Source organism: Mytilus galloprovincialis, chromosome 3 (genome assembly GCF_965363235.1).
Source record: "Mytilus galloprovincialis chromosome 3, xbMytGall1.hap1.1, whole genome shotgun sequence".
In the NCBI taxonomy this organism is placed as follows: domain Eukaryota; kingdom Metazoa; phylum Mollusca; class Bivalvia; order Mytilida; family Mytilidae; genus Mytilus; species Mytilus galloprovincialis.
Window position 1 is genome coordinate 6,746,391 of NC_134840.1, and position 72,089 is coordinate 6,818,479.

Here is a 72,089-nt window from a genome sequence, read left to right on the forward strand (position 1 = left end):
TCCTCCAGATTTAGGATTTGAGCTTTGGATAGTTTCTCGCACTTATAGTGTACCCAATGACCATTCTTACAATATACAGCTCTTGATCTACAGATCCTCCCACATTTCAAGCATTTCTCAACTTGTTCTTCCACAGATGCTGGGTCAGCATGTTTGGTATTATGACTCATATTGTTAATAATGTCCTGCAGCTGGGACGCTAAAAGGTGGTTCATTTTCTTAACATTTATCCTCATTCCATTGACATTGGTGTTATTCATGATTTCATGTATTGCTTTTATGTCTTTACTTATGAAGTTGGCTGCTAGTTTGCCGTTGACAAGTATTGAGCTCTTTGTAAGATATAGGCATGATAGGTTTATAGTATATCCATCATTTGTGTTTTCTTTGATTTTATACGTAGTTTGTACTATGCAGCCATTTGCATCGGTAGTTTCATCTTGTATAGTATCAAATGTGTTTGAAGAGTCACAAAAATATACATCACATGCATGGCGGAATATCTCAAAAGTAATGGCATCAAATTCGGCTGTGACATGTGTGAAGCCCCCACCTGTGAATCTGTGCGAGACATTTGTTCTTTTAGCACTGTCTAGCTTTTTATTCAAAGTTTTTTCTAGATTCAACGAATATGATTTAGAAGATTTGAGTTGTGCGATGGAGTCATTAGTCCTACCCATTTTGGGGGAGAATCCAGTAGAGATGAGCGCCATAGCTAGGGTATAGCTGAAAGTGATGACGATAACGGAATTGTGTGAACAGGGCTTCCCTTATTCACAAGTTGATTTGTTGCTTTGTTTTTTTTTTGTTTTTTTTTTTTTAGATTTTATGGTATTTATTGAAGAAATTAGACAGAATTTTGAATCAGCTTCCTATGCCAATATATGTATTTACTATCGCTGGACAATGAACAAGGCTTCCCTATTTCACCAACAGTCGGTTGAAAAACTCGTCCTCGAAACGTAACAAATATGTTGTCAATAAAATAACATAAACACTAGAGTGGGGTGCTCATTTTCGCCATATCTTTCCATGTTTTCTACAGTTTATGTTCAGGTCCGTATGTTTTTGAAGTATACTGATATTTCTATACGAAGATAACTTCAAATGTAAAATATTCTTTAATAAGCTTAAAAACTTGTTTGTTTGAAAATAATCATCTGAAAAATTAGATTAAAGGGTGTTTGAAATTGCCTGATGTTTTGTCTATGGGGACACATATTCGCCGTTTTTATACATCTACTTATATCCAAATAACTGCAGCCTTAAACAATATTTTTCAAATCAATTTCATTATAGACGGCAATAGCAGACATTTCATATGTGTACAAAACTAAAATTTAGGGCGATCAGTCAAAGAATTACTAAGAAATACTACTTTGAAATTGGGTTTTTCATTTAGGAAATTGGCCGAAAATCGTTGTCCATTTTTCGGTTCTATGCGGTAAGTGACGCAATTTTGTCGTAGTTTAAAAAATAATCATATTTGTTATAAAAATTTAATTTACCGGCATATTTCTTTCATTTCATCCATCCTTTGAAGTTTTTACACCTCAAAATCATAAAACGGCGAAATTGTGTCCCCGGCGAATATGTGCACCCCACTCTAAAGTTTTAATGATTACGGCAAATACTGAAGAATATGGAAATTAATACTTTTTGTATATAATCAGACGGTAATAACAGAGAGCGACAGACGATACAAAGAAATGAACTATAGATAGTTCTTTGTTATTATTACAGGTCAAGGTCAATTATTTTAGATAAGATCTTTTCTCTATCCACTGTTTCGAATAAACATCTGAAATATTTTTAAAAAATGAATGACAATTGTTATATTTTACGTTTGAAAAGAATCATTATGTCTGCATTTTAAATAAATGAATGTTTTGAAGCTCTCTCTAGGTCAAAATACCAGTTTTTAACAGAATTTTGTCATTAGCATATCCAAAATGGCGATGGCTACGGAAAGCTTGTGTCACAATGATCCAAACTTTGCTGTTATATGCAATTTTTGGGATCGCTATGGGGAAATGATTGGTCTCAAAGAGATCTCCTACTCTGATCTCGAACGATGGCTAGAAGACACGAAGCAGGGTACGCATACAAGTTGGAAATCCATACATATATTTTACCGATAAAATGCACAATGATCAAGGAATCCATAAAATCATAAATTGTATAAACAATTTAAATTAATCCTTTAAGTCATGCATTTCCATGTACTCCGATGATACTTCTATGCATTTATATACAGTTGAATGAGCAAATGTTATTACTCAGTTATTTGTTGAATTTATAACTCCATTGTGCTGTTGTGTCCTTAAACAAATGGCACTATATAATTTTACACCTAGTAAAAAGGAGTGCAGACAGTCCTGTGCAGTGATTCAATTGTTTAGGCCTATCATCCATTAAACAGCTGGATATATAAGATTCTAGATGCATCTATCATTAATATATCCTTCGGCTGCTATGCATAAACATTTGTATTCCAAATCATGCAAATGAAATTTTATGAAATCTTGAAATAAAATTGAGAATGAAAATGGCCAAAGAGACAACAACCCAACCAAAGCGCAGACAACAGCTGAAGGCTACCAAATTTTGGGTCTTCAATGCAGCAAGAAACATCTGCACCCAGAGTGAATGTAGAAAAAACAAACACACAACGTAACAATATGCAAAGTAAAACTCAGTTCAAAAGAAGTGTGAGTCCCATGTGGGTCTCATTGGGGTCTAAGCGTGATGTGGGATTGCCGATTTTTTGTAAGCGTGACACATGAAATTTTAAATTTTTGTGCCGTGAAAACGGGAAATGAAATCTAGTGGGACACAGGAAAGTACAAAAAAAAAGAGAATTGCTTACCGACATGTACATAGTTTAAGCGGGATACGTGAATCTGACAAAACAGTAAGCGGGATCCGGGATCAGAACCCCCCAATGAGACACCCTCCCATGTCAGAATAGATTACATAAGAAACTAAACAAAATGTCAATGACAATGATATTTTAATTTAAAAGGCTATTTTAATTTTAACACAGTTTTTCAGTCAGTTGGGCTTTGAAAGAGAATTAACAGGTTCTTTATTAAAATGTTTATCTGATTTCTACTCAAAATATAAATATGTTTAAACTTTTATACTGTTTCAATTCCTAACATCACTAAAGAGACATTTATTGTCGAAATCCCTATATGGTGTACCAATGTTTGCACCTCTTGTTTGTGGTATACTATCTTTTTCTCAAGTTTATTGTTTTCTGTTTGGTATTAAATTAATAATTAAGATCCATTTTATTACATCTGGTGATCCGTTTATTTGGCAATCACCATGGTAGTCAGCAGGATTTTAGAACATCCGTTGGAAAATGTTGTTTGTGCTGTTTTAAACCCTTTTACTAAGAAATTTGTTTTGCATGCACAAGTTAATTAAAAATTAAGCTTTTATCCAACGCAATCATAGGTTTGAATGTTGTTTTCAATTTAGACTTATTTATATTTTCGTTTGGTCTCGTATTATATTTGGCTTTGGGTTTATATGATCCATTCTGACATTCTATTTCGACTCTTCAAAATTCAAGAGTATCCTAAATTTAGGTAAATTATATGGCCTTCCAAATAAGGTTTTGATTCCTAACATCACTAAAGGGACATTCATTGTCAAAATCCGGATATGGTGTACTAAGTTGGAAAATGTTGTTTGTGCTGTATTTAGACCCTTCTACCAACAAATTTGTTTGCATGCACACATATTAAAGTTGTCGTTTTTATCCAATGCAATCAAAGTTTTGAACGTTGTTTTCAATTTAGACTTAAAATTGAGAATGGAAATGGGGAATGTGCCAAAGAGACAACAACCCGACCATAGAAAAAAAAAACAAAAAAAAAACAACAGCAGAAGGTCACCAACAGGTCTTCAATGTAGCGAGAAATTCCCGCACCCGGAGGCGTCCTTCAGCTGGCCCCTAAACAAATATATACTAGTTCAGTGATAATGAACGCCATACTAATTTCCAAATTGTACACAAGAAACTAAAATTAAAATAATACAAGACTAACAAAGGCCAGAGGCTCCTGACTTGGGACAGGTGCAAAAATGCAGCGGGGTTAAACATGTTTGTGAGATCCCAACCCTCCCCCTATACCTCTAGCCAATGTAGAAAAGTAAACGCATAACAATACGCACTTTAAAATTCAGTCCAAGAGAAGTCCGAGTCTGATGTCAGAAGATGTAACCAAAGAAAATAAACAAAATGACAATAATACATAAATAACAACAGACTACTAGCAGTTGTTTATATGTATATAATATGTATTAATGGCTGTTTCCATCATAATGGTGTGCTCACTACATCATGTAATACCAGCTCAAGTATTCGATGTATAAATGATGGTTGAACTTAACCTCACCAAAATGCTGCACATGCTGTACCTTTTTGTAGTCCTTTATTTATATTAATTGATTTATTTTCTAGTGCCAGTGCCACTTATTGATCTCCATGTTCGTTTGTTACGGAGAATTGGAAAGACATCAGTGACTGCTAACAGATGGGAAAGATACATCATTAAGGTTTGTCTTTTAAATTACAGGTGTAAATGTAGTATTTTGGATAAACTTTTAGGGCACTTTTTCAGATTTGTATTTACCATTTGTTTACCATGTTTATGAAAAAAGGAATGAGAGAATAATCAAAGTTTATCAAAATGTAAAGTAAACTGTGAGAGCCATGTTGATTACCTTATTCCAAGTGTTTGTGAAAGTAACTTTAAACATGAGAACAAGATGTTATTGTTCAACGTTATAAGACTAGATCTTGAAGAATATACATACATTTTGATCATTGATGTTTATACATAAGGACTCTCCTTCCATGCCTTCAGAAACATATATATTCTTGACTTTCTTTTGTCTAATTGTGAAAATAAACAAGATGTGCCACTTCTTTCTTATTATAGAACTAATATGATATCTTACTTTTTTTGGACAAAATAATTATGAAAATTTGGTGACATTTATATGCCTAGCTAAACATATTCAGTTGAAAAGCTTTGTTTTGCATGCAGAAAGCTTTAAAATGAAGAAAAATAAAGATTTTGTTCCAAAGCATTTCTTCTAAAAGTTAAACGTAATGACTTTTTTATTTCAGTTCTGTCACACCTACTCCAATGTAGATGCATGGGAAATAGAGAAATTTGGATATAAGCATTGTAAACTGACCACAAAACTGAAGCTTTTGAAGGTAAGAAAATAACATATACATGTGTACCTTTTAAATGTTTTGTCTCACCTGCGATGAAATTCACAGAAGTGATGCTTAGACATGCTGTTTATCATCTATAGCAAAGACAACATCAAACAATTGTACCTGAGCACCTGAGATCACCCCCAGTTTTGGTGGGGTTCATGTTGCGTAGTCTTAAGCTTTCTATATTATTTGTCTGTTTATTTTTAGCCATAACGTTGTCAGTTTATTTTCAATCTATGAGTTTGACTGTTCCTCTGGTATCTTTCGTCTCGCTTTTGTAAAAGTTCTATGATTTAGCTTCACAAAAACGACATCAAACAGAGTTATAATTTATATACATGTATACATGTACAATTTGCAAGGTCGGTCAATAATAAGTGGTAATAAGAAAAAAACACAAAAACCAAAACACAAAAATTGAATCATGGCAAAAAGGTGCTATAAAGTGATGAAAAAAATACAAATCCAAAAAATTGGCACATAAAACAGAGTATCATTTATAATATCGAAGTTATGTTGTAAAGTGGAAATTGTATTATAAATTAAAAACTAAAAGACTCATCGATCAGATTTACAGTAAATATTGGCTAAAGTGGTAAAAAATACAAAATAGAGATATATATGTCCAATCCATTACAACCTTTATTTATTATTTAATTATAGTCTACATTAATTACCTTCATCCCAAAAGCCAAAACAGATCTTGTAACCAAGACTCTGACCTTCATTCCGTTCAATCATCATACGCCCAGACCTTGCCTAGATGGCAACAAAAGTAGGCGTTTTTATTTGGCAGACATATTTATGACATTGGCCTGTGTCTCCTAATTCATTTAATTTTGCTTTAATTTTTTTAAAGACTATATTGGAGAAACAGTTTGATCAGAATTCCTCATTTAAAGAAAAGGTAAACAAACTTGCTCCTGAAGATATGAGATTCCAGCCGATTGGCAGAGATAAAAATGGTCTGGCCTATTGGTATATGCTGGTATGTATATTGATTTTATGTTATACATATAGAATAAATAATTTTTCCTGAAACAACTTATAAAATGGTTGGCTGATATATATGGACAAGAAACAGTAAATTTAAATATACATGTACTACTAGCATTTGACAAGTTGAGAAATGAAGTAAATTTAAACTTCAAATTATTTTATTTTCATGATTTTAGTTGAAAACTTGACTATTTTCTATGTTTTTATATATTTTTTGACCGATAGATATAGTAATTAGGTGTAATTGAAAAAAAGTAAAAGAAATAAGACAATTCTGCATGGTAGTACAATATACTTTTTAAGTATGGTCATACCTGGATAAGTTGAGTCCATGATCCAAATAATATTCTAATATGACGTGCTGCTTTCGCTTTGTAAACAACACTGTGTGAAAATTCTCGATATATCTCAGTGTTCCACCTAGGATTTCAAAAGAGCAGGGTGCCAATCCTGAAAAGGGGCATTTGACGCGTGATATGATAATATGAAAAGGGCATGTTTTAATAAAGATGACCAAGGCACCCTACCAACACTGCTACTAAGACCCTCTTTAACTTAAATTCCAATAACTCAAAATACCTAAACATATATATTCTCAAGCAAAAAGTATGTAGACATATTTTAGAATATGTTAAGTAGGTTACTCAATGCTAGGAAAAAATCAGATTGAGTTATCTTTCTTTATTCGGGTGTGCTCCTTCTTTGGAGGATTATAAACAGTATGTAGAAGATGTAAATTATATGATCAACAATACGGCAGCCGATTTTGATATTTTCGTATAAAAAATGAGGGCAGTCAATGACAAATACGTGTGAATTTGCTATTTATTTCATGGAAAACAAGCTTAAAGTAGCACGATGTCTGCAACGAGTTGATTATGGTTTTCAACTTTCTGTCATTATGTTTTCTCCATGAAACTACGGTAAACATTGCAAATTGTGCCCCAGTTGTCGTAAGTACATTTCTTCACAGATAATTGCTGACTGACCGATTATATTTGAATGAATTAATGTTGATGATCATTAATGAACCATCCGATATACGGATTACCTATAACAACAGATTATCACACCAGTTGTAACCGTTGATTAGCTTGGGGTCCTAAACAAAGTCATAAACTTTTCGCCAGATAAATTTAGTAATTAGCGGATCATATCAATACGAACAAAATAATATACAATCGATCTTCAAAAAAGTTAGGGAAACTGTAAAAAGGGCACAGGGCGGCACTAGGGGAAAGGGCGGGAGCTGTGCCCTCTGAAAACGACCTAGCTGGAACACTGTATCTACACTTAGCACAGACTCAACCATTGATGTTACAATATACCTCCCACGTAAATCCACATGTATTTGAACCTATTTGCAAACGTTTTGCCAATTTTATTGGATTAGAAATTGTAATTAAAAACAAAAGACAAAAGAACTTTTATTCTTATTCGGATGCATAATTAAAAGAATTAATATACTGCAACTAGTTGTGTTTATTTCCTAATTATAGTAACACAGCTATATTTTGTGCAATGTCAATTTTATCTTGGAACACTTCTCCACAATGAGGGGTTCATTAAGGGATGAAAATAAGCTTGATATCTATGTTATGATTTTTTTCAAGAAAACATGAAAATAAAAATCGCAAATATTGGGTTTTAGAATTAAACATATATTTTCTAGCGGTTTATAACAAAAGAATCAATGCAAGCTAAAGATTTATGAGAATATTTGAGCTTTATCTAACTAAAAAGGAATAAAAAAGAACAGCTACACACACGGCATACCCACCCTCGCTTCAGTATTTGAATGAACTTATTTGTCCTATTAGAATCGAAATAATTCATGGAAGCCATAGATTTGTTGTAAATTTATGCATGGCCTGGGCCGTGATATTCGTTAATTTTATCCCTCGCAAACGCTCAGGATAAAATTTGAAAATCACGGCCCAGGCCATGTGTAAATTTCCAACAAACCTATGGCTTTCATGAATTATTTCTTAAATTTTAGACTCACCCTAGGTTTGACTCATCTGATGTCACAAGAATCATCATGGTGTCCAATTTCAAAATTATATACCTTCTATTGTCAAACTTGTATGTCAACACTGTTATTCATTGGAATTGTACACGTTAGAAGTACATTTATGTTTATTTTTCCTCAACAAGTACACTCAGAATAAGAACAGCATTGATCAAACAGGTTTTTTTTTCAAATAACTTGATTTTTCCAGATTTTTGACACAATTTGGTTCAACACAAGGTTCCCCTGCATATAAATTATCTTTTTTTCTGAAGTTCTGTCTAGTTTTTCCTCTTTTCATGTCTTAATAGCTTACAAATGAATCAAATATAACATTAAGAAGAAGAAAAAATCATTTACTATGATTACTTTGTCAACTTTGTCCAGTCTAGAATTCCTTTGTGTAATTTGTTATGATTATTATTTCAGGATAATGAATGCAATTTAAGAGTATATAGAGAAGATCTGGATGATAACGATGATGAAACATGGGAAATTGTTTGCAAGTAGGTATTAATGTCAGGAATGTAAAAAATTACATACAAATTACATGCAAATTAAATTAATAAAGTATGGTAGATTACAAAGTTCAAGTAAAAACAGATGATATGAAGTGTTTCATCAGTATCATAATCTTGGCTGAAGGCATAAAAAAACTAAGCTTTTATTAAAAAAGGGAGACAATTAAATCTCAGATAATCAAAATAAATACATATTTAATAAGCAGATATGGTATGATTGCCAATGAAACAACTCCCCACTAAAGTCCAAATGACTTAAGTATTAGCAGCTATAGGTCACTATATGACCTTCATTAATGAGCAAAACCCATGCTGCATAGTAATCTATAAAAGGCGCCATCATGAAAATATGTATATAAAATTTCAAATGAGAAAACCAACAGCCTTATTTATGTACAAGGCAACCTCTGCTTTTTTACATGACATCCTAGTTTGTAAAAATGACTAGTTTTAGGAGTTTCACAGAGAGTTTTTTTTTAAAACTTTGACCGCCATGAAGGAGGAGACATGTTTTTATTGTTAAAATACAAATTGTTTTTGATTTATTAGGATACATTGTGACCTGATATACATGTATGCTAGAAGATATTACAGAAAACTTGTTTCCTATATGAAGCTAATTGTAATATTGCTACTTGAAACATTAGTCAGGGTGATCTTACTAAACATTTATCATAAAAGTCTAATCATACTAAACATTTATCATAAAAGTCTAATAGGTAGTGAAAAATTGAAAATTGGTGTTTACCATTCATAGAACCCAAAACTATGTTAAAACATTTATATTTTATTTTAGAACAAGAAATGATTTAGCAGAATTGGTAGTTCGACTAGAGAAAGAAATTAACGGGGGCATAACCAAAGATTTAACAGATATACACAGCAGCACATGTAAGTTATATAAAGAAAAGAGAAAAAAATTAATATATTCCTTTGAATGGAGAAAAGAGACATGTATTATAGTTTATTGGTAGCGTATCTCTACAGCTCATTGTCAGTGCTCTCACTTCACTAGAATCCATGATGTTAACCTTTATACAGTAATGACATGTCGTTCTGATATTCATTCATTTACTTAGTCATTATAATAGTCCTCTAACCATATCCTTGGACTTTCTTTAAGGAAAAAAGTGGAGATAATTCCAAATTTAAAGATTGACAATCTACAGGCATAAGTTTGTTAAAATTACAACTAGCATTTCATTAAAAATCATTGAAATTATGAAATTAAATGTATTCAAAAGTATGTTTAACATGACTTATCCTTATAGTTTTCTATAATAAGTAATTGTTGCAGTCTATGTGATTATGGAAATGATATAGATTTGTATTACTATAATCTCATAATTCTTTTAAGAGGTAAATGGCTCATACATATACATGATATATTTACTATTATCCTGTTTTAAGTGTTTGTTGTGTGTTGTGAGACTTGAATAAACATGGATCTGAACCGCTTGAATTTGTACCAACGCTTAAATCTAAATTGTGTTTATATCATCATTTTGTTTGTTTATTTGAAACTTTTGAGATATTTTTGCAATGAATATAAAGTTAAGAAGATCTTGAATGATTGCCAATGAGACCACTCTCCACTATAAAGTAAATGATAAAAAAATTATAAAAGGCCTGAAATGACAATGGAATATGTAGACAGCTCTCTCATAAGCAAAAAACCCTGACTATAAACTAAAAGGACTTACACCACAGGAACTGGGAAACATTCACTGCATTCACACAGCAGGATTGCAAGGACCAACAAACCATTCAGTAAATAACAAAAAATAAGATGTGATAAGATTGCCAATCAGAGCAATTATGAAAAGGTTTAACAAAAAATGGCAAGACAATCTTGTACTTTCATCTTTTTTTTTTGTTCTTCAAAATAATAGAAATTACATTTAAAATATATGATTAACAAATGTTTTACCCATATCCTTTCAGCCAACAGTTTTACATTTAAAATATATGATTAACAACTGTTTTCCCCATATCCTTTCAGCCAACAGTGTTAAAAGTGAAGAGGCTGAGGATGAAAAGAAATTGGCAACATCTGATGATTCACAAGATTCTCTGCCAAATGTCAAAAAAGATCCAGAGAAAAAAAATGATCTAAAAAAACTTGATGAAGTAGATGGCGTTGTAAATAAAAAGGAAGAGAATGATGACAAGAAAGATGTGAAGACAGAAGCTGAGGAAAATAATGAAAAGAAAGACATTAAAGACGAAATTAGAAAATGTGATGAAAAGAAAGACATCAAAATAGAAATAGTAAAATGTGATGAAAAGAAAGACATCAAAATAGAAATAAAAAAATGTGATGAAAAGGAGGACATCAAAGAAGAATCAGAAAAATGTGATGAAAAGAAAAATACTAAAAAGGAAACAAAAGAATGTGATGAAAAGAAAAATACTAAAAAGGAAACAAAAGATTGTGAGGAAAAGAAAGATTGCAAAGTAGATACTATAGATAATGAAGAAAAGAAAGATGTTAAAGTAGAAATAAGCGATTGTGGTAAAGAAAAGAAAGAGGATAATCATGATAATACAGATACAGGGGATACAGTTATCATTAAAAAGGAACCAGTTGACAATAGTTCTGGTGAAAAGTTAGAACTAAAAAACCAAGATACTGCTGCTGATGTTGTTAATGTAATTACTGCTAAAGATGACAATATTGAAAAGGCAGATATTTCATCTGAAGAGAAAAAGAAAGAAATTAAATGTATTGACCAAAAGGAATTGAAAGAGAAATCACCTTCACCAAACATTCCATCCTCTGAAATTTCTGTAATTGATAAAGGTGCAGAAAAGGATCTTAAAAAACAAACAAATTCTGTGAATGATTCAAAAAGTAATAATAAAAGTGAATTGATCACTGTTAAAGAAAATGACAACGACGAAAGTAAAATAAAAAATTCTAAAGATGTTTGTAAAAAGTTGGAAAGTGAAAAGGATAATTCTGAAAATTGTGATATTAAATCCATCAAAACTTCTGAAATTTCAAAAACTGATACACAAAATTCAGCAAGTGATAACAAATTTTCTACCTCAAAATTTTATGGTGCTATATGTGATAATGCTGACAAAACTGTAGAATTAACAGAGGAAATTAAATGTGGTTGTGATGACAAAAAGGGAGGTAAGCAGGATATTCCAAAAAATGATTCTGAAACAGACAAAGAAGTGAATGATGTATCAGATAATAATGTGAGAAGAAGTAGTAGAACACATACTACAAGAACTCAATCACAAGATTCACAGGTGAAAGATAATAAATGTGAAAGTAATTCCAATTTAGAAAATACAGAGGTTTTGTCAAAAACTGATGAAACTCTACAGGTAAATAACATGAATAAACATGATAATGGTGATTTAGAAAAAGAAAACAACAAAACCCCTAGTAAATCTAAGTCAAAGGTTAAAGGTAAAAAAAGACCTTTGTTATTTGAGGACAATTCGACAGAGGATTCACCAACAGTGGAACCCGAATCAAAGAAGTCAAAACAAAACAAGAAAATATTAACAAAGAAGTCTCCAGCTAAAGTGAAGTCCTCCACTGAAGATACAGACGATAGTGATGACATACCCCTCAGTCAGATCAAAGGAACACCCAAATCTTCTGGTAAACAGACACCTAAAGCAACTCCTAAAAAACTTACTCCTAAAGGCAAGAAGGGCAAGAAATCGGAACCAACACCTACCAGAAAAAGTTCTCGACCAGTAAAGGTTAGTGTTCTTATTTAAAGATAACCAAGACTCAGGGTTGTCTTTAAGGCCCGGGGGCCGGGGATTTCCCCCGGCAACTTCCCCTTGTTGACCCGGCTACTCTAGCGGCAAGTATGACCTGACTGTTTGAAAAAAAACATACAGAGATCAATATTTCTCCGTTACAAGTTTTTGTTCCGTGATTTTAATTGTGAACAAGAGATACATCGAGTAATCCAAGTAAATCCGAGTGTTTAGGCCATTTTTACAGGTCAAAGCTTTCCTACGACGCTGCGAGTTTTTAAAACGCTCGGATGATTTTGTCACTTCCGTTCTAAAATATGACCGATCTTTTCACCATGCAGCGACGGTTTTTCTTTGGATTTAATAAGTAATTTATTTGTTTATCAGGTGTTTTAAGTATTTAAATTCAGAAATGAGGATGGTCAACGATTATTTTAACATACGTTGGACAAGCTACATAAGTTGTCAACCAAATGTATCACACAAAAAGAAGATCGATGTCTACAACCAGTGACAGTGTCACCTGTCAGGTGTTTCAGTGCTTCAATCAGAACATTGGTATTCAAAACAAATACTAAATATAGCTGAAGGCCAACATCTTTTAAGATAGGATAAATGACAACATCTTCTATAAATGTTGTTTGCCCAAGTATCCTATCTTTCTCTCTCTCAACAAGTCCAAAGCCTGCCTGCCTCATGAATACTTAATAAAGAAATGAAGACTCAATAAATAGGACTATAGATAAACGCTAAAGGGGATCAATCACCCCATAGTTTTGTGCCCCCAGTTAATTGACCCTGTCTGATCAGTTTGTCCTTCAACTTTATATCCAGAGGTATGAAAGGTTACAGAATAAAGGGATTTTAATTTCTGCCAAACCTTGTTGAAATTAAAAAAAGTTGGACATTCATTTTCACACAAAAAGGGGATAGTTTAATCCTGTCACACTTGGGTCGATGTATTACTATAGTAAATAAAATTTAACCATGATATTGCTATTCTCAAACATCTTCAAATATATAGCTGTAAGTTGAAAGTCTGGATAATCAAATAAATGTGATCAAATTTACAGAAAAGTTGACCCATGTTACAAATTTTAATAAACAATTCACATAATCATCAGTAAAAAATGATGTTTTGCGAGGAGTGAATGAGGGTCCAGGAGACCCCCAAAGTGCAGGATTTTGCACCATTTTTTCAAAATTTTCTGGGGCCCTTAAGCGGGCCCCATACCCCCGGCCGTAGCACGACGAGCAAGCTCGTTGCCGCGAACGGCTTCGCCGTCCGCATTACATCCCCTCCTACTTTTTATAATTAACCTGCTACTTCAAATCTTAGAGACAACCCTGCGGCAAGTTTTATTATGTTATGTAGATATCATAAAAAAATATTGATATTGCGTAATTGGTGAATGATGATAAATTGTTTGTACTTCGTATTTTATAATTAAATTTCATTTCTAGTCATTTTTACCAAAGAAAGATAGATGAAGGGTGAAATTTAAGCCTTGAATCAAGCAGCAGTCATCAAGTGTTTGGTAAAAGTCATTTCATCATGTTTATCTGAAGACTATATGTAACAATACTACATTTTGTACTTCATGTACCATACTCCTTAGCTTGTGGTAATTTAATGCACACAACAGGATGTTTATTCATTTAAATGTATTTTAACAAAAAATCTAAATAAAATACATCTTGCAGTGTTTTGAAAACATGTTACATGTATTTACATATTATATTTTTGTAAAGTCAAAACAAACATTACAAATAGCATGTTGAAATAATCTGATATTATAATTTCATTTATTCAGAAAAAGAAATTTGACAGTGATGAAGAGGAAAAAGAAAGTTCATCAAAGTCTAAAAAGTCTTCATCCTCTAAAAAGTCAAAGGTCAAATCAACTGATGCAGACAGCGAGGATGACGATGAAACTCCTCTTAAAGCCTTACAGAAATCAGAGTCGGAGACTGAGGAAGAGGAGGAAGATAAAGGAGGTCGGAGGAGAAGTTCAAGGGTTAAAAAACTATTGAAGAAAGCCAAGAAAAAGGAAATTACTCCACCTCCATCTAGTTTTGAAGAAGATGATGAGGAGGAGGATGATCATAGTGATTTTACTGTACCTGACTCTGGCGACTCAGAAGATGAATTTAATCCTGCTCCTAAAGGGAGGAATGCTAGACGACAGGCTGCAATACAAGGTTAGTAATGTATTATACATAGTGATTTTACTGTAACTGACTCTGGCGACTTAGAAGACGGATTTAATTCTGCTCCTAAAGGGAGGAATACTAGACGACAGGCTGCAATACAAGGTTAGTAATGTATTATACATAGTGATTTTATTGTAACTGACTCTGGCGACTTAGAAGACGGATTTAATTCTGCTCCTAAAGGGAGGAATACTAGACGACAGGCTGCAATACAAGGTTAGTAATGTATTATACATACTGTGGATTCATTTTTATTCGTGGTATACCAATTTTCGTGGATTTCGTGGGTCACAGCAAACCACGAATTTAAGAATTCAACGAAGAATAATCCCGATAAATGTGTATGGAGTGGGATGTTTATTTCCGGTTATGTTATGCATTTCTAGTAAAGTGTTGACTAGCGATAAACATTGTAACATAACACGTGTTTTTTATTGAAAGAAGATACAAGTATTTCAATTAAATCAATAATAAATAAATCGAATATCAGTGATAATTTACTTTTTAAAATTGATTAAAACTTCATGGAAAATAACTGCAAGTTGTTAATTACCGTGTCATAGATTAGTTTGGTTTACTAGTGATTGAAAATCAATGGGATTAAGTACGGGGATATTGCCCGTAGGTAATATTGTTTATGACAGGAACATTTATTTTCACACCTTTTACTTATATGACTGTTTATTATATCCTGATTAGGGAAATAAGCTTTCAATCAAAAAGTTTTGATTGCATTATAGAATTCCGACAAGCATTTATAAATTGTAAAACAAACAAATAATTAGTTGTCTTTGTCCATTATTGTAATAGAAGTTTTTAATGAACACTTTAACCTAAAATGACCAGGCGAGGATTTTGGCAATCAAAACTTTTTCAATGAATTCCTTCTTTTTTGTTTGTTTTATTATTGATCACACCAAGGAGGTTATATGATCTCCTAAATCAAAAAGAAATTCACAAATTACGTATCTGATTTTTTGTTTGTTTGTATTCAGCGATCCACGAATTTACGTATACCACGAAACGTCTTTTTTTCTCTATCCACGAAAATTGATACCCACGAAAATAAATGAATCCACAGTAGTGATTTTACTGTAACTGACTCTGGCGACTCAGAAGACGGATTTAATTCTGCTCCTAAAGGGAGGAATACTAGACGACAGGCTGCAATACAAGGTTAGTAATGTATTATACATAGTGATTTTACTGTAACTGACTCTGGCGACTCAGAAGATGAATTTAATCCTGCTCCTAAAGGAAGGAATGCTAAATGACAGGCTGCAATACATGGTTAGTAATGTATTATACTTAGTGATTTTACTGTACACGACTCTGACGACTCAGATGATGTGTAGTATGATCATGATGATTAGTTCATTTCTTGTTATGGCCCCTGCCAGAGCAGAAGGTGCATTAAGTTTTACCCTTGTCCATCTGTATGTCTTTCCGTATGTCCCAAAGTTGGTTTCCGTTAAAAAAATAGTTGCTGGGTTGATATCACTTGAAGTATTCTCTGAATCCTATTTGATCTATAGTGATATCTTATGAATAATTGATTTAATCAAATGAACTTCTATATTGATATTTATTTTCAGATACACAAGAATGTCTAGTTGAAGAAATCCCAAATGATACACCATGTATACATTGTCACAAAACAGACAGACCTGAATGGGTAAACTTGATTGAAGTGATCTATTTATTTTAATTATCGTTCTTGTTGTTTGAAATGTGCACATTTATATAATTATGACCATTTGTAAAAAAATACAGTAAGATTAAAATTGCATTTCTACGTTGCCTTTAGAATAGTTAATTAGCCTAGAAAATAGGTTTTTAGCCTTGAAAATGGTAAGATCAGTTGATATCATACAAAAGCAGTTGATTAACATGGCTTTATTTTAACCAAAATTATTAACCATGTCAAAAATATAGACCTGTTATTCCATGATCTAACTGACTGAGTAATAGTGCAAGGTTAATTAACACTAAATTGTGTAATCATTGTTCAAAGGTAGCTTAAGGAGTCAGTATCTATGGATTCATTAAAACAGAAATTAGTAAACCATTTTTTTCAAGAATGTAGTAAACTGTTTACATAAAATACAAATGAAAGCTGTTTTAGGGAAATCTTGACTTTTTTTGGCAATAATTTCCTTTTGATCAAGATTTTTTGTCATCCTACCAAAATTGACTTAAAAACTGGCCATATACACATTAACCTTATGAATGTGTGAATGTTTTATTGATTTAGAAAGAAATATGAAATTGAGTTAGACCAGCAACTTTTACAGAAGATATCTTATAAAAGTTTTAGCAAGTTAAAAGGCTTCTATCAACTGAAAAAAAGTTACCAAAACCTCACCTGGATGTACAAAAAATGTACATAAAGGGCTAATAATATGTCTTTAACAGGTTTTCTTATATTTTTTTTCAGAGATATGATGAAATAAAGTAGATTTTGAGTGAGTTAATATGATTTCTATTTACAGCTACTCCTCTGTGATAAATGTGATGATGGATTCCACACAGCATGCCTACGTCCACCTCTAATGATAATACCAGACGGAGATTGGTTTTGTCCACCGTGTGAACATGTATGTTTTATATTTGGATTTATTTTATATCCATGTGTTTAATTTTTATACGACCGCAAAATTTGAAAAATTTTTCGTCGTATATTGCTATCCCGTTGGCGTCGTCGTCTGCGTCGTCGTCGTCGTCCGAATACTTTTAGTTTTCGCACTCTAACTTTTGTAAAAGTGAATGGAAATCTATGAAATTTTAACACAAGGTTTATGACCACAAAAGGAAGGTTGGTATTGATTTTGGGAGTTTTGGTCCCAACATTTTAGGAATTAGGGGCCAAAAAGGGCCCAAATAAGCATTTTCTTGGTTTTCGCACTATAACTTTAGTTTAAGGTAATAGAAATCTATGAAATTTTGACACAAGGTTTATGACCACAAAAGAACGGTTGGGATTGATTTTGGGAGTTTTGGTTTCAACAGTTTAGGAATTAGGGGCCAAAAAAGGGCCCAAATAAGCATTATTCTTGGTTTTCGCACAATAACTTTAGTTTAAGTAAATAGAAATCAATGAAATTTAAACACAATGTTAATGACTACAAAAGGAAGGTTGGTATTGATTTTGGGAGTTTAGGTCCCAACAGTTTAGGAATTAGGGGCCAAAAAGGGACCCAAATAAGCATTATTCTTGGTTTTCGCACCATAACGTTAGTATAAGTAAATAGAAATCTATGAAATTTAAACACAAGGTTTATGACCATAAAAGGAAGGTTGGTATTGATTTTGGGAGTTTTGGTCCCAACAGAATAAGGGGCCCAAAGGGTCCAAAATTAAACTTTGTTTGATTTCATCAAAATTGAATAATTGGGGTTCTTTGATATGCCGAATCTAACTGTCATGACTGTGTATGTAGATTCTTAACTTTTGGTCCCGTTTTCAAATTGGTCTACATTAAGGTCCAAAGGGTCCAAAATTAAACTTAGTTTGATTTTGACAAAAAATGAATCAGTTAGGTTCTTTGATATGCTGAATCTAAAAATGTACTTAGATTCTTGATTATTGGCCCAGTTTTCAAGTTGGTCCAAATCGGGGTCCAAAATTAAACTTTGTTTGATTTCATCAAAAATTGAATAAATGGGGTTCTTTGATATACCAAATCTAACTGTGTATGTAGATTCTTCATTTTTGGTCCTGTTTTCAAATTGGTCTACACTAAAGTCCAAAGGGTCCAAAATTAAACTTAGTCTGATTTTAACAAAAATTGAAATCTTGGGGTTCTTTGATATGCTGAATCCAAAAATGTACTTAGATTTTTTATTATGGGCCCAGTTTTCAAGTTGGTCCAAATCAGGATCTAAAATTATTATATTAAGTATTGTGCAATAGCAAGTCTTTTCAATTGCACAGTATTGCGCAATGGCAAGAAATATCTAATTGCACAATATTGTGAAATAGCAAATTTTTTTTTAATTAGAGTTATCTTTCTTTGTCCAGAATAGTAAGCAAGAAATATCTAATTGCAAAATATTGTGCAATAGCAAGATTTTTTTTTAATTGGAGTTATCTTTCTTTGTCCAGAATCAACTTAAATCTTTGTTATATACAATATACAATGTATATTCACTTTTTACTACCAACTGATAAATTAAAATAATCTTTACCATTCAGTGATAACAAGCAGTTTTTTTACATCTTAATATTTTATGATGTATTTAAATGAGTAGTTATTGTTGCAAACTCCATTAGAAATTTTAATTGAGATTAGTTTTGGAATAAGGGAAAGGGGGATGTGATTAAAAAAATTGGGTTCAATTTTTCTCATTTGAAATTTCATAAATTAAAAAAGAAAATTTCTTCAAACATTTTTTTGAGAGGATTAATATTCAACAGCATAGTGAATTGCTCTAAGAGAAAACAAAAATTTTAAGTTCATTAGAACACATTCATTCTGTGTCAGAAACCTATGCTGTGTCAACTATTTAATCACACTCCAAATTTAGAGCTGAATCCAGCTTGAATGTTGTGTCCATACTTGCCCCAACCGTTCAGGGTTCAACCTCTGCGGTCGTATAAAGCTACGCCCTGCGGAGCATCTGGTTTATGATATTTAGATGTAGCTTTAGTAGATGGGGATTTGGGGGGACATTAAAACATTGATACCAAGATTGTGTAATCAACACAATATCCCATTTACAACTCAGATCCCTGACACTTTACAAGAAGATTGAACAAATATCTGAATTGTACACCTACTATTATGGAATTGTATAAGGAAATTATCCTTCGATACTAAGGAAAAGAGTCATTTTTGGGATGATATAACAGTATAGGTGAAAGGTTTCTGTTTTTGAGTAATTCTCAAACAAAGTTAAAATCAAACTTATAAAACTACTTTCTGTGTCATTATCTCTTGGTTTAGAATTTATACAAACTCCTACTCCTACTAAAACATTGCAAAAAAACCTTGAACCTGATGAGTTCAGTAATACTAGGTATCAGTTTTGCTGAACTGTGCTAGTACAAACATCAAATTCTGTCACACTATCCATGCTATCATCTAACTTTTATAACATTATGTTATTTCATTGTAGAAACGGCTGTTGGAAAAATTGCAGATTAGTCTTAAAGATTTAGATATAATTATGAAGAAGAAAGATCGATTAATAAAAAGGTTTGTGATACTTTTAGAAGAATATAGACATAGATGTTGTATGATATCACCTCTTCATAATAATGTTATGCTACTTTTGAGTTTTTAGTGTCACTGCAGTTTTTATGTTGATACTATATTTACTTTAATCATTTTACACAAAATACTGAATTATGATTTCTATGCTCATTTTGAAAAATAACAGGTTACAATTATGCAGTCAACTTACAAGTAAATCAAACACTGTATTTGACATTATTACATAAGTGTACAACTTAAAGAAAGCGAGAAAGCATTTTCTTCATGTTTTTCTGAATGCATGTGTGTCTACAACATAGGTATTAATATATTACAGTATAGACACAGTATAAAAATGATCACTACAACAGTAAGGGTATGAACATTACTTATAAATTAAACGTAGAATTGTATTTATCTATTCATTGTATTTTATTTCCAGGAAAGAGAGATTAGCCTTTGTAGGAATAAGTTTAGACAATATTTTGAAGGACGTAAGTATATATTGATGTCAAAGGGAATTGTATATCTGTGTAAAAATATTCTGTAAGTGAAACAATGGCTTATTGTTGGTTATTTGTTCAAGTCTTACCCTGACCACTGTAAACATGGTTAAACTACAACCTTTTCTCTATTTTATGGTAAATTAAAAGTGCAGTAAGAATTGTCTTACACCTGCAAAAATAAATAGCTGGAAATTATACTCAAAATTATCTTTTTAAGGAACTTGGGATAGGTAGAATTGAGGCTCTTGCCAATATCTAAAAAATAAATGACTATCTTTCCAAATTTTCATATTTTAGAAGGAACACATGAAGTTTTGAAGCATAAAGCAATCATATGCATAAAAATAATAGAAATTATAGATACTGATATAGTGTATGTTACAAACTAATGTACATATAGTGTATCTTACAAACTAATGTACATATAGTGTATCTTACAAACTAATGTACATATAGTGTATCTTACAAACTATTGTACATATAGTGTATCTTACAAACTAATGTACATATAATGTAGAGAGTCTTATAACAACAACACTTTAGGGACTGCTGCAGAAAATTTATTGATCGACATGTTTCGGTGCCTAGGGCACCGTCATCAGGATAAAAACAATACATAAAATCATGTTGAAGTACAAAATCAGGTTGTTAAAATTTAAACGTCACAATGTTACAATGGTAAGTAACGTTATTAATAGCAACGTACTGAAAGTGAAAGTGAGGTTTCATTGCAAGTATGTAAATAAACTATAAAAAGAAATTAAAATAAAATGTTTTTGTTGTGAAAATGTTTGTTAAAATTATTCTGCCAACATGTGTGTGTCCTCTTGCATCGTGGAAAGAATAATACAATAAGTTGTCAGGCTGTGTATAGACTGTATAGGTTGTGTGGTCTGAATGTTCTGTTAAATTTCTTCCCCAAAATAGACGACATTTTATCAGCAAATGGTACGGAATTGCTGATAAAATGTCGTCTATTTTGGGGAAGAAATTTAACAGAACATTCAGACCACACAACCTATACAGTCTATACACAGCCTGACAACTTATTGTATTATTCTTTCCACGATGCAAGAGGACACACACATGTTGGCAGAATAATTTTAACAAACATTTTCACAACAAAAACATTTTATTTTAATTTCTTTTTATAGTTTATTTACATACTTGCAATGAAACCTCACTTTCACTTTCAGTACGTTGCTATTAATAACGTTACTTACCATTGTAACATTGTGACGTTTAAATTTTAACAACCTGATTTTGTACTTCAACATGATTTTATGTATTGTTTTTATCCTGATGACGGTGCCCTAGGCACCGAAACATGTCGATCTCAATAAATTTTCTGCAGCAGTCCCTAAAGTGTTGTTGTTATAAGACTCTCTACATTTTATGTTTTTTTTATCATAACGACCCTGCATACCCGGCGAGGTATCCACTTTATGGACTCTACCGTACTACAGACTCACCAGGCGTTGGTTCACTTTCGTTTGTAATTAATGTACATATAGTATGATAATGTTTGATTGATCTTTAAAACTTTTAGATTTTTTATTCAAATGCTATATTACTTTCCCTTCACAAGAAACTTGATGAACATTGTTAATTTGACATTTAATTTTGTTTTTGCAGGAACACAAGGAGAATGTAAACCCCGATGAGTATGAACAGTACAGTCCAGAGGAAGAGGAGGAGGAATATTATAAGCCAAAGAAGAACAAATCATTTGTTAAGAGGTCATGTCGATCACGTAACGTAATCAGCTATAAGTTTGACGAATTTGATGACATGATAAATACAGCTATCAAAGAAGATTTAGAAAATCCTCAGCCTTATAACCCTGGTAAAGGTATTTATCACTACTTTTAGAAATTTTCCTTTGATCTTAGAGACTGATATTTCCCTTTCTCAGCACAGTAGAGTGATATGAAAAATTAACACTAGAAACTAATGAAATTAACAATGTTGTCAAAGGTAAATAGTGATTAACAGATTATCGTTGGTCCTCTCAACTTGATTGCTTTTCTCACTTTCACCATACTGGAAAAGGAAATGGAAGGACGATTATTTCTGCTCATTTAAAGAATACATTAAATGTTCAAAAAATTAGGTTAAACATCTTATAGCATAGACATGTGGACTAAAATATGGTACATGAAAGAACAGACAACAAAATCACATAACATTAAGGCAACAAATAAAAACACATCTTTAGACAAAACAGTGATGAGTAATGCTTTAACAAAATATTTGAATATCCTTTAATAGCATCTTTAGCCTTGAAACTTTCATCACATTTGATAACATAAACTTTAACCTGACTGTTTCCAATATACCTCAATTTATGAGATCAGATTGTGATAAGATAGATATAAGAAGATGTGATAGGAGTGCCAATAAGACAACTCTCCATCCAGGTCACAATTTACAAAAGTAAACCATTGTTTAGTTCAACATTATGAAATGCAGTTAGATGATATAATGAAATATATTTCTTGTTTAAAGGAAGATCCCGAGGTAAAGACATGGCTAATATTTACATGGCAGAGGGTCGGGAATATGTCAGTGAGGAGGAGGAAGGAAAACCATCACCGGTAGGGGGAGGTCGCAAAAAGAAGAAGGGGCGTCGCCTTACAAATCTTAGTGATGAAGATGACAATGAGGAGGAAAGTGGAGATGAATACAAATGTTCTGAGTAAGTCACATGATTAAAATTCTCCACCACTGCACGGAATTATGCTATCAAATAGCTGATCTAACTCAACTCTCATACTTGATTAATAACATGCTTAAATGTATATCCAAATTACAAAAAATCCTAAAGAAGCAATTACCAATGCATGGACATGTTGAAAGTTTTATCAGCATTTAAGTGGGTATTTTAGAAGCCTTTTTTAGTAACCATCAACATGATCTCTGAAGAACTTCTTTGACCATATGACTTATGTGAACATAAAATATAAAAACACTGACAAGCACATCAATTGTATTATATCAAATTGACTACACTGCTTCTTTTGCATAGGTATTATTTCTGTACCAAAAATCTGTAGTACTGGTAATTTACTTATTATTAAGATATAGAACAAAATGAAATACAGATTTTTAAATATGTCTGAATGTATCATTCATAAACTACATTTTCAAAGTCTTAAGAATCTTCAATGTTATAACAAACCATTAAAAATGAAACCCTGAAAGAAAGTACTTTTAAATTAGTATTATAAGTCTTCAACTTAAAAGACATAAAAAACAAGTGTACACAACTATTATATCAATTGAGAAAACTATCTAAGCACCTCCATTAATTTATGTAAGAATTTCCTGTGTATTGATAACAATGACACAACTTACAAAGAAAGAATTGCATCTGATAGCAGTTTTGATCTATTCAGTGTGAAAATTGTTATAAAATCTTGTATTGTATGACTTCATGCATAAGTGGTCCAGGGAATATTTATGTTATATAGCTAGTACTTAATAGCTAGTATGAATAAGTTAAAATTTAAAATGTGATATTATATATATCAAGTTAGCATATTAGTACACATATTACCCAAGAATTACAATAAAAGAGTGTTTTGATAAATGAAAAGCAGTACTAAATTTTAAACTTCCGTTTATTCAATTTCAGTGATACTTCCGAACCCCCAGAAGAGGTAGAGGAAGATGATGATGATGTCAGTGATTATAGTCTGGACGGAGAGGGCTGGTGTAGAAAGGGGACAAGACGAAGTGCAAGACGCAATGCTAGATCTAAGCAATATAAGGATTTTGGTAAGTCCTGGTGATAATAGTCTGAAATTGGAGAGACAGGGTTAACGAGGGATAAGACACAATGACATTATGTTAGATGTAGAGTCATTTTAATCACTGTCAGGAATGAAGTTATTTGTAGTTCACATGTTGAGTATTGCAACTAGTATATAAAAAACATACATAAATACTTACCATTTAAAGTTACGGTACTGTACTAGGATTGTGTTCAGCATACAGTATATACAACACCTGATTGAGAATGATGAGTATATGAATACAGGTATTGACAGTAATCATTCTAAAGGGATTGTATTGCATTGAGAATATAGTATATGACATTAAACGCTTAGCCTATAGGCCATATTATCTGTATAAAATTTGACAGAGTTTGTTAAGAAGGGTAGATGATGCCAATTTTTTTAATCAAATAAGAACTCAGAGTTAAACATGTTAAAAAGACTGTTTGTAATATCAGAATTGAGGCCTGATTAAGAGAATTAATTGATTTTAGACACCTTTAATTAAACAGTGTTCAGGGAATGCTAGGACAAATTAGGAACTAATCTATTTACCTTGTGAAGTTAGTCATGCATGATCTAGACCACCTTCAATTGATATGGTAAACACACATTATAAAAGAACAAGATGTCTAAAAGGTTACAATGTACCAAATAAAATTACATGGGCGCAGCCATTTTATGAAGGAAACATGGCATAGAGATGAAAATAGATGGCTCTCTGTGATTGGTTTTTATATATCATTTATATATTTTTTCTTCTGAAAAGCATTATGAATGAAGTTTTATGCAAGCACTAATTTGTCCTTAAATGTATATGAGGAAGGGCCGGATTTTTTTTTTTATTATATTGATCAAAGTGAGGGAAAATTTTCTGCAAATCATGAGGTATCGTAAAAGAAACCAAAATTTACCAAGAAAAGCCATGGGACCATATATATTTGAGTGCGGTAAAATCACAAATAGATATCGAGCTCCAATTAGACAACAGCAGTTTTTTCGTAATTAGTTTATTAAAAACGCCTTTTAAGGAGATAATTGCTAAAAATAGCATTGCCGGCAAAGGGGCCACCATTTAGTACTTTATATTAAAAAAGGAATGTGATGGATAGATTTTTTATACCCCCGCTTTAAAAAAGGGGGGGTATACTGTTTTACCTCTGTCTGTCCGTCAGTCCGTCCGTCAGTCCGTCCGTCAGTCCGTCCGTCCGTCAGTCAGTCCGTCCCATGAAACTTTCGTCACATTTTTCTCAGGAACTACACATCCACCCTTTCTGTAATTTGGTATCAACATTTATATATGTTAGCCATACCGTGTGATGCGTTTTCAGATTCATCACTTGACAACTTCCTGTTTACCGAACACTTGTATGATTTTACACATGATAGCCAAGTTGAAAATTTTCGTCACATTTTTCTCAGCAACTACAATACAAGGATTTCTGAAATTTGGTTTCAGGATTTATATAAGTCAGCTATACCGTGTGATGCGTTTTCAGATTCATCACTCGACAACTTCCTGTTTACCGAACACTTGTATGATTTTACACATGATAGCCAAGTTGAAAATTTTCGTCACATTTTTCTCAGCAACTACAATACAAGGATTTCTGAAATTTGGTTTCAGGATTTATATAAGTCAGCTATACCGTGTGATGCGTTTTCAGATTCATCACTTGACAACTTCCTGTTTACCGAACACTTGCATATTTTTACACTATTAATATTATCCACTTGCGGTTTCAGGATTTATATAAGTCAGCTATACCGTGTGATGCGTTTTCAGATTCATCACTCGACAACTTCCTGTTTACCGAACACTTGTATGATTTTACACATGATAGCCAAGTTGAAAATTTTCGTCACATTTTTCTCAGCAACTACAATACAAGGATTTCTGAAATTTGGTTTCAGGATTTATATAAGTCAGCTATACCGTGTGATGCGTTTTCAGATTCATCACTTGACAACTTCCTGTTTACCGAACACTTGCATATTTTTACACTATTAATATTATCCACTTGCGGCGGGGGTATTATCAGTGAGCAGTAGCTCGCAGTTTCACTTGTTTTTTATTTATTGAAATCTTTACATTTGTTAGTTTAAAACATTGATTACCGATACCTTATCCCGGCCTTGTTAACATTAGTAATGGTATTTATATATACAGGAGTTAGTGGTTGTTAGTAACATTCATTAAATACATTTCTCTAATTCTGTGGAAATTTATCCCTTTCCGAACCCAGTGTATAAAAATATTTAATCAACGTGTGGTTGCTTGTGATCTCAAAAGATCATTGGATGATTTTAAAGGTCATGACTTTTTTAGCCAACTGGATGAATCAAAATATGCTAACAGGTGTTAATGAAATTGACAACTTCGTGCAATGTGAATGGCACTCGAAGGGGATTTTCGGTTAACAAACAATGAAAATGTATCTTTTAATCATTAGAGAAACAGATTCTTACATAGTTACTCATAGATTATCGGATTTATCAAATCTGGATAGTTAAATTATGAATTTTAAAGTCCTCGCCGAGGCGGCTCAGACTTTAAAATTGATAATTTAACTATCTTGATTGGATAAATCCGATAATCCACTGGTATCAATGTAAGAATCTATATATATATATAATATACCGGTATAAATACATGTAAGTTAAATGCTAACAAATATAAAGATGGTTCAACATAAATGTCTAATATAACAAACAAACAAAAAAATAATTCTTCATAAATAAGATATTATTTAGTTTTAGATTTTAAGGAATCAAACAAATATTATAAATCAAGAGAATTTCATTTCCTTTTTCTTCTCTCTTCCCTCCCTTTTTTAATGCAATAAATGTTTAAATGATTTTATTAAATTTTATCTCCTCCTCCCTCCCAAAAAAAAAAATGAAATAAATAAAATAAAGTTAAATAACTAAGATAAACTTTAAAACACACTGAAAGGAATTAAGTAATACGAAAAAAAAAGGAAAGGGTAAAAATTTCTGAATAGATAAATAAATATCAGGAAATACCAATGTAAAGGGGTAAATAGAAAAAAGAAATGAGAACCACTTGCATTCACTTTCACTTTCTCTCAGTTTCTCATACACACATACAATTCTTACTTACATACACACATATGTTACTTACTTATGTACATAACTATTGTTTATAATTATATGCATCAAAGTATAAACAAAATCTAATCAAAAATTTTGCTCACAGAATAATATCATACTCTATAATGGAAATATGTATTTAATTGGGTCCAAAATTTTTCATATACATCAACATTATTATTTTTCTTTGCAATATAATATTCATATGACTGATATTGTTTCATTCTATTTTTAAAACCAACAATATTAGGAGTAAGTTCCTTAAACTTACATTTATATACATTATTTTTTGCTACTATACATAAAAGATTTATGAATAAGCCTTCTGAATAGAATATCTGCTTTTTATACGACCGCAAAAATTTTAATTTTTTGGTCGTATATTGCTATCACGTTGGCGTCGTCGTCGTCGTCGTCGTCGTCCGAATACTTTTAGTTTTCGCACTCTAACTTTAGTAAAAGTGAATAGAAATCAATGAAATTTTAACACAAGGTTTACGACCACAAAAGGAAGGTTGGGATTGATTTTGGGAGTTTTGGTCCCAACATTTTAGGAATTAGGGGCCAAAAAGGGCCCAAATAAGCATTTTCTTGGTTTTCGCACTATAACTTTAGTTTACGTGAATAGAAATCTATGAAATTTTGACACAAGGTTTATGACCACAAAAGGAAGGTTGGGATTGATTTTGGGAGTTTTGGTTCCAACAGTTTAGGAATTAAGGGCCAAAAAAGGGCCCAAATAAGCATTATTCTTGGTTTTCGCACAATTACTTTATTATAAGTAAATAGAAATCAATGAAATTTTAACACAAGGTTTATGACCACAAAAGGAAGGTTGGGATTGATTTTTGGAGTTGAGGTCACAACAGTTTATGAATTAGGGGCCAAAAAGGGGCCCAAATAAGCATTATTTTTGGTTTTTGCACCATAACTTTAGTATAAGTAAATAGAAATCTATGAAATTTAAACACAAGGTTTATGACCATAAAAGGAAGGTTGGGTTTGATTTTGGGAGTTTTGGTCCTAACAGTTTAGGAATAAGGGGCCCAAAGGGTCCAAAATTGAACTTTGTGTGATTTCATCAAAAATTGAATAATTGGGGTTCTTTGATATGCCAAATCTAACTGTGTATGTAGATTCTTAATTTTTGGTCCAGTTTTTCAAATTGGTTTACATTAAGGTCCAAAGGGTCCAAAATTAAACTAAGTTTGATTTTAACAAAAATTGAATCCTTGGGGTTCTTTGATATGCTGAATGTAAAAATGTACTTAGATTTTTAATTATTGGCCTAGTTTTCAAGTTGGTCCAAACGGGGGTCCAAAATTAAACTTTGTTTGATTTCATCAAAAATTCTTTGGGCTTATTTGATATGCTTTATCTAAATATGTACTTTGATTTTTGATTATGGGCCCAGTTTTCAAGTTGGTCCAAATCAGGATTCCATATCAAGTATTGTGCAATAGCAAGAAATTTTCAATTGCACAGTATTGCACAATAGCAAGAAATAACTCATTGCACAATATTGTGCAATAGCAATTAATTTTCAATTGGAGTTATCTTTCTTTGTATAGAATAGTAGTTGATAATATATGTTGGAAATTTGCCAGACATGACTATGATGTCATTTTCTACTTTTAAGTTCATTAGACCACATTCATTCTGTGTCAGAAACCTATGCTGTGTCAACTATTTAATTTTAGATTTAAAAAGTTTGAAGAAGAAATCTTTAATTGATTTGTAAAATCTTGACATTTGTTTTGTGTAAAAAAAACACCATGTAATGTCAAAAATTTGATCACAATCCAAATTCAGAGCTGTATCACGCTTGAATGTTTTGTCCATACTTGCCCAACTGTTCAGGGTTCGACCTCTGAGGTCGTATAAAGCTGCGCCCTGCGGAGCACCTGGTTACTGATGGCAAAATCCCTGCTATACAACCTTATTTGCTGTAATAATGATGACCAAAATTGATATGTTATTGGACAATCATAGAAAAAATGTACAATAGTATCGTCATCAAGTTTACAAAAAGTACATGAACTAGAATCTTTCTTCTTTATCTTGTACAAAAAAGAGTTTGTAGGAATTAATAGGCGCAGTATTTTGAATTGAAAACTTTTTACTAGGTATCTTTGCAAGACTTCCTTAGTAGCATAAAATATTTTTTGCCAATTTTCAATTTCTGAGTCTACCTGCTGCTCCCATTTCTGAAATTTTTCAAGAGTTGGTTGAAATATATGATCAATAACACTCTTATACACAAATTTTGGTTTCTTATTATTAATAATCTGAGTACAAAAAGCATCAGAGATGTTGACATTTTCAATCTGTTGAGAATCACAGTATTCTTTTATGTGGTCTTTAATAAATTTTGGAATATTGGAGATTAGACTGTAATATTTCAGAAAATTCTTATGTCTAATCTTTTGAAATGTAAAGAAGTCTTTGTTTTGACCATTTACAAGGTCTTTTATATACTGTACACCAAAGTCCTTCCATTGCATATATAGAGTGTAATCTGAAAGTGGCACAAAATTTAAAATATCTAGCGATAATATATCATTTGTACAAGCCTTAGTATAAGTATGTAAGCAAAATATAACATCTTTCCAAAAAGTATTCTTAACATAGCCATGAATTTCTAGCAGTTTTTCTTTTTGTAAAGAAAAGACCCTGTCACCACCAAATTTGGTTAATTCAGACAGAAATAATGTCTGCCATTATCCCTCTAAATTCAAAAGAAGTCTTCTAACCCAGCTTATTTTTAGATATGTACTAAAAGATGACAAATGCACCATGTTCAAACCTCCCTGCATAAAAGCCCCAATTAGTGTATTGCGTTTTATATGTTCGTATTTCCCATTCCAAATAAAGTTATAAAAGAGAGTATTTAACTGTTTAATTTTGATCTGGGATAGATTAAGTAAAGCTGTGAGCAAATGAATTATCTTTGGTAATGCCAGAGTCTTTATAACAGTAATTTTACCAAGTAATGTAAGTTTTCTGTGTTCCCAAGCATGACATTTCCTTGATTTTCATTGTGAAATTTATATATAACATAGCTTGTAAATCTAATGAAAAATCTATTCCTAAAAGTTTGAAATTTGACTTTGTCCATTGAAGATTATAATAAGGACAAAGTATATAGTCTGAATATTTTTTGGTTCCAATCCAAACAGTTTTGGTCTTGGATGCATTCATTTTTAGCCCAAAGACCCTGTGAAAAGAATCCAAACATTTTAAAGTCTCCTCTAAAGATTTTCCCCCATCCAAAACAAGAAATGTGTCATCAGAATACTGGCTCAACAATAATTCTTTGTTATGAATAGGAATACCATGGATTTCAGATGTAGATTTTAGTTTTAGGGCTAATAATATATAATTCAACACCTATAATAAATAAATATGGGGATAGGGGGTCACCTTTTCTACAGCCTCGCTCAAGATTGAAGAAATTTGAAAAATTACCATTAATTATTACACAGCTTTTAGCTTCGGAATAGAGTCTCAAACCATTTGCATATAGATGGTCCGAAATTAAAGCTATTTAGAGCTTTTACTAAAAAATCCCACTCCACAGAATCAAATGTGATGGATAGATGACAATAAAAAAACAACTGTTTAATTCTAATAAAATTGTCTTTTACAGTTGTTGATGAAGAAGACAGTGACTATGGTCCCAGGAGAAAGTCTGCTCGTTCTACAAGAGCTTCCACACGACAAAGGAGAAAACACAAAGAAGTATGGAGTGAAGAAGAAGAAGAGGAGGAAGAAGAAACTGATGAATCTATTGACACAGATGATTTATGCTCTGAGGACAGTGGCCCTACAAAAAAGAAGAAAAATAGGAAAGAAATAGATAAAAAAGTGTTCAGAGAAAAAGAGAAAAAGAAAGGTAAACATTCTGCAAAGAGGAGGAGAATTGTGGATTCAGAGGATGAAGGAAGTGAAAGGAGTGAAAAATTAGAGGAAAGTGAATCTAAGTCAGAAAGTGATGATAGCAGTGTAGATATTGGAAAAATAAAAAAAGCAGCAAAAAGGAAATTGTCCAAAAGACGTTATTCTGAATCAAGTAGTGAATCAGAAAAATCTGAATCTTCAGAGCCTTCACGGAATAGAAGGAGAAATATAGCTAAAAGAGTTAATTACAAGGCAATAGCAGGTTCTGATTCTGATGCAACTGAGGTATCGGAGGACAAAAGTGGAAGTGAAAAAGACAAAAAAACAAAAAAGAAAAATGCTATTAGAGATGATTCTACTGATACTGATGATTACTATGACAAGAAGTCTGAAGATTCAGAGGAAGGGGAGACAACTGAAGAAGATGAAAAAGAACCAGTTAAACCAAAGAAGCAGAAAAAAGATGAAAAGGAGGATGAAGAAGATGATGAAACAGAAGAGGATTCTGAGGACAAAGATATCAAAGGACAAGATAGAAAAATACCAAAGAAAAAAGATAAAGTTAGTAAATCAATTGAAAAAGGTGAAGAAACACTTCATAAAGATTCAAGTGAGCATGAGTCTGACAAAGAACCAACCAATTCACCACAGGAAAAGAATGACACAAATCCAAAAAATGAATCTCAGAATGAGGCTCAAATCTCAATAAGTACAGTTCCTGATAGTAGTGACACACCAGTATGTCAGAACAACATGGGTGTCGTTAGGCCAAGTCCACAATACTCAATGGGTCAGAGTTATGCTGAGGGAAACTTTACCAATCAACCTGGGCAACAACAGTTCCAGGGGAGATCACCTCCTTACGGTTCACCACCTCAACAACAGTTCTCACCTCCTCATTCATCATATCAATCTCAGCAACCTGGTCATATAATGAGACAAGGTCCGCCACTTTCACAAAATTATCCTCCCCAGATGAGGCAGGTAAACTTTCCTGTATCAACTTCCAATCAGCCATTTACATCAATGTCTACTAACCAGGGGACAATATCATCCCAACCATACTCCACAATGCAAGAAAGGCCGCAATATTCATCACAGGTGCCTCACAGTCAAGGTCAAATTTTTGGAAGATCAATTCAAGGTCAATCAATGATGAGAGGTCCACATCCAGGCCAACAGGATGGAGCTCAGATGCAGCAAGGTATAAGACCAGAAATGATGGGGCAAATGAGAGGTCCACCAATGCCACAACAAGATGGCCAAATGACTAGAGGTCCAACAATGCCACAAGAGGGCCAAATGATTAGAGGTCAACCAATACCACAAGATGGCCAAATGATCAGAGGTCCACCAATGCCACAACAAGATGGCCAAATGATCCGAGGTGCTTTTTATCCTAATCAGCAGATGATGATGGGAGGTCGTTTCCCAAACCAGCAGCAAATGATGATGCAGGGCCAATATTCCAGCTATCAGTCAGGTCAAATGATGAGAGGTCCATATCCTGGTCAGTCAACAATGATGAGAGGTCCTTATCCAAATACCAGTCAGCAAGATAATCTAAGAGGTTCAAACCAGGAGGGAGCAGTCACAGATCAAAATAGAGAAGATAAAGATAGTAGAATGAAAAGTCCCCCAAGTTCCCAACCTGGGCTTCCAGAAAGACCAATGATGCCAGGACAACAGCATAGTTATCAGTCTACGCCAATGATAAGGGGTCCATTCCCCGGACAACCACATAGACCAATGGCTAGAGGACCTTTCTATGGTCAACCTGAAAGGCATATGATGCCAGGTCAAGAAGGACATTTTAGACCAGGTTTTCCATATCCAGCTCAGCAGAGACCTGGTTTACACCCCAATCAACAAGGATTTCCACATCGACCGCTTCAACCCGGTCAACAAATGCCTCCTTCTCACATTTCTGGTCCACCAGTCAGCAGTCCAACAATTGGAAGCCCACCAATACAGGAAACAAACCAACAGTTCTTTCCACCACGACAGCCCCAGCCTAGGTCGCAGATGTCACCTTCTCATACTCCTCAGGCCATTGTTCCAGTAGATAGAGCAAAGGATGTTCACACTGATCAAAATATCAAAAATGAATTAGATCAAACATCACAATCAGTTTCTGGAAAAGATGTTCCGATAGCTCCTATATCAGCTAAAGTTAAAGATGAATCCAGTTCAGTTCAACATATTAACAGTAAACAAAATAAAATACCAGAGGAGTGTTTCGAAACAAGAAAAGATACAGATGTTGTTGTCTCTGATACACAGACATCCTCTGAAAAAGATATAAAAGATCAAGTAGAACAATCTTCAAAAAATAAAAAGGAAAACAAACTTGATTCAAATCAACTAAAAGATATTGAAAAGACGAGTTCAGAAAGTGAAAAACCTGATGGACAGATTGTTACTGAATTGCTGTCAGAGGCAAACACTAAAAACCTGCCACAAAGTCAGGTGACATCAGCTAGCTCTGATGCAGACACAGATAAACAAAAAATCTCAGAAAAACAAACAACTGGAATTGAATTAACTTCAGGTAATGAGTCCAATCCAAAGGTTCCTAAATCTGATATTGAAAGAATGCCTGGATCTCCATCTTCACAAAAGTCTGGTACACATCCTGAAGAGAAGACCATGTTAAGTGGACCACTGCCTAATCCTTCAGAGAAAACCCCGATTAGAGGTTCACTCCCTAATCTTCCAGAAGGTTCAATGATTAGAGGACCACAGACTATTCCTCCAGAAGGGTCCATGATAAGAGGACCACAGCCTATTCCTCCAGAAGGTTCCATGATTAAAGGACCACAGCCAAATCCTCCAGAAGGGTCCATGATTAGAGGACCACAGCCAATTCCTCCAGAAGGGTCCATAATTAGAGGACAACAGCCAAATCCCCCAGAAGGGTCCATGATTAGAGGACCACATCCTTATCAGCAAGGAATGTTCAGAGGACAGTTCAATGAAATGATGTCAATCATGAGTAACCAAAGAATGCAGTTTCAACAAGGTTCGATGGGGATGCCACAAAGGCCTAATATGCAAGGGCCACCTAGCTTTGTTGGACAAGTCCCAAGAAATGTCATCCCTAGAATGAGACCAGAGCACATGAGGCCAATGAATCCAAATTTCCAAAGGCCTATGTATGGACCTGGTCCAATGCCTTATCAACAGCACCCTGGAGTTCCAACTGGTTTTGGTCCTAGACTTGAAATGGGAATGAGAATGCCACAGAGTTCTGGACCTGATGAGACGAAGGCAGACAGCCCTAGTAAATCAAAAATGCAGGAAGGCTCTGATAGTTCTGCTACTTCAACTAATGAACCAACAAAAGCAAAAAAACCAAGAAAACCAAGACAAACTAAAAAGGAAAAAATGAAGGCTCAGGCAGAGTCCAAACCTCAACCTTCATCAGGTCCTAATGTACCAGGACAAGAATTTCAACCCCAGCAACAACCTCAGATGATCCCAGGACCACAATATCAAATGCCAATATCAAGACCAATGCATCCACAACAAGGACCTTTTATGAGACCCCCATTTGATAACTATGGAATGAATGGTATGAACCAAGGTCCTCCAGATTACAACCAGATGAATCCGGGAATGTATGGTCCACCTCAGATGATGCCTGGGAATGGTGGGCGGGGATTCATGATTGACAACCTGTTAGATAAGCATCCTCGTGTCCAACAACTAGAACCAATTATCTCCCATGAAGAGGAAGAGGAGTCACCAGTGGAACCAGACCAACAGACATATGAGGGAGAACAATCTCCTTCTAATGGGGAAAAAGATATGGATGAAATGTCGGACATTGGAGATATTGTTAAATATGTTATGAATCATTAAGTAGAGTTGTATATAGGAAGGTTTATATTTCCATTAGTAAATATTTGGCAAAATTAAATTTTAAAGAACTATGAATTAAAAAATGTATAAAGTCTTTTAACTTACAGCCAAAATCTTAAATATTATTTTTAAAGATTTAATAACCATTAAGACTTAACCACATTTGTGAAATGTCTTTATTTAGTTTATACTTAAGTTTTTTATGATCTTTTTGTGTAATTTCTTATAATGCAACAATTTTTTTCAGAGTGAATACATTGTCAGTTATAAAGTTGTACACATTGTGTACAAATTGTGTATTAAAAAGAATATTTAGAATATAAGCTAACTGCAGAACTTTTCATTGCATGTATATTTCATTTCAAAAGGTTTGATTTATTTAAACTGTTTTGATTTTCTATGAAATGACATGTTCAATCTTCTGAGTAGTTTATTCTCATCATTGATTTTTTCAGTAAATATCATTAATTATGACATTTCTGCTCAATTTATGTTGGCTGTCTCTATTTATTTTATAAGGTTGTAAATATTTATGAAATTACATTCAGTATAAGTAGATTGTTATAAGTGGAATGGAAGAATAGAATTACCTAATTACTGCATGATATCAATTGCTTCTTAATTTTATACTGATTCAGAAATCAATTCATTTTTTGATAAATAATTTTTTGATTTTTTTCAAATAGCAGTAAAAATGGTCCTTTTTTAAGCCGTATGAATATTTGTAATTATTCATAGGGGAAATTTAGAACTATTTGTGATTTTTTTTGTTCAAGTGTGGAAGTTGTGACGGGATAACCTCACATTTTAAACTTTATTTTGAATGTCACATTTTCAGAAATTGCAATAATTAATCTCTCCTTTTCAACAATCAATCATATATAATAAATGAAAGAACAAATTTCTGAATTACATTTGTCATTAAGGTTAAAAAACAAATAGGGTTCATATTCTTACAGGTGATGTTCTACTAGTCAGTTTTATCCTCTGTCATGGCAACTAAACGCAATGAACTAAATGCTTTAATTGATTTCTGAGTTTTTTATTTAGAAGTGTATATACCAGAAGTGCATTTGTAAATTATTGATAAACTTATAAAATAGATTTCCATTTTATTAATTCAAGTTAAGCCTTATGCATACATTTAATGTAATGTAAGGGCCATTATGGTCAGGTCTGTCTGTCTGTGCATCCAATTTTTATTTGTTAGTATGTCCGTCCTGTTATAGATTCTGTCACATTATATAATGTAAACAAGTTTATAATCTACCATTACAATGGAAACTTCTGAAACTAGATTTTCTACCATTTTGATAAAAGATTACAAAGACATTATTTATTCTGTTGTTTTTTTTATACCCCCGCTTTAAAAAAGGGGGGGTATACTGTTTTACCTCTGTCTGTCCGTCAGTCCGTCCATCAGTCCGTCAGTCCGTCCGTCAGTCCGTCCGTCAGTCCGTCCGTCAGTCAGTCCGTCCCATGAAACTTTCGTCACATTTTTCTCAGGAACTACACATCCACCCTTTCTGTAATTTGGTATCAACATTTATATATGTCAGCCATACCGTGTGATGCGTTTTCAGATTCATCACTTGACAACTTCCTGTTTACCGAACACTTGTCTGATTTTACACATGATAGCCAAGTTGAAAATTTTCGTCACATTTTTCTCAGGAACTACAATACAAGGATTTCTGAAATTTGGTTTCAGGATTTATATAAGTCAGCTATACCGTGTGATGCGTTTTCAGATTCATCACTCGACAACTTCCTGTTTACCGAACACTTGTCTGATTTTACACATGATAGCCAAGTTGAAAATTTTCGTCACATTTTTCTCAGGAACTACAATACAATGATTTCTGAAATTTGGTTTCAGGATTTATATAAGTCAGCTATACCGTGTGATGCGTTTTCAGATTCATCACTCGACAACTTCCTGTTTACCGAACACTTGCATATTTTTACACTATTAATATTATCCACTTGCGGCGGGGGTATCATCAGTGAGCAGTAGCTCGCAGTTTCACTTGTTCTTTTTTTGTTCTTTCTTTGTTGGATTTAGGTAGAAAGCAAAAAAAAACAGATTTTTACTATGAATATGACTTGTTTTCTTCTTGTGTTATTGATGTATTTAATAGGATGTATATATATATATATATATAAATTAGTCTTATCCATTCCTACTGTTGTACTCTATATCATTTTGTATTTATAATGTACAATTTTAAATAGAAACATAGTTTTGATTCCTTTTATATGTTTTAAATACATGTCTTCATCATAATCCTATTAGATAGCTATTTTAAACATTGTCAAGTTCTCATTAAAATAGTATAGGGTATGACAATTATTAGGTCTAGATAATCAAATACCATTCAACATTGTCAAAAGATGATTTTATATTTTCATACTTAATGTGCATGAAATCTTTGCTACTGGAAGTTAGATCTTTTTATATTTTATACGAGTATTTCAGATATATTATTGAGAAAAGAAACTGACCACAACCTATTTAATAGGTGGTCAATCTCAAATATAAAAGCATATGTCTGTTGAATCAATATTATTCACAAGTCCCAGAAATATAACTGTTCCAATGATTTTGATGAGAGTTTAGGCATTTGTATGTGCCATATTATCCATACTCCTTTATAAGCACACACCTTTTACAGCAATATATGTGTTTTTGTTTTTGTTTTGTGGTATAGTTAAAATTTTAAAACTTGCCAGTCACATAATTAGTAAACTGCAATTCAGTTTTTAATGTTTTTTTATTTGTACCAAAAGATGGTTAAGAGTATTTATAAAGTTCCAACATCACCTTAAGTTCTTGTTTCATTCTGAATTATATTTTGTTGGTTTGTTTTTTTACCTCCAAACTTAAAGATCCTACCTGTAAGAGGAGGCAATATGAAAATGATAGTTTTGTTATGTATAGTACTTTTGTTGTTATAGTATTTGATGGTTTGTTGTATTTTATATTAAGCAGATGTTAGTAGGTAGAATTTTTAATTAACAGTATAATAAAATATAAATTATATAGGTTTGATAACTTAATATAAGTATTTCTCAGTGAGAGGGGATACCATTTAAAAAAATTTTGCAGAAATTTAATAACAACTGTCATGAATGTAAATAGTAAGAATAAATATAGCACTTGATAGACAAAGGTTAAAGTTCAATTGAAAAGTTTCAGTACAATCCATAACATAAAAGTTATTTTTTTCATATGAATGTATGTTTTCATAACTTTATGGCATATAAAATATCCAAATCCTAATGCATAGGTTGAATGTTTGTTATATGTAAAATCATATTCATGTTTACAATCCTCATACAACATAATCCGTGATCATTTGATAACAGTTAGTAACACAATGTTTGTACACGAGGCATACCAGTAGTTGTGTAAATACATTGAAACATTAATGCATTGCTATTAAATAAAGTACATCTAATCAAGTACATTGGTATCTCCTTCAGTTAATAAATGTCTTTATTTTCTACGATAGATTATTTAAAATTAGAACATTTTATATTATTTATTTACTTAAATTCATGAAATATGTAAAAATTAGGAATTCATATTTTCATACCATTGTACTTAAATTTTCACAAAATTATTTAATTCACATTGTCACTAATGTCAATAATTGTATGTTGTTTGAGTGTATGGATGAATGTGTCAAGATGATCTCAGCATGTATTGTGTATAAAAGAGGCTTTTTACTGCCTGCATCGTCATTTTGTATATTTCACACTCTCATCAATGTAAAACTTTTTAAAAACCAAAAGTAAAGAAATAGTAATTTTTAAATTGTGTTTCTTTGTTATTCATAATGGCTTTTTACACATTTGTATATCTGTTGATTTACACCTTTGGAAGGCAAATATATATTGAGATCACTTTCATCATCTCTGTGAATTTAGAGAAATCCCAGGCCAATATTTACATCTTTGTATTCGTTAGTGGTATCCATATCTAGCAGACTTTTTAGCTCACCTGGCCCAAAGGGCCAAGTGAGCTTTTCCCATCACTTTGCGTCCGTTGTCCGTCGTCGTTGTTAACTTTTACAAAATCTTCTCCTCTGAAACTACTGGGCCAAATTTAACCAAACTTGGCCACAATCATCATTTGGGTATCTAGTTTAAAAAATGTGTGGCGTGACCCAGCCAACCAACCAAGATGGCTGCCATGACTAAAAATAGAACTTAGGGGGTAAAATGCAGTTTTTGGCTTATAACTCAAAAACCAAAGCATTTAGAGCAAGTCTGACATGGGGGTAAAATTGTTTATCAGGTCAAGATCTCTCTGCCCTAAAATTTTCAGATGAATCGGACAACCCGTTGTTGGGTTGCTGCCCCTGAATTGGTAATTTTAAGGAAATTTTGCTGTTTTTGGTTATTATCTTGAATATTATTACAGATAGAGATTAACTGTAAACAGCAATAATGTTCAAAAAAGTAAGATTTACAAATAAGTCAACATGACCGAAATGGTCAGTTGACCCCTTTAGGAGTTATTGCCCTTTATAGTCAATTTTTAACCATTTTTCGTAAATCTTGGTAATCTATTACAAAAATCTTCTCCTCTGAAACTACTGTGCCAAATTAATCCAAACTTGGCCACAATCATCTTTGGGGTATCTAGTTTTAAAAAAATGTGTGGCGTGACCTGGCCAACCAACCAAGATGGCTGCCATGGCTAAAAATAGAACATAGGGGTGAAATGTAGATTTTGACTTATATCTCTGAAACCAAAGCATTTAGAGCAAATCTGACATGGAGTAAAATCGTTCATCAAGTGAAAATCTATCTGCTCTGAAACTTTCAAATGAATCGGACAACGGGTTGTTGGGTTGCTGCCCCGAAATCAGTAATTTGAAGGAAATTTTGCAGATTTTGGTTATTATCTTGAATATTATTATAGAAAGAGATAAAATGTAATCAGCAATAATGTTCAGCAAAGTAAGATCTACAAATAAGTTAATATGACTAAAATGGTCAGTTGACCCCTTAAGGAGTTATTGCCCTTTATAGTCAATTTTGACCAATTTTTCGTAAATTTTTGTAATCTTTTACAAAAATTTTCTCCTCTGAAACTACTGGGCCAAATTAAACCAAACTTGGCCACAATCATCATTGGGGTATATTGTTAAAAAAAATGTGTGGCGTGACCCCGCCAACCAACCAAGATGGCTGCCATGGCTAAAAAAAGAACATAGGGGTAAAATGCAGTTTTTGGCTTATAACTCAAAAACCAAAGCATTTAGAGCAATCTGACATGGGATAAAATTAATTATCAGGTCAAGATCTATCTGCCCCGAAATTTTCAGACAAATCGGACAACCTGTTGTTGGGTTGCTGCCCCGAATTAGTAATTTTAAGGAAATTTTGCAGATTTTGGTAATTATCTTGAATATTATTATAGATAGAGATAAACTGTAAACAGCAATAATGTTCAGCAAAATAAGATCTACAAATAAGTCAACAAGACCAAAATTGTCAAATGACCCCTTAAGGAGTTGTTGCTCTTTATAGTCAATTGTTGACAATTTTCATAAATTTTTGTTAATTTTTGTAAATTTGTAGGAAATATTTTCCACTGTAATTACTGGGCCAAGTTCATTATATATAGAGTAATTGTAGCAACAAGAATATTCAGTAAAGAAAGATCTACAAACACATCACCATCACCAACACTCAATTTTGTCATGAATCTATCTGTGTTTATTTTTAATATGCACATAGACCAAGGTGAGCGACACAGGCTCTTGAGAGCCTCTAGTTTTTATTCTAATTGGTTCTAGTGTTGCTCTTCAATATGCAATAAGGGGTTCAGTTCTGCATTGAAGACCTATCTAATCTGTGAGATAATATAAACTCATCATTGATACCAGGATTAAATTTTGTATTTAAGTCAGACGTGAGTTTTGTCTACAAAAGACTCATCAGTGACGCTCGAATCCAAAAAAGTTCAAAAGGCAAAAAAAAAGTATGAAGTTGAAGACCCTGACGGAGATGCACAATTTGAACATAACTTCGGTCTTCTTTCTCTTCATTGATATGGGTTTTAAACTGTAGGAGTTGACTACACTTTAAGGTTCCAACTCCTCCCTCCAAAGCCGGCATGCCCTTCAACACCATAGGTTAAATTATCACAAAGAGCAGTACTGATAACAACTGACTGGCAGATCTTTTTACTTGAACTGTAAAGAATATGATCGAGGAATTAAATCTGCTTCAATGCGAAAAAGTTGATCACTGGGTATGCTTGGTTTTTAAACTTTTTTTGACCATACAATAGATGCTAAATCTCCAATTTCGATTTTCTTAACTGACATAGAATCGACTCTGGACGTTCGGTTAAATTTAACATGCCCTCACAATATTGAGTTTTGTTTTTAATAGAAGTAGTGCTAACATCTTTTTCTTCTAAATCAGAAATATTGTCTAGCTGTTTTTTTTAAGTAAAAGGTATGTCTTCTCTGATTTAAGTGAATACCCCTCTTCCATGATTACCGAAATGCCAGTATGTGTTTTGTTAGTTAGTATACATTGTTATTGCTTTCCTTGCCATTACATTATACTATCTACTGGTACAATTTCAATGTTGATTAAACTCGTTTGTACTGCACCTCCTTGTTTATTAAGGGTCACTTGCCTCCTTTAAAGATATACGTCACTCAAATGTGTGTTCTTTGTGAGGAACTACCACAAAAAGTTGAAATAATCGAATCATTGAATCTGTTAATTAAGCGTTCTCTTTCAAACATAATTGAGGAAGTCTTCGCTAACAAAACCATTACAAATGGGTAAAGACATAAAAAATGACGGTGATGTCCATTTTATGATATGTGAAGATATGATAAGTGTCTAACTGTATCCCTGAATACATCAGGAGCATTGTCAACGGCAAACACATATATTTTGATTTAGGTTTGGGATGATCTTATTTATGTTTTATTTATACCCAATAAGTCTTGTAGAAACGATTTTCATGTTTTCATGTGCCGCACTCTACTTTTATTTTCCACTTGTTGAAGTGTCTGTGTATGAAGAAAACAAAAAAAATGAAGAAATAAGCTGACATTTTAACTATTGTAAAAATTATAATCTGGCACATTCAAGTGGGTTATCCTTGTGTTGACATCTGACCGTTCATCCAGCAACTACATTTGACCGTTCATCCGGCAATATCATCTGACCGTTCATCCTGCAACTACATCTGACCGTTCATCCGGCAATATCATCTGACCGTTCATCCGGCAATATCATCTGACCGTTCATCCTGCAATATCATCTGACCGTTCGTCCAGCAACTACATCTGACCGTTCATCCTGCAATATCATCTGACCGTTCGTCCAGCAACTACATCTGACCATTCATCCGGCAATATCTGACCGTTCATCCAGCAACTACATCTGACCGTTCATCCTGCAATATCATATGACCGTTCATCCAGCAACTACATCTGACCGTTCATCCTGCAATCTCATCTGACCGTTCATCCAGCAATATCATCTGACCGTTCATCCAGCAACTTCATCTGACCGTTCATCCAGCAACTACATCTGACCGTTCATCCTGCAATCTCATCTGACCGTTCATCCAGCAATATCATCTGACCGTTCATCCAACAACTACATCTGACCGATCATCCTGCAACTACATCTGACCGTTCATCCTGAACTACATTTGACCGTTCATCTTGCAATATCATCTGACCGTTCATCCAGCAACTACATCTTACCGTTCATCCTGCAATATCATCTGACCGTTCATCCTGAACTACATTTGACCGTTCATCTTGCAATATCATCTGACCGTTCGTCCAGCAACTACATCTGACCGTTCATCCTGCAATATCATATGACCGTTCATCCAGCAACTATATCTGACCGTTTACCTGCTATTTCATCTGACCGTTCATCCTGCAATATCATCTGACCGTTCATCCAGCAACTACATCTGACCGTTCATCCTGCAACTACATTTGATCATTCATCCTGCAATATCATCCAACCGTTCATCCAGCAACTACATCTGACCGTTCATCCGGCAATATCATCTGACCGTTCGTCCAGCAACTACATTTGACCGGTCATCCTGCAATATCACCCAACCGTTCATCCTGCAATATCATCTGACCGTTCGTCAAGCAATATCATCTGGCCGTTCATCCTGCAATATCATCCGACCGTTCATCCAGCAACTACTACTGACCGTTCATCCTGAACTACATTTGACCGTTCATCTTGCAATATCATCTGACCGTTCGTCCATCAACTACATCTGACCGTTCATCCTGCAATATCATATGACCGTTCATCCAGCAACTACATCTGACCGTTCATCCTGCAATATAATCTGACCGTTCATCCAGCAACTACATCTGACCATTCATCCTGCAATATCATCTGACCGTTCATCCTGCAATATCATCTGACCGTTCATCCAGCAACTACATCTTACCGTTCATCCTACAATATCATCTAACCGTTCATTCTGCAATATCATCTGACCGTTCATCCTGCAATATAATCTGACCGTTCATCCAGCAACTACATCTGACCGTTTACCTGCAATTTCATCTGACCGTTCATCTTGCAATATCATCTGACCGTTCGTCCATCAACTACATCTGACCGTTCATCCTGCAATATCATATGACCGTTCATCCAGCAACTACATCTGACCGTTCATCCTGCAATATAATCTGACCGTTCATCCAGCAACTACATCTGACCATTCATCCTGCAATATCATCTGACCGTTCATCCTGCAATATCATCTGACTGTTCATCCAGCAACTACATCTTACCGTTCATCCTACAATATCATCTAACCGTTCATTCTGCAATATCATCTGACCGTTCATCCTGCAATATAATCTGACCGTTCATCCAGCAACTACATCTGACCGTTTACCTGCAATTTCATCTGACCGTTCATCCTGCAATATCATCTGACCGTTCATCCATCAACTACATCTGACTATCCATCCAGCAACTACATCTGACCGTTCATCCAGCAACTACATCTGACCGTTCATCCTGCAATATCATCTGACCTTTCATCCTGCAATATCATCTGACCGTTCATCCTGCAATATCATCTGGCCGTTCATCCAGCAACTACATCTTACCGTTCATCCTACAATATCATCTAACCGTTCATTCTGCAATATCATCTGACCGTTCATCCTGCAATATAATCTGACCGTTCATCCAGCAACTTCATCTGACCGTTCATCCTGCAATATCATCTGACCGTTCATCCATCAACTACATCTGACCGAGGAAAATTTAAAACAGGAAGTCCCTAATCAAATAACAAAACCAAATGATAAAACGCATCAATCGAATGGACAACAACTGTCATATTTTAAATGTAGAAAACGGTGGATTGAACCTGGTTTTATAGCTAAACCTCTCACTTTTATGACAGTCGCATCAAATTCCATTATGTTTACAACGATACAGACATACTAGGTAAAATAGTCAAGATATAGTCAACATATGGGTACAGCAGTCATCACTTTGTCACAATCTCAAAACAAACAAATATTTCACAAAAAGCATCTATCAAATTTAGAAACCACATGCATTGCTTCGCGTATTTGACGTCATAAGATGTAAACGTCACATATGAAGAAATATAAGATAATTTTGCAATTCAATGTTTTTTCAAAAAAATTATAAATTCACATGGTGAATGGACAACACATGGAAGTTTGTAACGACCTTGACTGGCTAAACAGCCCTTGCACGGTCGGTTGGTGAAAAGTAAAATCACAAAAATACTGAACTCAGAGGAAAATCAATTCGGAAAGTCCATAATCACATGGCAAAATCAAATAACAAAACGCACCAAAAACGAATGGACAAGAACTGTCATATTCCTGACTTGGTACAGGCATTTTCAAATGTAGAAAATGGTTGATTGAACCTGGTTTTATAGTTAGCTAAACCTCTCACTTGTATGACAGTCGTATCACATTCCATTATATTGTCACCGATGCTTGAACAAAACAAACAGACACAATAGTTAAAAATGTCAAAAATAGGGGTACAACAGTCAACATTGTGTTATCATATTAATCACTATAAAAACAACAAATGTAACGAAGAAGCACACATCAAATTAACATCCTCATTTTGATTATATTATACGATTTTATTTGTCTATGTAAAATGCACCAGTCAAATAAGGAGGGTTTTGAGTACTAGTGTAAAATTGCGCGTTTGAAATTTGCACAGGTAGACATGAAATAATTTTGTCGTTCAAAGTATGACGGGATGCATAAATACAGTCAAAATAGATATAACAAAAACTGACTAAACAGTATAAAGTAATAATAAATAAAATAATTTTGTCATTCAAATAAAATTGAGAATTGAAATGGGGAATGTGCCAAAGAGACCACAACCCGACCATAGAAAAAAACAACAGCAGAAGGTCACCAACAGGTCTTCAATGTAGCGAGAAATTCCAACACCCGGAGGCATCCTTCAGCTGGCCCCTAAACAAATATATACTAGTTCAGTGATAATGAACGCCATACTAATTTCCAAATTGTACACAAGAAACTAAAATTAAAATAATACAAGACTAACAAAGGCCAGAGGCTCCTGACTTGAGACAGGCGCAAAAATGCGGCGGAGTTAAACATGTTTGTGAGATCTCAACCCTCCCCCTATACCTCTAGCCAATGTAGAAAAGTAAACGCATAACAATACGCACATTAAAATTCAGTCCAAGAGAAGTCCGAGTCTGATGTCAGAAGTATGACAAGATACATAGGTATAGAGTCACATCATAAAATAATTTTGTCGTTCAAAGTATGATGGGATACATAAGCACAGAGTTGAGTCAAAAAGGATATCTAAAAAAACCAGACTTAACAGTAAAAGTAATATTAATAAGGACAAATAAAAGAATAACTTTCTGCTCAGACATTGGTGACGTTTAACAAAGTCTGAGTAGGAGCTGCAAGCTCTTGAATACCGAATAAGTTGGCAAATGTACATTCCATATGCAGGTGAAGTTGGTATATTGCTACTAAGGTGGGGGAAATTGATAATTTCAAAACCAAAATCGTCTCGTTTGTCATAGATTCTGGTACTAAGATGACTGTTTATGTCAAATTCGAGGTATAAGTCTAAAAATGAAGCAGAGGAAACCGTGTCTGTTGTCTCTTTAATTTCTAGTTCTGGTGGATATATTAATGGAACCCAATCAGAAAAGTTCGGATTGTTAATGGAAAGAACATCATCAATATATCTGAAAGTGAAATTAAATAACCTGGCTTCTTTGATCTTCTTGTTTTTGACAAGTGTCTGAAGGAACTCCGATTCATATGAAAATAAGAAGATGTCAGCAAGGAGAGGCGCGCAGTTCGTTCCCGTAGGAATGCCGACAATGTGTTGAAAAAGTCAACCTCTAAACTCAACAAATATGTTGTCGATAAGAAACTCCAGAATACTGACCACTTGTTCTTTTTGTAGCATGTTTTACCTTTTTGTTTGTCACTATTAACGAATAAATCATTCCCAATTGATATATATTTCAGTTTTATTGTATGATATAACTTATCTATTTATTGTTTGTCTTGCTTGTAAATGTATAAGTGTATATGTAATTGTTAATGTATAATTGTTATCCTCTTGTAGCACCATACGTGTGCATAAGTTGTAATAAATTGTCTTGTCTTGTCTTGTCTTGGAAAACCAGAACAAAAATTATACCAACAACTCCTAGACATAGCTTTTGACCATAAATTACAACAAATGGTTGAAATAGAAACACGCAAAGACAGAACCCTAGATCTTTTCTTCACTAATAATCCATCTAGTGTAAATAAAATGACAACTTTACCACCAATTGGTAAGGACGACCATGATATAGTATACCTTGAAATCGACACGTGGCTGAAAAGGGTACGGGAACTACCTAGAAAAATCATGAAATTTAATAAAGCAAATTGGTAGAACATAAAAGCTGATCTTACTATATTATTAACAACAATACAAGAAAATACAAACACAGTAATGTAAATGAATTGTGGGAAAACTTTAAGATAGACCTCATAAAATCTATAGAAACAAATGTACCACACAAAATGATAACATACAGACATAGATTACCTTGGGTAACAGACAAACTGCGTAAGCTTATCAATAAGAAAAACAAAGATTATCAAAAAAGGAAGAAAGATCCAGAAAAATATAAAAAGTTGTAACAAATAGTACAAAAAAGAATTACGAACAGAATATTGAAAATATATTGAGAAAATGATATGTGACATACCAATAAACGAACCTGGTCAATATGAAACACCAAAATCAAAACCAAAAAATATGTTCAGCTATATCAAAAGCACACGATCTGATAACACTGGTGTTGCACCTTTGAAAAAGACTGCAAACTAGTCAAAGACATTGAGGAAAAAGCGAACATTTTAAATCAACAGTTCCAATCAGTATTTACAGATGAAACAGATGATAACATCCCAGACAAAAGAACAAGTCCCTACCCGAAAATACCAAAAATAACTATCACGGATGCAGGTATAACTAAATTAATGTCGAACATAAATCCACATAAGGGCTGCGGCCCAGACAATATCAATGGCAGAGTCCTGAAAGAACTAGAGGAACAAATCTCACCAATTCTTACATTGATATTTAAAAAGTCACTTGAAACTGGAGAAACACCTAAGGACTGGAAACATGCTAATGTAGCCCCAGCTTTCAAAAAGGGGGAAACATACAAACCCGTAAATTACACCGTGTAGAACGCCACATGCGGGGTGTCGGCAATGTTGACACGGGGTTGAGAAAAACTATCATTTAGTAAGTTCAAGTATTAAAATTTCTATTTTTTTTTTGGAATTCATAGTACCATACAATGTATTGCACGGAATGAACTGAAACATAATCTATTTCCTGCAAGCAAAATCAGTTGGTTTCAGTGCTCTGTTTCCTCAAACACCTCTCCCTAGTTTTCCGTGTTGCATGTTGATGGAGTTTGACTGCTGGTTGCTTCGGCTAAATCTTTTATGGAGGTCTGCTCTGTTATTTTCCTCCATGTTTCTGTGCATTGAGCCTCAGCCGAGGCTTTTTCTGACCATGATAGTAACTGAAAAGGAAAAGAAATCATTTTCCAGCTTTAAAACAAACGATTTTGAGTCGTTTTGTTTTACTTTTTACGAAATCAAATGCACATGTCTTAAAAGAAAGAAAAAAAAAACAGGCAAAATGAAGTACCTTCAGTTTTTCTACGCTTCGAAATTGCCACCCCGTGTCAAACATAGCCGACACCCCGCATGTGGCGTTCTACACGGTGAACTACAGGCCAATATCTTTAACCTGCATATTTTGCAAGCTCATGGAGCACATCATTACAAGTGGCATCATGTCTCATCTTGAAAAACATCATGTATTATACGATCTTCAGCACGGCTTCAGAAAATCAAGGTCGTGTGAAACACAATTAATAGACTTCATTCAAAAACTAGCACAATCAAATAATAGAAACACACAAATTGACTTGATCATAATGGACTTCGCTAAAGCGTTCGACAAAGTCTCACATCGTCACCTCCTTTACAAACTCAAATTCTATGGTATTGAAAATAACATACTTAATTGGATTCAGGCATTTTTACAGGACAGAACACAAACCGTAGTCCTTAATGGCATTTCCTCCACCTCAGTACCCGTAACATCTGGTGTACCACAAGAAACAGTATTGGGCCCAATACTGTTTCTCATTTATATAAATGACTTACCGGAATACCTACAACACAGCAAGCTTAGACTCTTTGCTGAATACAGCATAACTTACAGGGAAATAAAAACACAAATGATTGTCATAAGCTACAACTCGACCTAGACTCAGAAGCTCGATGGGAGTCAGATTGGCTTATGGCATTTCACCCTGATAAATGTACCAACCTTTTCATCTCACAAAATAAAAATAACTACCGGCATAATTACATCTTCCACAATCACATCCTCGAATCAGTTACATCTGCAAAATATCTAGGCATTACCTTACAATCAAATCTGAAGTGGAACAAACATACAGACAACACATAGTATCAAATGGGAACAGATCACTTGTTTTTTTAAAAAAGAAATTTAAGTTACAAACACAGAAACAAAATCAAGAGCATACCAGGCACTAGTAAGACCCAAACTGGAATATAGTTGTAGTGTCTCGGACCCCATATGAAAGAACAACAGATACAATTAGAAAAGGTACAGAAACGAACTGCTCGTTATGTTCACAGCAACTACGACTACACGAGCAGTGTCACAATCATGCTAAATCAGTTGAAATGGCCACCATTAGCTGAGAGATGCTTAAAAACCAGACTTATTTTATTTTATAAAGTAATACATTGTCTTGTAGCCATTCCATCGCATATTCTTGAACAAACAGACAGCAGAACGAGACAAAATCATACTCAGACATACAGACACATCCAAACTTCCAAGGACACATACAAATGGTCATACTTCCCGCGAACAATTATTCAATGGAATTTATTACCACAAACTGTAATTGAAACCACCACTGTTGACAGCTTTAGAGATCGGCTAACACCACCTGTTCTCTCTAGCTTCAAATAAACAAATTCAAACAAAACATGTACATACATTTTTAATCACAATCTGTATATACAAACACACCAATTGTTATAAAATATTTTTTATGAATTTGTATAAATTTTTGTCAATCACGCATGCGCAATAACATGTATTCTTCAGTATTGAAGCCTTGATGACCTTAAAGAAGAAGAAGAGTAGGTCAACTATGTTGGGTTTACGGGACGATTGTTAGGTGCACATGTCTGTCTGAAAGAAATACAACCTTGACTTCAATTTCATGGTGCATTTGTCAAATTGAATGTTAAGGTTTTGTCTTTTAGTCCGTTTTTCAATTTCAGTAAGCAATATGTCAACTATATTTGGAAGATTAAATAGGCATATTTTGTCGTATTTAATATATCCATCGCCATGTTAACCAAGCTAAATTTACCAGTTGTATTTTTTTACTATAAGAAAAACGGTTTAGAATTGCTGAATTGATTTTACGTGAAGGCGTTGATATATTTCGCAGTGAATTACTGAAAGTGTATTACAGTTTTAGATAATCTATACCATCAGCATTACAATAGATGGTAAAGTTTATGGTGTCAGACAAGCTTATCACTTTATCAGACAATATCTGCCCACTATCTTTGATCTCTTTCCATCCTCCTCTTGTATTACTCTTTTTATAGAGTACTTATCAACCCTTTTCAAAATATTTTTTTTGTCTCACCTGCAACTTTCGTTCCTGACTGCAAGCCAAACTTTATTTGGTTTATAGGATGAAAAGTGTATATGTTCGTCTATCTAGAGAGATTTTGTTCTCGACAATATTTGGTGCATGGAAAATGTTTTAGATGATAAACGGTATATTTATTTTAAGTCGACACAAAATATTAATTGCAAAATTTCACATTTCAGCCTAGGCCTAAATTAGTTGTAAAACAACAAGATCAAGATTTAAGACAACGCAACTTGACGCGCCCTACTTCAGACCTAACATCTTTACAGACATTATTCCAGAACATCATTTATCTCGTACTTCCTTACCATACATACAACTAAGCATGGACTTCTCCGTATGTGGTAACGCATCATTAAACATTAATATACAGTGGTGTTCCAATAATTAACAAAACATAAACAGGTTAAGCGTAAGTTTGGTAGTGGCATGTTAAAATGATCGGGATGTCATCTCAATAATGCCAGATACACTTTTTCTGGTCTTTAATTTTAAACGCGCTCCTCGGTAGCTTTTAGAGGTTATTCTTATAACGACCCAATCATTGATATAGACTTAGCAGATATCTCCAAACAGTCAATTTTTACAAAAACTGTTCGTTCAAACAGTTTTGTAGACATCAATCGATCCAGATTTGGACAAACCAAAACACATTACTAAGTATTTAAACAATCCATTCATATTTGAGAAAGCACTTTTTCTCTTTATGTCTTTATATAACTTCCAGTTCTATCTAACAATACATTGCAAAGGGTTTCAAGTAGAAATTTATTTTGTTTCTATATTGATGTAATTAAGTCTTTGAAACTTTGTAACAGATGTGCCTCGTTCGTTGTTTTTTTTTGTTGAATATCCTACAATCGACACAATATCTTAGCGTCCCGACTTCCGAAAAAAACCTTGCTCCCGATGACTATTGATCTTATTCATAATTTATGCTAAAATTGTATCTTTTTATTAATACAATATATATATATATATATAGGTCAACAATGATGTTGCGTCCCCATGTAGCATGATATCGCATATAATTTTATTTGTGATGATATATCTATCTTCCTGACATTGGTGCTTTCGAGATTCAAACCTTTCAGGAATTAAAGAACACAAAGTCTTCGCGTTTAAAGTAACTGTTGTAAGGAGCATTGACTATGACTGATATATTTGTATTGAAAATGATATTATCCGATCAGATCAGTTTTGCTACGGATGCGTCAATCGGAGTCATAGCTCTACACATTGCCTCCCAATTCATCGGTTTTTTTTTTGTTGCACTTTTCTGAACTGAAGCCATTGTTCTCTCTTCTGTCGCATGTGTTGTGTGTGTAACCTATATTTATTATGTATATAAAAAAAGGTGTGGTATGATTACCAATGAAACAACTCTCCACAAGAGACCAAATTATACATGAATTAAAAGCTATAGGTCACCGTACGGCCTTCAACAATGAGCAAAGCATAAACCGCAAAGTCAGCTATAAAAGGCTCATCAATCACAAATGTGAAACAATTAAACGAGAAAACTAACGGCCTGATTTATATACAAAATATGAAACACAGCAGTAATCGACAACAATTGAATTACAGGCTCCTGACTTGGGACACGCCCATACATACAGAATGTGCCGTACAACATGCAACCAATACATAGTAGGAACCTTCAAATGTTCAGAAGGAGGCTTAAGTTGTGCGGTCATGATATGTTTGTTTACTATATGACTCTCTGGGAAGTGCACGAACTTGAATGTAGATGAATTTAAAATTTCATTCTTAAGAACGACCGTGTAGTATTTACGGCATACCACAACCAATTTGTTGGTTGCTTTGTCGGCTGGTACAAACACCAACCGCTATGAAAGTTCTTGAAGTTTATTTCTTATTCTGGAAATAGGCATATTGTGAATAATAAGATTCTTTTATCCAATTTTCGCTGTTCACACCAATTTCGACAAAACCTGTCGACACAGTTTCCACGTATTTGGCACAACTTTTTTGAATTTTGGGTCCTCTATGCTCTTCATCTTTGTACTTGTTTGGCTTTTTAACTATTTTGATCGGAGTGCCACTGATGAGTCTTATGTAGACGAAACGCGGCGCGTCTGGCGTATTAAATTATGATTCTGGTACCTATGATAATTATTTTCAATATGTTTAGATGGAGGACGATATTTTGTTTTTTTTCGAAAAGTTTTTAAACTCTCTGTCTTTGACGTCACTGTTTATTAATGTGGGAACATACTTTGTTTTTTTCACAGCAAGTAAAACTGCTTCGTTTAAATACTGAATGTGATTGTTGAATTTTCAACCTCATGACAGTATCTGGTAATGCATTAATACATAGTCGTTTCTAAACATTAAATTATGAGTTACACAAAATGTATTTTAAGTCAGCCAGTTGTTATCAAATAGTCTGTTTCTGTTAGTGATTCTCTCGGTTTTTGGTTTTTGACCCGGACTTGTTCCAGTTAAATCTATTTGATTTATGACTGTTGAACAGCGGTATATTACGATTGCCTTTAACTACTCATTTGATGCTTTTGTCCTATTCAGAAAGGGAATATATGTTTCAAAAGGTTAAAATAATTGGAAGGACTAATGTCTACCTTGTAAATAGATAACCTAAGTCAGATTTGGCTTAACTTATTTATCAAAATCATGTTTCCAAATGCTCAATACTTTGCCAGTGATTCGGCGATACAGTGCCACTGACGAATGAATATGATGTTGACAAAACATACATCTGGCACAATTGATCAAAACTATAGATCTTTTATGCGCTTTAACATGTTTAAAGTATGGAGAAAGATGTATGATAAAAAGAGATAGTTCATATCATTAAAAATGTTTCTACAATGGATTGTTTTGTAGAATTTCGAATATTACGGTTTTGTTACGATTTCCTACTTTCAAAGATGCGATCGATTTGAAATTTACAAGGGAGAAAATACAATTAACAATCTCAGCACCCGGGGCTAAATTCTGAAGTAAATTGGCACTTATTACACTTTCTAGTCACCATTAAATTGCATTGGCACAAACAGTTATAATCAAAGTTACCATTCAGTAACGATTGACAGTGTTCAGTAGTTCTGAATCGATAGAATGCTTTTAAAGTAAAATTAAGTTTGAATTGATGGTTTTGACACCAAATGATTCCCATGGTCGGTATGCTTCTAGTGTTTACTACTGATATCGTTATCTTTTTATTGCTTTGCTTTGTAAATCATACTTTAATATTGTTATGTAAATGCTGTTTTGTCCATTAATACCAATTAAGCGCAAACATATACATTACAAGTAAATTAGTTTATTGGATGTCAATTAATAGGCTTGTATTGTAATATGGGAGGAGGATTTTTTTATGCATTTTATCTTTAATGCTAAAAATGACGTACATGATAGGATATAAAACTACCTCTATGACTACATTACACGATCGGATAAAAAAACTACCCCGATGGCTACATTACACCTACAAGCTCATTGTTTCTTTTTAAAGAAGCAACGCTTATTCATTGTATTTTTAATATCGAATTAAAATACACGAAACACACGTCAGATACTTAAATTAATATCACATGTTACCAAGTTTTCAACGTTCGCGTTTAAGGAAGGTTGCTGCTCAGTTTCAAAATGAATAACTTTCCATAAAACTAGTATGCATTAATAGGGAATAAATTTAGGAATAAAACAAGCAAAACAAATATAGGGGCCAATGTGCTTGTTTTTGAGATATTAGCCATCAGAATTTTGGTGGGAAAATGTTCTCTCTTAATTTTTCATAGCTTTATCATTGACCACTTAGAGTTCTAAAAAACTACTAATAAATAAATAAAATTTTATAAAATTTTTACAAATGGCTTATTATTATACATGTAAAAGATTTATAAAAAGAGAAATGGGGGTTCATGGGCAATTTTTTTAAAGGAATTTAAATGGATAAAACCAGAGGATTTCGAAAATCTGTCAAAAATTCCAAACCATGACAAGCAAACATCCTTAACTGGCAACCCAAATGCGTAAATATAAGAAAGCATATCCAGTGTATGACAGTAATGTAAGTACAAAAGATACTATATGACGTTACTGAACAATTCGTGTCTCGAAATTAAATGTTAATTGATATTTTGCAATACAAATATGTATGTTAAAAACATTAGAACTATATAATAAATCAAACTTTATTAGTGAGATATGTTTTTACCGCAAATAACATATACTAGGAAGTGTAACACGTAACGACTACACCAAAACGATACTAGGATACAGGAGTCATCTACATGTAAAGGAGTTTTATGTATCACATAAAAAGAGTTGATTCATGAAAAATGCATAAATGAAAGAACTGGTTTGATTAAAAAACAATGGTTTGATAAATTTCTAAAGATATAATATAAATGCACAACGATAAATAAAACAGGAGTCACTTATTTATCATAATACTTCAGATTTACACGCTTGTAACTTTAGAAAATCTCTGAGAATCCGATGAGTCAGGAGAATTTGTGGAATCTTCACTTTTCTGCTTATCTTCAAGACTCAGCTCTTTGATAACCTGTAATGGTGAATCATAAGCAGATCGTTTCAACGATGTCAACGATGGCCGTCGTTGTTGTTGTGTTGGTTGTTGAGGCTCCGGTACTTTTGGCATATCAATTTTGATCTCTTCTGCCACTTTTGGTAATTCACTTTGACGTATGATAGGATGAGCCGCTACAGACAACGCTGTAATAGCATCACCCATAGATATATCCGAATCTTTAAAAAATACATCTGATTCTGGTCCTTCGGTGATGATTTTAGGAATTATGTTTAATCTCAAATCACGTGTTTCCGTTTTCGACAAGGAAGCCGAAGCGCCTTGGTTGATTTGATCTTGTGTACACATGTCTAATCGATTTTCCTTTTCCTTGGTTGCATGTTTGATTACTTGGCTGTATATGTCTTTGGCATAGAGGGGAATGTCATACAGAAGATCGGCTGCCTCTGTAATCGATGGAGAGAGAGGTTTTGATTCAATAGTTATTCGTTGGTCCCGCCATCGAACACTGTCAAGAATTCCGGTCGTGCAGAATTCAACCACTCCTTTTGGTGAACCAGTTGAATCTGATTTAACAAAGTTCACGACTGTGTTGCTTAAATCAGAAAATGCTTCGTGTAAGTCTGATATGAGAAGTACTGCTTGTATGTGATTGTCCCGCTTTCGTTTCAAAATTATCGGCGCTTCACCAGTAGGCATGCGCAACGTAGTTTTAATTTCAAAGTCTGCAATGAACTCATCCTCTGTGACTACAAGTTTAACATTGGTCACGTGATATGGATCAACAGTAATGTCACTATCAACTTGCCATGCAAACATTTCTTCCAAACTCTCCCCTCTTATTTTCGTTACTTTCAATTTTCCGCTCGCACTAGCTGTAACACCACAGTGACCAAATCGCTCTGGGATGTCAATAGAGAAATTTGCCTTTCCCTTTATAGCAAAACCTTTCTGAAAAGAAACGTATGTTCGAGCCTGCGTTTGTCTGTTTGTTTTCAAATTATACACTTGATCCTTCGCCGTGTTGTTTTCGTATTGTGTTGAAAATAACTCAACCTGTTTACGATTCTTTAATCCGTCAGACGATAAATGATTATTGTTTCGCAAACTAAAGTTAACTGTTTTATGTGTAAATTCATAGAAATTCCAGGGAATTTCAATTTCATAAAAAGATCGGCGTAACAGTGGACTCTGATACCATCGTGCGTCTCGCTTTAATTCTCGCCATGCGTAGTCCTGTAACACTTGATCTATGTCGATAATTGGTCCACTTTCTGTAGATTCGTTGCCGCATGCGCATAACATGTTTCTCATCAACTGCTTGTATCTGTCTTTAACATTGAGGTCGAAAATCCATCGTGACATACAGATAATTAAGATGTGAACCTCCTAAATCGGTATACATTAAACCAATCTCACTTATCTGAAAATAGAATGTAAGTAAATGATGTATGTTTCTTAATTAACAGTAAAACAAAAACAACAAAAAAACAAGATTGTATTTTTTTACCCCATATTTCAACAGGAGTAAACAATTTGTTTATGTAATATGTTTTACGTTACTTTTAGTTTAACTTATTTTAAAAAAATGTTTATTTCACTTATGAAAGATGATGTCTTATTTTACAATGTACCAATTTTAAGTCTGAAAATAATATATGAATACTTTTACTTGTCTGTATATATTCATTGCATATGCTGTTAGACGCATTTGTGGATACCTCGTCCGCAAGTGCCCCCGTTGTTAAGAAGCGGTTTCTAAATAGTATTATAAACAGAAAAGTGTCAACAAAATTACCAAACTCCCTCATGTAAATTCAAGGGGAAGTCTATAAAAACCTGGCAAAATCAGACGTTTGACTATATGAACCAACAGAATGAATGGAAACATCAGTCATATTATGTGTCAGTCAGCGGTCCGACATATTCTGTGTCAGTCAGCGGTCCGATATGTTGTTCATTGGTTAGACATAAGGAGAGAGAAGTAACAGACGAAACAGGAATCGGCGTAATTAAGTAGAGGATTGCAAGATTACATAAATATTTTATTAAGGTAAAATTGAGAATGGAAATAGGGAATGTGTCAAAGAGATAACAACCCGAACATAGAGCAGACAACAGCAAAAGGTCACCAATGAGTCTTCAATGCAGCGAGAAACTCCCGCACCCGGAGGAGTCCTTCAGCTGTCCCCTAAACAAATATTTGTACTAGTTCAGTGATAATGGACGTCATACTAAACTCCGAATTATACACAAGAAACAAAAATTAAAAATCATACAAGACTAACAAAGGCCAGAGACTCCAAACTTTGGACAGGCGCAATAATGTTAAACATGTTTTTTTTTTATATCTCAACCCTCCCCCTATACCCCTAGCCAATGTAGAAAAATCAAACACAAAAATACGCACAGTAAAACTCAGTTTAAGAGAGGTCCGAGTCCGATGTTAGAATAGGTAACAAAAGAAACTAAACAAAATGACAATACTACATAAATTAACGAAGGATTACTAGCAGTTACTGACATGCCAACTCCAGACCTCAATTAAACTGATTGAAAGATTATGTTTTCATCATATGAATATCAAGAACAATCCTTCCGGTTTAGTATTATACCATCATAAAATATATGAGAATAACATAACCCGTATCATGCCAACAACTGGTTTTTAAAAGGCAAAATAAAGTACGAAGTTGAAGAGCATTGAGGACCAAAAGTTCCTAAAAGTTTTGCCAAATACAGCTAAGGTAATCTATTATTAAGGTAAAAAAAGCCTTAGTTTTTCAAAAATTCAAAGATTTGTTAACAGTTAATTTAAGATTGTGAATATATCAATGATAACTCAAGTCAACACAGAAGTGCTGACTAGTTTAAACATATTTATTTATAGTGGATTGGGAAACAAGTTTTGCAACTTATATTAATCCCTTTCTACCTTGCGGGTGCGAGTGCTGCCTTGTAGCGGCATTAGCCTGCTCTTTTTCGAAATCTACAAGTGTGTCTTTAACGTGCAAGTGCTGAGTACTGGGCTAGTGATACCCTCGGGGAAATAAATCACCACCAGCAGTGGCATCGACACAGTGGTTGCAGATAAACTCATCATATATACAAGGATTTAAAAAATTTTATTTACGTCAGACGCACGTTTGGTCTACAAAAGACTCATCAGTGACGCTCGAATAAAAAAATGTTTAAAAGGCCAAATAATCAAAGGTACCAGGATTATAATTTAGTACGACAGACGCTCGTTTCGTCTTCACAAGACTCATCAGTGACGCTCATATCAAAATATTTATAAAGCCAAACAAATACGAAGTTGAAGAGCATTGAGGATCCAAAATTCCAAAAAGTTGTGCCAAATACGGCTAAGGTAATCTATGCCTGAGATAAGAAAATCCTTAGTTTTTCGAAAAATTCAAAGTTTTGTAAAACAGGATAATACGAAGTTGAAGACCAAAAGTTCCTAGTTGAGTTATATTTACGAATGATTTCCCTTGTACCAATGATAAAATTTAGTTAATGTTTTGACTATTTGTAATATCGAAAACCCTGATGTAATAATTTTTTCAGTAGTACATAAATTTCTCTCGCTAAAATCTAATACGTTGTTACATTCACGAGCGAATCGTAAAAGTTTAGATACATAAACACCATAAGATGATGACAAGGGAACGTCGCCATCTAAAATTGGATAATTAACGATAGGAAATGGAAAATCATCCCATTTATCATACTTTTTTGAATTAAGCATGGTAAGCTTCTCGTTAATCGTTAAAATATAAATATCAAGATCGAGGATAGGCAAGTGGTCATTGTTAGTATTAGCTTTTTAAAAAGTGTTTTCAACAGGATAAATATCTATAGACGTCAAGTTGGTTACTTATTCCTTATTCGTTACTTATTACTTATTCCTTATTCGTTACCTATTCGTTACTTATTCCTTATTCCTTATTCGTAACCTTTTCTTTCTTTATTCCCTATTTCTTAAGCGATTTTTAACATTTTTCTCGCTTTTTAATTCTTTATATATATAATGGGAACAAGCTGTGCCCCTCTACTTGCCGACTTGATTCTTTATTATTAGGAGGCTGACTTCATGCAGGAACTTCTTATGAAGAAAGATAAGAAGTTAGCAATATCCTTTAACTCTACTTTCCGCTATATAGATGATGTTCTTTCACTAAATAATTCAAAATTTGGTGACTATGTGGAACGCATCTATCCCATCGAGCTAGAGATAAAGGATACTACAGATACAGTTAAGTCGGCCTCATATCTTGACTTACATCTAGAAATTGACAATGAGGGTCGGTTGAAAACAAAACTTTACGACAAAAGAGATGATTTCAGCTTTCCAATTGTGAACTTTCCATTTCTAAGTAGCAACATTCCAGCAGCACCTGCATACGGGGTATATATCTCCCAATTGATACGATATTCCCGTGCTTGCATTTCCTATCATGATTTTCTTGATAAAGGGTTACTGCTCACAAGGAAGCTATTAAACCAAGAGTTCCAAATGGTGAAGTTGAAATCATCCCTTCATAAATTTTACGAACGCCATCACGAGTTGGTTGACCGTTATGGAATAACCGTTTCACAAATGATATCGGATATGTTCCTTTCGTCGTAACTACAATCCCCTTCCCTTTCATGAATGTGACCTAGCGAATTAGACTATTTACCGGATTTGTTATCACATAAGCAACACGACGGTGTCACATGTGGAGCAGGATCTTCTTACCCTTCCGGAGCACCTGAGATCACCCCTAGTTTTTTGGTGGGGTTTGTGTTGTTTATTCTTTAGTTTTCTATGTTGTGTCATGTGTGCTGTTGTTTGTTTGTCTTTTTCATTTTTAGCGATGGCGTTGTCAGTTTGTTTTAGATTTATGAGTTTGACTGTCCCTTTGGTATCTTTCGTCCCTCTTTTATATGCTTATCTCTGGTAATAGTTCTTAATATGTTTAAGTAAAATTATCCTTTTAACACATAAGTATCCGTGTTTGTGATTAACCGAACCTGTTACTTTATATTCGATACTTATTTGATCCTTAAGTTCGATTTAAAAACGTTCTACCTTTTAATTGCTAAATATATTCGTATGTCTGGCGTTAGTTCTTGGTTCGAGAAGGCAAAAGAACCCTAGCAGCGCTTTTACACCGTTTCGAAGCTTGTTCCTTATTCGCTTATATTTACGTTTATCGTACGTTGTAGCTTTAAAAAAATAAGATTTTCAATTTTTTATCGTGTCTCTGGTGGCAACTATGGGTTCTTAGAGGTAAATAACCTTATTAGCGCGAATGTACCCGTTTCTGCACTCAACTGGTACCCTGTTACTTATCCGTTCCTTATTCGCTTATAGTACGTGTTATTCGTTGCACTTAAAAAATAGATTATAATGTGTCTGGTGGTAACTATAGGTTCCAAGAGGTGAAATAACTGGTTCTTAGAGGTGAAATAACCCTAGTAGCGCGAATATATCCGTTTCAGCGCTCAACTGATACCTTGTTACTTATTCGTTCCTTATTCGCTTATAATACGTGCTATTCGTTGCACTTAATTTGTTTTTAATGTCTCTGGTGATAACTATGGGTTTTAAGAGGTGAAATAACCCTATTAGCGCGTATGTACCCGTTTCAGCGCTCGACTGATAGCATGTTACTTATTCGTTCCTTATTCGTTTATAATACGTGTTATTCGTTGCAATTAAAAAAATAGATTTTAATGTCTCTGGTGGTAACTATAGGTTCTAAGAGGTGAAATAACCCTATTAACGCTTATGTACCCGTTTCATCGCTCGACTGATACCCTGTTACTTATTCGTTCCTTATTCGCTGTTAGACGTTGCACTTTTATTAAAGAGATTTTCGTGTCTCTGGTGGTAACTATGTTTTCTTAGAGGTGAAATAACTATATTAGCGCGTATATACTCGTTTCAGTGGTGGACTTGTACCCTGTTACTTATTCGTTCCTTATTCGCCAATAAAACGTGTGTTATACGTTGCACTTTGAAAAAAGGGATTTTCGTGTCTCTGATGGCAACTATGGGTTTTAAGAGGTGAAATTACCCTATTAGTGCGAATGTACCCGTTTCAGCGCTGGACTGATACCCTGTTACTTATTCGTTCCTTATTCGCTTGCAATACGTGTGCTATACGTTGTACTATAAAAAAGAAAAGATTTTCATGACTCTTGTTGTAGCTATGGGTTCTAAGAGATGAAATAACCCTATTAGAGCTTATCATATGTACCCGTTCTAGCGCTCGACTGGTTTTGGGCTGATTCGTAAAAGATATACTTTAGTTACCGTTGTACTGTTCATTTCCCTTGCATTAAATTATTATATTATATAATCTTGTTCGCTTACAAAACGTGTGTTATACGTTGCACCTTAAAAACAGATTTTCAAATGCTTTCTTGTCTCTGGTGGAAACTATGGGTTCTTAAAGGTAAAATAACCCTATTAGAACTGTTGTACCTGTTCCAGCGCTCGGTTGATACCCTATTACTTATTCGTTCCTTATTTGCTTTTAATACGCGTACCCTATTATTTATTCGTTCCTTATTCGCTTTTAATACGCGTGGTATAAGTTGCATCTTGGAATAACTCGATTGTCAATTGTGTTCATGTCTCTGGTGGTAGCGATGTGTTCTTAGAGATGAAATAACCCTATTAGCGCGTATGTACCCTTTTCAGCGCTCGGTTAATACCCTGTTACTTATTCGTTCCTTATTCGCTTTTAATACATGTGGAAACGTTGTACCTTAAAATATATCGATTTCAGTTGTGTTCATGTCTCTGGTGGCAACTATGTGTTCTTAAAGATGAAATAAACTTGTTAGCGCGTATGTTCCCGTTCCAGCGCTCGGCTATTACCCTGTGACTTATCATCGTTCCTTATTCGCTTTTAATACGTGTGGTATACAATGCACCTTGAAATAACGTGATTGTCAATTGTGTTCATGTCTCTTGTGGTAGTTATGTGTGGTATACGTTGCACCTTGAAATTAATCGATTTTCAATTGTGTTCATGTCCCTGGTGGTAACTATGTGATCTTAAAGATGAAATAACCATATTAGCGCGTATGTACCCGTTCCAGCGCTCGGTTAATACCCTGTTACTTATTCGTTAATTATTCGCATTTAATACGCGTGGTATATGTTGCACCTTGAAATAACTCGAGTGTCTATTATGTTCATGTTTCTGGTGATAACTATGTGTTCTTAGAGATGATATAACCCTATAAGGGCGTATGTTCCCGTTTCAGCGTTATTTCCTCTTTAAGAACACCTGGTTGCCACCAAAGACATGAACACAATTGAAAATCGATTTATTTCAAGGTGCAACGTAGACCACACGTATTAAAAGCTAATAAGGAACGAATAAGTAACAGCGTATCAGTCGAGCGCTGAAACGGGTACATACGCGCTAATATGGTTATTTCACCTCTAAGAACACATAGTTACCACCAGAGACACAAAAATTTCTTTTATAAAAGTGCAACGAATAACACACGTATTATAAGCAAATAAGGAACGAATTAGTAACAGGGTATCAGTCGAGTGCTGAAACGGGTACATACGCGATTACAGGGTTATGTCACCTCTAAAAACGCAGTTACCATCAGAGACACAAACATATTTCGTTTTAAAAGTATAACGTATAGCACACCTATTATAAGCGAATAAGGACGAATAAATAACAGGGTATCAGTTGAGCGCTGAAACGGGTACATTCGCGCTAATAGGATTATTTCACCTCTTAGAACCAATAGTTACAACCAGAGACACGAAAATCTTTTTTTTTAAAGTGCAACGTATAACACACGTTTCATTAACGAATAAGGAACGAAAAAGTAACAGGGTAACAGTCGAGTGCTGAAACGGGTACATACGCGATTACAGGGTTATGTCACCTCTGAAAACGCAGTTACCATCAGGGACACGAACATATTTCTTCTTAAAAGTATAACGTATAGCACACCTATTATAAGCAAATAAGGAACGAATAAATAACAGGGTATCAGTCCAGCGCTGAAACGGGTACATTCGCGCTAATATGATCATTTCACCTCTTAGAACCAATAGTTACAACCAGAGACACGAAAATCTTTTTTTTTAAAGTGCAACGTATAACACACGTTTCATTAGCGAATAAGGAACGAATAAGTAACAGGGTATCAGTCGAGAGCTGAAACGGGTACATATGCGATTACAGGGTTATGTCACCTCTGAAAACGCAGTAACCATCAGAGACATGAACATATTTCTTTTTAAAAGTATAACGTATAGCACACCTATTATAAGCGAATAAGGAACGAATAAATAACAGGATATCAGTCCAGCGCTGAAACGGGTACATTCGCGCTAATATGATTATTTCACCTCTTAGAACCAATAGTTACAACCAGAGACACGAAAATCTTTTTTTTAAAGTGCAACGTATAACACACGTTTCATTAGCGAATAAGGAACGAATAAGTAACAGGGTATCAGCCGAGGGCTGAAACGGGTACATACACGATTACAGGGTTATGTCACCTCTGAAAACGCAGTTACCATCAGAGACACGAACATATTTCTTTTTAAAAGTATAACGTATAGCACACCTATTATAAGCGAATAAGTAACAGGGTATCAGTCGAGCGCTGAAACGGGGTACATACACGCTCATAGGGTTATTTCACCTATAAGACCCATAAGTACCACTAGAGACAATGAAAAAAACCCCCAGAAAATCTCTTTTTTAAAAGCTGCAACGTATAATAAACGTATTATAAGCGAACAAGGAACAAATAAGTAACAGGGTATCTGTCGAGCGCTGAAGCGGGTTCATACGCTCTAATAAAGTTTTTTCACTTCTAAGAACACATAGTTACCACCAATGACACGAAAGCAATTGAAAATCGATTTATTCCAAGGTGCAACGTATACTATGATCTACTATGTGGTTCAAAAGCGAATAAGGAACAAATAAGTAATAGGATATCAACCGGGTGATGGAACGGGTATATAAGTTCTACTAGGGTTATTTCACCTCTAAGAACCCATAGTTTCCACCAGAGACAAGAAAATCTTTCTTTTTTTTTTTAAAGTGCAATGTTTACCTCACGTTTTATTAGCGAATAAGGAACGAATAAGTAAGAGGGTGTCAGTTGAGTGCTAAAATTGGTACATTTGCGCTAAGAGGGTTATGTCACCTCTCAGAACCCATAGTTACCATCAGAGACACGAAAATTCTTCTTTTTTTTTTTAAAGTGCAACGTTTACCACACGTTTTATTAGCGAATAAGGAACGAATAAGTAACAGGGTATCAGTCCAGCGCTGAAACGGGTCCATACGCGCTAATATGGTCATTTCACCTCTAGGAACACAAAGGTACCATCAGAGACACAAAAATTTTTTTTTTTAAATGTGCATCGCCTAACACACGTTTTATAACCGAATAAAGAACGAATAAGTAACAGGGTATCAGTCGAGCGCTGAAGTGGGTACATACAAGCTAATAGGGTTATTTTAGCTCTAAGAACAAAGCACTACCACAGTACACACGAAAAAAACTGAAAATCTTTTTTTTTTAAAAGTTGCAACGTATAACACGCGTATTATAAGCGAATAAGAAACAAATAAGTAACAGGATAACAGTCGAGCGCTGAAAAGGGTACACACGCGCTAATAAGGTTATTTTACATCTAAGAACCCATAGTTGCCACCAGAGACACGACAAAAATTAAAAATCTTTCTTTTTAAAGTTACAACGTTTAACACATGTATTATAAGCGAATAAGTAACGAATTATAAACAGGGTATTTGTCTAGCTTCGAAACAGTGTACAAGCGCTTATAGGGATATTGTACCTCTTCGAACCAAGAACTAACTCCAGACATACGAATAAAAAGCAGTTAAAAGGTAGAACGTTTTTAAATCGAATAAGGATCAAATAAGTATCGAATATAAAGTAACAGGTTCGGTTAATCACGAACACGGATACTTATGTGCTAAAAGGATAATTTTACTTAAACATATTAAGAACTATCACCAGAGATAAGTATATAAAGAATTTAAAAGCGAGAAAAATGTTAAAAATCGAATAAAGAACGAATAAGGAATAAGGAATAAGTAACAAATAGGTAACGAATAAGGAATAGGGAATAAGTAACGAAATGGTTACGAATAAGGATTAAGGAATAAGTAACGAATATGTAACGAACAAGGAACAAGGAATAAGTAACGAATAGGTAACGAATAAGGAATAAGTAACGAATAGGTAACGAATAAGGAATAAGGAATAAGTAACGAATAAGGAATAGGTAACCAACTTGACGTCCATTAAATATCTTTATTATACATACTGAAGTCGTCATTATTGAGAGCCAGATTATCATCCAAATATCTCATAGTATTGTTAAATTTTTATATCAGATGTTGCTTTGATGGGTCTTTGTTGATTTTAGTAATACATTGTCACTCATAAAAATACAAAAACAGGTCCACAATATGTGGTGCACAGTTAGTCCCCATTGGAATTCCGATAACTTGACGATATACTGAATCTCCAAAGCGAACGAAAATGTTATCTAGTAAAAAATCAAGGGCAGATATATTATCAAAGCATGTCCAATAGTTATTTTGTTTGTTGCTACTAAAAAATGACCAAAAAGTTTGAACATATGTATTCGTTTTCTGACTTTTAAATGCCCATTTAATTAGGTACAAATATGAATATGAGGCAAAGTGGTATGACCAAAAAGAGTTTGAACATATGTAAGTAGAATAGAAAATTTAGTAGTGGAACAATGGCTTGAAGACGAAATAAATCTATATTTGTAGTTTGCATTTCATTGTGAGAAGGATGATACATGTAGTACTTGAAATGACCGTTTGTTAAATATGATACTTTAAGTTATTTAAGATAAAACAGTTATAGTTGGCAAGGTTAGGCCCCTTTTTACCCCCAAACATTAACAATTCTCAAATGTGTTAAAATGTAAACTGAGCTAATTGTATGAAAGAAAAATACTTGTGATACATGATAATGATTTTTAACTCCTTGTACACATGTTTTTAGTAAAACTTAGCCCTTCAAGTATATACAAATATTCAACTATTTATTTTTTAATCTGAAGTATCATTTGATATTTAATTATATATTTTTTGTCGATAACATACTACAGGTTTGATATTTAATTTAATTATATATTCTTTTGTCGATAACATGTTACAGGTTTGATATTTAATTTAATTATATATTTTTTTGTCGATAACATGTTACAGGTTTGAATTAAATATAAAAATTAGAGGACTTAGATAAGCATGGACATGCATTCCTTGGTTCGATGATTTCTTTAACATTATAATTTCAAGCATCTAATTTCATATTACTCTAATGTGAAAGTGTTTTATTTACACAAACAAACACTTTTTTCTTCCGTGTTGATGTATTTTTTTTTTATCTCTCATTCCTTTGCTGATTTTAAATAATAGGTCATTTTTAATACAATTAACTTTTTTGATGTGTTTGATTTTGCCATGTGATTAGGGACTTTCCGATTTGATTTTCCTTTGAGTTCAGTATTTTTGTGATAAAACTTTTTTCTGGTATAAATGGAAATCTGTTAAAGGTATTCTCATGATTCTGCATGAGAATGTATACACTCTATGTGTTGTAACATCAGTTTTGGTTAAAATTTTAAGAATACTTAACAGTTTTTTGCATGATTAACTTTGCAAGGATCCAGAAAGTAAAATTGAGAATGGACATAGGGACCAAAGAGCACTGCAGATGTGTCTAGGAATTCAATATCAGCATTGGCAACTTTTGTTTATAGTTGATTCTCTTTAAATTTATGGCCATTACTAGATTATTAGTTAAATATAATTTTGAATTGTCCGTATAAAGGCACACTTGTGTACAAATTAACAACTACACAACACATGATATATGTATATCGTTCATTTTGTTCACATTCAAATGAGTATATAACGACATTATTTAAGACCCAGCAGAATCATTTCTGTGTTTATTTGATTAGATTTCTATGATATTGATTACATGTCTATGTTACATTGATTTCCACTTTAAACGTTTCCGACAAATTGACAACTTATGCATATCCATATTTCTTTCACAAAAGCGTTTTGTGTTATATATCTTTTTTTCCGATTTCTAAACGCAAGTGAATGGAAGCATTAGAAGAAACAGATCAAAATACATAATTTGTGTTGGAATAATTGCTTCCAATGAGGTTATAAAGTTTAAAAAGTACGTAATTATGTCGATCGTGGCAGAGAAAACGATAGAACTAGAAGGACATTTAGTAGATGAAACCAAACGATTTAAAGCAATGTTTATAAACCCCAGAGCCTACTAGGAGTCAATAAAGTCCTTATTAAAGTATTCCGTAAAAATCAAGGTCACATTTTTTATATATCAAAAACTTTCAATTCCTCTTTGTAGATCGTGGGTGCATTTCTTTTTAACACAAACGATGCAAACTGCTAAGCGTGCACATGTTTTGATCCTTTGTTTCTAATATACGTTTGCAAAGTTTACATAAACTTTGACAAACTATGCACTCGCTAAAAATGCGTCTACAGTTTGTCGTTCATCGTTTGTTAGAACAAACGCTACATTTGTTTCTAACTTCACCCTAATTAAACGATGTATTTGTTTTTACTTTTGTAAAAAGTCTGTTTACCAACAACATATCGAAAGTTCAAACAGGGTCATTAAACACTGATTAAACGATGTATTTTTTTCTCCTTTTGTAGCGTTTAGAAAACAACAACAAACGCCATACAACGTTTACAAAATTTTGGTTAGAAAAAAATATACTCGTTGTATAGCTAATTTTGGTTGGCGTTTCTATGGTTTCTCTCTGACCAGGCAATAATTATCAGAAAATAATTGATAACTACATAAACTGTAAATACTTTATATAGATCTTGTATTGCTGATCATTTTCCTAAATAAAGTTTCTGACTATCTAATACACGTTATATAACTAACAGAAATGCTAAAAATAATCACACATTGGCTTTTAAGGGCAATACAGAATTTGATCTATTTATGGATTAACTCATGTTGCTATTTTTGAAGATCTTAAATTGCTGATAATTTCTATTTAACACGGTTTCAGTTTATGCCTTTTTATTATAATGTCCAATGTCCATAATGATAAGAAAAATAATAATAATATTGATCAGACACATCATATAAGAACCATAACTCATTTAAGGAATTGTCAGATATCTTGGTTCACATGCAGTGAAAGTAGATATTGACATTTTGACATTTGGGACATTTTGACATAATTTAATGTACTTTTGATTTTTTTTTAGGATATTGGACAATCGAATGTATTCCGGTTTCATACCCGTATGTTCTTTTAAGCCATGGTGGTGATGGTAATGTTTCTAGAAAAAAATAAGAAATTAAAAACATCTATCTAGATAACCTAGGGATCCATCTTGTTAAGCTTAAAACAGCGACATTCAAACTCATAAATCAAAAATAAAATGACAACTCATTGGCTTATATTAGGTGCTACAGAAGGATAAACAGATCCTGCTCCACATTGGGACCCGTCGTGTTGCTCATGTTATTACAAATCCGTAAACTTAGGTTTTCAGTTTTTTCTTAGCAGAAGAGTTTTGAAAAACTCTACTGACATTGTTAAAGAGTACGCATTTTTCATGAACTTTTGCGAACAGATTTCTATTTGTACTGTTTACCATGCAGTTGAACATAAACTTGCGATAGGAAACAGGGAATGTGTCAAAGATAAAACAACCCGATAAAAGAGCAAAAAACAGCACAAAGTCACAAATGGGTCTTTAACACAGCAAGAAAATCTTGCGCCTGGAGGTGGGCTTCAGCTTCCCCTTTAAAAATAATGTATACTGGTAAGCGAAAATGGACGTCACACAAAACTCCGAAACATAGAAATGAACAAAATTAAAAAATAAAGACACAAAAAACAAAACATACAAGACTAACAAAAACCAGAGGTTCCAGACTTTGGACAAGCACAAAAGTGTGAAAGGGTTGAACATGTTTGGTGAGATCTCAACCTTCCAATATTCCTCTAGCCAATCTGAATTATCAAACACACAGCAATACGCACAGTAAATATAAATATGAATATGTGGTATGAGTGCCAACGAGACAACTCTCCATCCAAGTAAAAATTTATAAAAGTAAACCATTATAGGTCAAGAGTAAAACTCTTATTACTGAACAACCTAAAAAGTAATTGATGACCGAAGTTTAATATTAAATGGTCAGACACGTACCATTGCGGTAAGTGTTAACAAAGATTTTAACATTTAAAAAAAAAGTAAATTATTAAACTCATTCCTTTCGTTCCATTAATTGATGGAAGAAGCATAAATAAGTTACTAGCATGACAACTCCCAATATTTTAAATCACATTACAAATAAGCTTATTATTGCGTTATATCAATAATTCAGATTACTTTGTATGAACAAATGATGTCCGCCTGGCTGATATTAAACTTCTTCCCTGATTATAATTATGTGTGTCAAAAATGTGTTTCTTGCGTCAGTTAATTCTAAGTAACTGCTATTGCTTTCAGCTTTTTTCTAAAGCAATATGCAAGTTGTTGGCGTAATTGATTTAAGTGATGAACTGGAATAAGTAATTCGTCAATTCTAGTGTAGAACTGAGATTGTTGTAATGTGTTGTTGAACATATGGAGACATACAGGTTTACAGATGATGTACTAGTAGTATATCTTGAAGATATGACATTTTTACGAAATCAAAATTTACGATCATCATATTCGTTATCAACGCCTCCGAACATTAATCTGTTTTCGTTTCGTACCCACGCAGACACACATAATAAGCTTTGTTTCGGTGCTTTGGCACTGGCATTTTCTAATTAGTCTTTTTGCATTCCAAGAATCGAATATGGACAATCATTTCTAGTTTATATTTAGATTGACGAAATATTAGTTTAAACGATTCAAACAAAACAGAGGTTATGATTCCTTTATCTTCATGAATTTCTTTTAGAAAAAATGGTTACAGTAATGGAGTGTCTAAGGCAAATGTGTAATAAAAATGTATTCAATAAATATCAATAATGATCAAATAATTGTTCTGAAAACGAAATGTCAAAGTGGCTTGGTATTCAAATTGCTTCATGGTGCCAATAAATATATCCTTTATATGTTCAAAAGTTAATACATTTTCATTGACCAAGGCTATTGGACAATTTCCTAAAGTTTAAAATGAATATATTGACTAAATAAAGATCTTTCTCTTATATATTTAAAGCAATTATTATCAAATCATTTGTGACTTTTTGTCCTGTGACTTTCTGTCCATTAGTTTTTAGTCAATAGGGTTTTTTTGTCTTTCGGAGTTGTTGTTTGTTTTTGTAAAGTTTGCTATGGTGCTATCTGTCTTTCGGAGTTGTTGTGTGTTTTTGTAAAGTTTGCTATGGTGCTATCTGTCTTTCGGAGTTGTGTGTTTTTGTAAGTTTTGCTTTGGAGCTAACAGTTTTACAGAGTTGTTGTGTGTTTTCTGTTATTTTTGCTATGGTGCTATCTGTCTCTCAGAGTTGTGTGTTTTTGAAAGTTTTGCTTTGGAGCGAACAGTTTTTCAGAGTTTTTGTGTTTTTTGTTTCTGTTATATTTGCTATGGTGCTATCTGTCTTTCAGAGTTGTTATGTGTTTTTGTAAAGTTTTGCTATGGTCCTATGTCTTTCAGAGTTGTGTGTTTTTGAAATGTTTGCTATGATGCTATCTGTCTTTCAGAGTTGTTGTGTTTTTTGCTATTTTTCTATAGTTATATATGCCTTTCTGTGTTGTTATGTGTTTTTTGTGGTTATTTTTGCTATGGCTTTATCTATTTTCCAGATTTGTTGTGTGTTTTTGTTATTATTGCAATGGTGCTTTCTGTCTTTCAGAGCCGTCACCTGATTTGTTTACATTATCATTTTAATATATCATTAGTATCATCACCTCAAAAGTCAGTAACTACAATAGAGTTAACAAAACTGTTCATTAGAGGTTATTCTCTATCGTTTCAAAAGATAACTAATAGTATGTAATTTCCAACTGCCGTAAAATACACTTCTTTTTTTAACTTCAGATATTTTATTTCACTAGTAGTTGTTAACAAAGCCCCTTAATGTTACAACAATGCCACTAAAATACACTACGCTTTGAAATGAAGCCTTAGTGAAACATCAAAGAATCCAAGATTTGTTTCTTTGAAAAAAAGGGAGACTTAGCAACAAATTCTGTTGTTTTGACATTGTCCAAGACAATCTGTTGTTCCTGTATAAAAAATAAAATCTTTAAAAAAATATCATTAGAAACACTCAAAACCAAATATTTGAAAAGATGTAATAACCGAAACAGTTGAAGAGCTATATTACCAATCAAGTGCATAGAATAAACAACCTTTCTGTTAAAGAACAAATTCCTGGATATTGTGATAATACTGAGCTCCCTCTCATTTGTTATATTTACAAGAAATCTACCCGGAAATTTGTGTTTAGTTATAGCCAATTGTGCAAAGATGTAAATATCAGTGAAAATACACCTACTTCATGTAATTGCAGTAATTCCGAATACATGTATGGACCAATTTCCCATGTTATAACAGGAGATCTTAACATAGTTCAAGACCGAGAGTTAAAATCATTCCTCAGTAAAGAACCCGAATATCGTTCACCGTCAATTATTAACTGGAATGAATGTCGTAATATCATCCACGACTCATTCCGTTCTTACTGTTTGAAATGGATAAAACGGGAAAAAGCTGACAAAAAAATCTTTGGACTCTTTTTTTTTAATTCAGTAATGAACATAGTTGATATAAAAATTCAACATTCTAAGGAACATTTTACTCTGAACAACAACAACAATAAACCTATTTCTCGTATCAAACATAAACTAAAAGAACTAGCCAAGGAATTTGTTTTTGTCCCGGCCTATAAAGCTGGAAATATTATTATTATTATTTGACGTAAATTTTACATTGATGTTCTGAAAAAAAGAAATCACCAATTCACCAACATTCCAACTGACTCCATTTTCAGAAAACGACATCTGTAACAAACATAAACGTTTAGCTACT

The 72,089-nt window shown here is 33.5% G+C and overlaps 2 protein-coding genes across 2 annotated transcripts in view; one reads left to right on the plus strand and one right to left on the minus strand.

Annotated features, from left to right (window-relative positions):
• Positions 1–1,928: 1,928 nt before the first annotated feature.
• On the plus strand, positions 1,929–38,902 carry LOC143067060 (uncharacterized). Its single transcript, XM_076240063.1, has 16 exons — positions 1,929–2,097; positions 4,478–4,572; positions 5,150–5,242; positions 6,108–6,236; positions 8,688–8,764; positions 9,576–9,670; positions 10,782–12,508; positions 14,326–14,713; positions 16,321–16,400; positions 17,218–17,322; positions 19,843–19,922; positions 20,362–20,413; positions 22,061–22,277; positions 22,934–23,123; positions 24,063–24,205; positions 30,968–38,902. The coding sequence occupies exons 1-16, from the start codon at positions 1,953–1,955 to the stop codon at positions 35,080–35,082; spliced, it is 7,731 nt and encodes a 2,576-aa protein (XP_076096178.1). The 5' UTR covers positions 1,929–1,952; the 3' UTR covers positions 35,083–38,902.
• Positions 38,903–54,598: 15,696 nt separating this feature from the next.
• Positions 54,599–72,089, minus strand: part of LOC143067061 (uncharacterized) — a 22,140-nt gene continuing 4,649 nt past the window's right edge. Inside the window, exon 2 of the mRNA XM_076240065.1 lies at positions 54,599–56,394. Within this exon, the coding sequence (XP_076096180.1) occupies positions 54,882–56,336 (1,455 nt within the window). The 5' untranslated portion in view covers positions 56,337–56,394 and the 3' untranslated portion in view covers positions 54,599–54,881. The remainder of the gene's footprint in view (positions 56,395–72,089) is intronic.

Coding starts and splice junctions, on each gene's coding strand:
- LOC143067060 (XM_076240063.1), top strand. CDS start 1,953: ATGGCGATGGCTACGGAAAGCTTGTGTCACAATGATCCAAACTTTGCT. Junction 2,098..4,477: donor GCTAGAAGACACGAAGCAGG/GTACGCATACAA, acceptor TTTATTTTCTAG/TGCCAGTGCCACTTATTGAT. Junction 4,573..5,149: donor GGGAAAGATACATCATTAAG/GTTTGTCTTTTA, acceptor TTTTTATTTCAG/TTCTGTCACACCTACTCCAA.